General features: G+C 48.7%; 1 long non-coding RNA gene across 1 annotated transcript; it reads right to left on the bottom strand.

Annotated features, from left to right (window-relative positions):
• Positions 1–45,717: 45,717 nt before the first annotated feature.
• Positions 45,718–51,172, bottom strand: LOC123479431 (uncharacterized). The gene is made up of 4 exons (XR_006655046.2): positions 51,114–51,172; positions 50,750–50,938; positions 46,822–46,974; positions 45,718–45,884 (listed from the first exon to the last, which is right to left on the bottom strand). It is a non-coding gene; the product is annotated as an uncharacterized lncRNA (long non-coding RNA).
• Positions 51,173–71,762: the final 20,590 nt, after the last annotated feature.

Below are 71,762 nucleotides of genomic sequence, written 5' to 3'. Positions count from 1 at the left end.
GGAGCACCAGCCTGCTCTCTGCTCCCTCGTGGACCAGGCACGGAGACCCCCACCTTCTCTGGCATTTCTCCCTCCACCATAAGCCGGTGTGAACCAGAGATAGCTGAACACTGCCTTGTAAATGTGTACAACGAGACAGACGGCCTCTGAGACCTGCCGCCCCCTCAATCAATGTCCCTCCCCACCCTCGAGAGATCAATACAGCTAATGCAGCAATCTGGAGCCTAAGCAGTGTAGCTTGTGAGCCTGCTGTTTATTTTCCTCCCAATTTCTGTCTTCGCCTCCAGCGCTCTCTGACAACCTACAACCCCCGCCCCCCACCCCACAAGTGGCAGCTGGCCTGACGGCTGGCCTCCCTGGCGTGGCAACCCTGGAGGGCGCGTGGCGGGAGGGCGAGCGGGGCGCTGTCACCCCTCAGCTGGCTGCTGTGGAGCTCTTAATGAATATGAATCTCCTCCTCCTACACGGAGCCGGCACCATCAGATTCCTTCACACCTCGCCGAGCCCACAAAGGTTACTCAGAATTAAATGTAAATCACATATTTACTGGTATGAATCAGATCAGTGTCAGTTTCTCACAACAGAGAGTTGAATCATGCTGTAGCCCTGCGGGTTTCTGCTCTCCTGTGGCCGCCCCTGAGCTCGCAGGTGATCAGCTCACAGCCCTCCCATGTGGGGTTGAGGGTGGTGGCACTGGCAGCTTGGGAGAGGGCAGCGGGCACGGCAGGAGGCCTGACACCAGTGTGCCCAGCCCTTTAGTGCCCAAGTCACGGCTGCCTTTTAATGCCGCGTCAGTCGACAGCAGTCACCATGGGCTAGGCAGTGCTTTACGTGCTGTGGCTATTTAATAAATATTGAACAGTCGCAGGAACATCTCTGCTAAAAGGCTGCTGGCAGTGACCTGCCTTCCCAGGCTCCCGTGTTTCGGGAGCCGGTGAGAGAAAGCAGAGGAATGCGTGAAAGGGTTTCATCGATGTTGTTCTGTGTTGGGCTGCAGCGGGGAGGGAGGACCACTGGCTTTGGAACCGTGAGGCCTGGCTCAGAGCCAGGCTCTGCCACTTGCTCAGCAGCGGGACTGTGGGAGCACCCGGGGCAGGTCCTGCTGCTCCACTGGCACGTTGCATGGGGACGCACTTGCCCACAGTGAAGTACTCTGCAAAGGTAAGGAGCAATGACCGCAAGCTTGGTGCAAAGGCCACCGACAAGGAATAAAGGGACCCAGGTCTAGCCTCAGTTCTTTCACCTCATGGCTGTGTGGTCCTTAGAATAGCCCCCAGCTCCTCTGAGCTTCGGGTCCACATGAGCAACACGGAAATAATGAGCCTTTCCTGATGGCAAGGGGCTCAAACAGTGAGAGAAAGACAGATACATCTCTGTGCGAACTGTGAAGTGCTGAATCAGGTAGGGAGCTCTGCGTGGGTCATTCCCCTCAGCCATGGCAGGATGCTGGGGACAGCTGCTTTCTTCAGGATGTCACAGTCCCTTCCCTTCCCTTCCCGCTCACTTGGAGGCTGGTCTCCAGGCTAACATCTGTACATTTGGAGAGCTCTTCGCAGCTTACCAAACAGTGTGCAAGGCGGGCGTTTGCAGCTTCCTTAGGAGGACACATCGGTGCTGGCGTTCCTTGGTGGCCCCAGCTCCTCACAAGAAGGTGTGCTGGAAGGGTTGGCTCTGCCAAAGTTTGTTGCCACAGTGACCTCCCTAGAGCTGAATGGCCAGATTGCGCTTTCTCCACTGGAGGATTTCCTAATTGGATAAGCATTTCCCGGAAAACGCAGTCCACATTGTCTGCACAGGAAGCTAGTCCACATTGTGTGTGCGTATGTGTGTGTGAGAGAGAGAGTTTAACCCAAGAAACAGATGTCATTTCTCCATGTATCAGGAAGCCTCTTTTCACCAATTTTAAGGAACAAAGCTCTCTTGGGCTTACAGTCAGAGAACGTTCTTTTTATAGCCAGTCCCAGTCTTGGAAAAGCTCTGCCTTTGTTTATGGGCTCAAGTTAAGAATACATCCACTAGATTTAGAATTCATCTGTTAACCCTTAGCTGGACACGAACAGGAAGTGAAGTCATGGTTTCAGGGGAAAGAAAGCCGTTTCTAGTTATCCATTTCAGTTACTTATTCTGTACCAAATTACCCTAAAACCTAGTGAGGTAAAACAAAGCCTGATGTTTAAACTCATGGTTTCTGGAGTCAGGAATTTGGACAGGGCCCTGTGGAGATGCTCATCTCCCTGTGGAGATGCTCCCCCAGGTCCGGGGGCTCAGCCAGGGAGATTCACATCTTTGAGAGTGACTTGAACTGTTGGGGGCTGGAGGCAGCTGGAACCTTCTTCACTCACCTCACTGACACCTGGACTGCAGTGTCTCAAAGCCCGGGTTCAGCTGAGCTGATCATCACAGCACCCCCATGTGGCCTCTTCATGTGAATTGGGCTCCTCATAGCTGGGGGCTGGGGTTCAGGGGAAGGAGGGAACATCTGGAGAGACAGTGTTCCAAGAGACCAAGCAAACGCTTCAAGGTTCCTTAAGATGGAACCTCAGAAGTCATGCAGTATCATTTCTGTCCCATTCTGTTAGTTATAAGGAGTTACTAAGTCCAGGCCAAATTGAAGGGAGATGAACTAGGTTCCATCTCTTGGTGGGCGAGTGGCAAGATCGCATTGCAGAACGGCATGTGGAATCACTGTTGCCGCCATCTTGGAAAACACATTCTGCGACACGATCTGTTGTCGCTTTAAATTAAGCCTCTGAAAAATCAATCAACCAATCCTAAAATTGCCAAAGGCGTACTGACTACCTCCCAAGTACGAGGCACTGAGCCAACAGACGTGGTGGGGAGAGAACTTGAACTCCACTGCTCACAGCCACAGATCCCACATTTTGTAAAATGGAATCCACTGGGGAGTCAATTGATGGCAAGAAACAGAGACCCAATTCAGGCAACTCAAGTAAAGAAACATTTATTGTCAGGTCACTCAGGGGCTCCATGGGAATTGAAGGGCAGAATCCTAAAGTCATTTCCAGAAGCCCTGAGACTCAGCTGGGAACCATCAGCAATGGAAACAGCCCTCCTTTTGTCTCCCAGGGCCACACGAGGGAATTCGCTTCTCTTGGGCAATCTCTTTGTGGCCTCCCCCTCTGCTCTCCACCTTCCAGAGCCTCCACGGTCCTCTCTCACAGCTGTTAGTATGCTGTGCCCCGTCCCGGCTGGCCCAGCCATTTCTGGTAGACCATAGGCTGTCGACCGGTCTATAAATGAAATACCTTTGCATTTGGTGCCTACTTCTTGGTCCCATCAGGCAAGGGACACAGGGGACTCCATGGGATGAAACATAGGAACGTGGCCATGGCCTTTCAGTAGGGTCTATGGGTGAAACATTATCTCTAACAAGCATTCATACCAAGTATGCTGTGATAAATGTCTCTGGTGCACTCTCACTGGACTTGGGGGAGGACGAAGTTAGTCCATAAACTGCTGCAGAGAGGGGACCAACATTACACTCAATTCATTTGTTTATTCACAAATTTTTATTGAGCACCTACTAGGTACCAGAAATCATTCTTGGAACTAAGCAGAGAGACACAAATGAGTCAGACCTTGTTCTTGCCCTCCTCCTCATTTCTGCGGCTGTCCATAAATGCGTAAGCTACAGATTCTACGAAAACTCAAGGGGCTTTAAACCTGACTGGTGACACGTGGTATAGACACACTGGAATTTAATAAAACAGCCTACAAGCAAATTAAAGTACACTGAAGTAACATTTTTGTTACTGAGCAGATTGGCAAAGATTAAATACACAGTGAGTAGTGTTCACAAAAGTGAGCATGTTTCCACGTTATCGCTGGAGTCAGTGTCGATAGGAACTTTAAGTGGGGCCGTCTGAAAATATCCTCTAAGACTACACATGGACCCCCACCCTGGGAAGCGGTAATTCTGCGTGTAGGGAGTTATCGGTTGTGGTCCCCTCTGTGATTTCAAATGACTGGAGACCACCTAAGGGTCTGTCAATGAGAGAGTGGTTAAATAGATTTTGACACATCCATTAAATGGACTTGTAGATGGTTATAAACGCTAATGAGGAACCTCTTTATGTGCTACTATGCGAAGACAGGCGAATGTCCTGTTGGGCTAAACAAGTACGGAACAGAAGCATAGACTACCAATTGCGTTAACAAAGGTGGGAGGTGGGAAGATATGCAGCCACACACATATTTGCTGGTATAAAGATAGAGTGTCTGTAGAAGAATTCACAAGAAATTAAACACAGTGGTTTTCTGCCGGAAAGGAAATTAGTGGTAGAAGGGAGGCTGTTCGCTGTATACTTTTAATGTATTTTTAATTTTGGAAATAATTTAATGTTTTATTTATTCAAAAAGTTAAATTTTAAAAAGCAACAAACATAAAATGTAATATCCTACTAGATCTTCTAATTGCACATGATTAAAATAGGGTAACTTTCTGAGACTAAGACACCTAGGTCGTGGTCTCGGCTGCCTGTCCCTGGCTGGGCCCACTGGGCCCACTCTAGCACCCTTCTGGGTCCAGTGGTGCTAGAAGTTTCCACGGCGGACAAGGATATGGGGTGGAGACTCTGGCCAGCAGTCGCGGGAGCGTTGGAAGACAGACCTCTGGGCTTCCAGAGTGAGGCCGTTTTTCTCCTGGCAGAGAGCTCTTGCTCTGGGAGCCACTGGCAATGGGACACCGAGTGACGACGGGACTGAACCTGTCTACAATATGTGAGCGTTCGATGCATCGAGTTATAAGGCTGGGTAGTTCAGTTGGGATGGAAACAGCATGTTTGGGGTCAAACCCGAGCGTGTTCAAAGGCATGAGCAAAAAAGACTATACTTTCAGGGATCGTTTTCATGGTTCGATGTGAGTGAAGTTTCTCTGAACATACAGAGTACCCAAAAACCACGAGGAGGAGGTGCGATAGATGAAAAGCCAAAAATGAGACGTGAGTAACTTGCACGAACGTGTGCCCCACAGAGTGCGTCCATCTCTCTCGATGCACAGCTGTGGTTTTACAGGTAGAGACTCTCTCTGATCATCCGATGGAGGCGGACAAAACGGGGGCCCCGGCTCGCTGACGGGTCAACAGCATGCGTGGTCATGACTTAGAAACAGACTGTGCTGCGTTACACACCCAATCCCAATGGCCTGAAGGGACCTCAGTGCAAGGAAGTCCCCTGGGGGAGCAGAGCTGCAAGGACAAGTGACTTGAGGAAAGCATATACAAACCACGGTTCTAGACCGTCCCCATGTCCAACAATTCAGTTCTCAACCAAGTTGTTCACGGGTTAAAAAATATCTCAGTTGTTGAGCAAAACTTTAGTTCTCAACCCAACAACCCTTTTGTGTGAATAGGGCATGATTCCGTTTTCAAACAATTCGCCTTTTGGGCAGCCTGGCAGAAAGAGTTAGATTTGAGAACCGAGGATCCAATGGTAACGGTAATGGTAATGGTAATGGTTTGGCTGTTTGGTCAAGGGCCAGAAAAGGAAGAAAATAGGAAGATCGGGGTGAGAATGCGTGAGGAAAAGGTATATGACAGGACTTACGATAATAGGCACACAGCAGGCAGGTTCTTGGGGTGTCACGTTAATGTCTGCTCCTAGGGAGACATTTGACCATCGGGAAGGCAGGGCAGTGCAGCCTGGGGGTGTCGGCCAGCTCTCCCCGTAGCCACTGGTGGCAAGGGTGGGGGCCGTGAGTAGCCCCCTCTCACCAAGGCTCGGTCTCGTTACTTGATTAACTGGAATCCAGCATTGCCCAAACTGATTGGAACATGTAACTTTTCAAAAAAAGATTTTTCTAAATAACAAATATTTACATCTTGTGGCATGCTCTGTTTTATAGAGTGGTTTATAGTCCAGGGTTGGGGAAAATCCTGAATAACTCCTTCCTGCATTTGACTGGAGGGAAACCACAGCACAGGGAGAGAGTGGCTCAGCTTGTCCGGAGACAGGAGACATCCCGATATCCCGGCCGAGGCTCTTTTTTCAACTTGGGAAAAATTTCCATTGCATGATTGTTGCCGAGCTATTAATGAAAATGAGACCTGAATTAGCTTCAGAAAATGAGGATTTAGCATTGGAAAGTTTCTGACTGTTGAAATTAGGAAAGCAAATGAGTATATGTGCTAGAAATCAACTAGCAAGTAAGAAAGAAGCCCCACAAATGCCAGTCATTATAACTCCTGGTGCCTCTTGGGGCCTCGGTTTCCCCTTTGGTGAAGGAAGGGGGAGGGGCCAAGCTAGCCAATTGGTGATTCTATGATTTCAGGGTCAAGGGTCAAATGGCAGAGAGGTCTGGGGACTGGAGTGGGAGAACCTCTCAAGGCAGGGGACTCACTCAGGCCAGCATCTGGCCCCTGGCAGGCTTCTCACTGCCCACTGAGGAAGGCCCTCGTCCCCAGATGCAAAGTGCACATTTCACATTAGCTTGCAAGGCAGCACTGATTAGTAATTAAATGGCTTAAAAAAAAATAAACCCATTAGAGCTAATGCCATCAAAATCAGAACTCAGACGCTGCCTCATAATTACTAGCGTACCTCGGGACCCACAGGAGAGGACATTTACATTTTAAGACGCACGCTGCACAGGCATTAATATCTCCCCACCCGCCCCTGTTCCCACCATGAGGGGCCCTGCTGCCGAACTCATTCATTTTCCAGTTCGACTCTAATCCTAGAAAAAGCAGGTCATCATCCTGCAAGAAGGCAGCGGAGAAGAGGGAAAAGAGGTTCTGCGTTAGGTTGGCTGCTCCTGCCATGCCCGGCCGTATTACTTAGGGCAAGTTCCTTAACCATCTTAGCAACGCTCTTTTTGCTCATCTTTAAAATGGGGCAGCAGTGCTCACCTTGCAGAGTCGTGCTGAGGATACCACGAGTGAGTGCATTTCTGAGTCTCACACGGGAGGGAGGGCTTGCAGGCGGGCAAGGACAGATGGGAGTCACAGCTCCTGGTTCCTGTCTGGCCTCACCCTGGGTGATTTACACACACTGTCTCGTTCCCATGGGACAGGTGAGGACGTGGAGGCTAAGAGAAGCTTGTTCAGTACGACAGAGCGGGGAAGGGCAGTTGGGGTCTGCGAGGCCCCACCGCCCGCTGTCATCAGGACCCCAGGCTGCTCGTCAGGCACGAGTCCTGTGTATCCACATTAATCCTTCAGCATTCGGCTGCTGAGGGAGAAAGGAGGGTGTCACGGCCGGAATGCCAGGCTGAGATGCAGACTGGCCCAGAAGGCCTAACTGAGAAAAGCCAAGGCAACTGCCCTTATTCAGAGCTCGGGCCACCACTGGAGGCACACCTCCTGTCGATCACCCCAAAAGATTTTGTGGACCCCAGAATTGGGAATCCCCCGCCTCTGTCTTCAGCCCATTGGAAGAAAGAGCCAACCAACAGCCTGGTGAATCAGAGAGTCCTGCACCCAAGACTTCCAGAATGTAGTTCATTGCTGTGTGACTTTGGGTCAGTGGTTTCGCCTTTCTGTGGACTGAGAGGGTGGGACGAGCTCAGCTGCCCCTCCCAGCCTTCCCTCTCTGATTCTCTGTGAGCCTTTGCATTCTCCAGGATTTTCTGAAAACGAAGTGCCTGCCTTTCGTACATGGGCTCACTATGACTTTCACTCTCATTATTTCCCCTAGAGACTCAGCTCTCCGAGGACCGAGAAACAAAAGTCTGGAGGCCTTTTTAAAGAAACATAAAATATCAGGACCAGACAGGCCATTTTCAGCTAGTCCCTGGGGCCGAGTCAGCTATTAAAGATGGAAATTATATATTCATAACACAGGAGATTGCTGCTTGCTTATTTATAACTTGCTCCATTTCAAGAATATTTATTTTAGACGAGAAGGCTTGATAATTTCCATCCAATCTAGTCCTCATAGCTTAGGGCAAAAGAAGGAAACAGCTCAATGGAAGGAACGGCTTTCTATTATCGGCAGGTAAGAAGGAACACTGCTCCCGTTCCTTTGGGCCAGGAACGCACCAGATCTGAGCTGCCCCCCTTCCCCCGGGACATAGCCAGGCCCTCACTGCCCTGGGCAGAATCTTCTCAAACAAGGCAAAACTTGATATGGAAGGCTCAGCCTGCTCCTCCGACCTGGGAAGAAACTGAGGCCTGGAAAAAGGGTATGTGTTTGTTCAAGGTCACAGGGACAGCAACACAAACAGCTGGGCTGTGACCCCCCTCCCGCCGAGTCTCAGGTCAGCATTACGTCCAGGAGGGAAAAGGAACGATTGTGTTCCTAGTATGAGCCAGTCTCTGGGCCAGGTGTCAAATCAGGTCAACTAGATTGTATTAAGCACCGACTCTATGCCATGCCCTGTGCTGGGCAGCGCCGGGGGATCGAGAGGAGGAGACAGATGTTTGAGGAAAGATTTCCTTTGAAAAGGTGAGAGCGATGCACGCTGCATCACCAGCCGGTCCTACCAATCAGCACCCTGAGGCATCTGGTCATCTGTGTTATTCTGGGTGGAGGAGGACAGTGAGGATCTGGTCCCCCAAACCCTCCTCTGGTCAAACCCCAGGCAACTGAGGCACCTTTGTGCCCATACCCTGGGCACTTAGGCCCTGAGCTCTCACACCTTGTGGCACCTGGAAGAGGCTGGTGTTCCAGGTCGAACACCTAACTCCCAGCGGCCTTTGCGTGATTGTCGGGTAAAGGCCATGGACCAAGATGGGGACTCTGCGTTCAACCTAACTGCAGCCTCTAGCTACTGCACACACGATCATACGTGGCCACATGGTCTGTGTTCATTCCCATGTGCGCACACCCACGGGCACACACAGCATATAGTTGCCGTGCTGCATTTCCACAACAACCTCTATCCCACGCTCCCTGCCTGCTTGCTCAGCGGGGCTGGAAAACCTATTCCGGGTAAGAATCACTGAGACTGAAGAAGTGTGTGTTTGCGTTACATAATTTGTTCATTCTGCAAATATTTACTGAGCACCTGTTATAGGGCGGGCCCTGGGCAGACACGGGATTACTATGGAGAGTAGTGAGCACCACCAGTCCAGTCCCTGCCCTCTTGAAGGGTGTGGTTTGGAGAGGACCCGGGACACATGCCTGGGGCTCTAGGAGCTCTGGGAGGGGTAACCGGTGACTTGGGCCAATCTGGGGTCAGGAGACCTGTGAGCGGTGGGCCGGCAGGTTAGCCCAGCCAGGGGGGGAAATAGGCAAGATTATGCTGAGCAGAGAGACCTGCACACACAGAGACTTAACAGCCATGGGAGGTGACTCAAGATGAGGACCCCGGCCAGGTCCCCCAGGTCCTCACAGGCTGCTCTAGGGATCAGGTGTCATCATCAGAGCCACTGAACCAAGGCAGGGACAGAATCAGACTGGCTTTGGAGAATGTCCAAAAGTTGAGGAGGAGGAGCAGCAGCAAGCTAGGGATTCCTACCACTGCTGGTGTTTATTCTAAAGCAGCTTGTGACACCCACACCGTAGCATTCCTACAAGCTCTGCCACGGAAGCCTCCCGCCGCCGGGTTGGAGGGCCAAGGACCACCTACGTCGGCACCAGGGGCCTCGGAGCGGACGTAAGTGCAGATTTCCAGGTCCGGGCCAGACCACTGGAATTAGAAACGTCTGGGGCAGTCGTGAAATTCGTACTTTATGAACTCAACAGGAAACTTAGAAGCAAAGTCATGGCTGAAGACCTTTATGTGGGTCTCTGTGAGGCTGCATCTGTTGAGAGTGCCTGGAGGGTCTCTGGCCACTAGGGCAGCTGTTCTCCACCTGCACTGGGTGTTAGAGTGATCTGGGAGCATTGATGATGCAGGTGGCTGGACCTCTGCTCAGAGCTTCTGATTCATTGGGTCTGACAAGGCCTAGGCGCCATTGCTTTTAAATGCTCCCAGGTGGCTCTGTGGTACAGGCAAGGTGGGAAAGAGAGTGAGAGAGAGAGTGAGTGAAAGAGAGAGAGGGAGAGAGAGAGAGAGCTCTGAGTCCTAAATCTGGGGCATGGAGGTTGCAGGGTGGGGAGGCTCTAGAGGCTCTGATTTGGCGAATTCAGCCTTGCCTCTTCCTACTCGGGCTGCCACGCCCCGCTCAGGGCCAAGCCCTGTGCTGGCACTGGGACACTGACAAGCTTGTCCCTGCCCTGAAGGAGTGTGCAGTCTGGATGGGAGAGGAGTGTGTGTGACGTTTCCTGGACCACGTCCCAGCTCCCACCTGCTCACCAGGGGCAGGAAGCCTGCATGCTGAGAATGTCACAGCCGGAGGCGTTTCTCACCACCTCATTTTCCTGCCTGCAGTCCAGCGAGGGGGAGGGGCTTTCCAAGGTCACCCAGCTTGCAACAGCTAAGTCCTCTGCAGTGGCTGGGACAGGGTGTGGGCACGGGAAGGACTGCACAAGCATGTGGGAGCAGGGAGGGTGACAGGCCAGTGGGTGAGTTTCCAGAGGAGGGGGAGGAAAATTGGTCCCTTCAGAGCTCCAACAGGAGAGCCGGGCAGACGGCACCCACCAGAAACCAAGAGTTCGTGTTGCCCTCGTGCCTCAAACAGTAGTTATGGGGACTGCAGTCCAGGCATGGGGGGGGGGTATATCCAAGGTCACACACACTCACTCAGCTACACACATGGACACACAGACACACACTTACTACACATATTCATAGACACACAGAGAAATATACAACATACACAAATACACACACAGGCACACATGAACACACGGAGATACATGCACACAAAGACACACAGCCCCATTCTCTCACACAGAGACACAGAGATGCACGTACATGCGTGCATCCACAGAGACAAATTTGGCACGTGCACACATGTGTATACATGTACACACGTGCGCACATGTGTACACATAGAGACGCACGAGGTGCACGCACACACAAGACCGCCGCACATAAGAGGACGCACACACAGGCACGCATACACGGCACACACACTCGCATACACGGCACACACACTCACATACGCACAGACAGGCACACACACAGGGCTCCTCCCACATCCCCGCCCTCCAGGTTGCTTTGGGTCTCAGTCGCAGGGTAGTTTGTTGATTCTTTGGTATCGAAAGGCTTATTTCTACATTTTTAAGCCATAATTCTTTCTCAGGATATCCTAAACCCTAGCAGCAGGTAAATCACAGTGACGTGAGGTTTTAGGGGGTGATTTTCTTTTCCATCCCTTTTAATCAATAAATCATTTGTAAATGCCTTCAATAGCGATATCTGAAAACCAGCCTTTCCCTTATTATAAAATTGGTATTTTCAGCCTTTGAATATGGGGTTTGTCAGCCCAGGAGTCCGTAGGTTCTATAAAAAAGGAAGTTCCCCTTTTAGGAATCTAAGATTGTTTCAAACTCCTTATTGACCAGAGGAGCAGGCTCCTGTACACTTGACCCTGGTGCTGAGCGGGCCCAGCCCCTGCCCATGAGGTGTCTGTGCCTCCACACCCCCTGACAGGGCAGCGTGGGCCCCAGGTGGCCCTCTTCCCCACAGACACACCCCCAGACACTGGGAGCACACATCTGCACACAAGTGTGTCTGCATCGACTCACAGGTGTGGGAAAGCCTACATTTACATCACCCACCTATAGAGATATGTACACACAAGTACCCACACAGATACGTGTGCACATATGTGTAAAGAGACACATGTTCATACGCTTCCACCGCATGTACATGGAACCTGCCTGGACACTCATCCCAAGTTGCTTATTACCTATAGCTAAGAGGGGTGTGTGTGTGTGTGTGTGTGTGTGTGTGAGGCAGGGGGAGGGAGAGAGAGAGGCTTTATTTTATAGAAAAGTGAAGGAACACTTATTCTGGGCTCTCTATTTTTAACTCTAAGGCTTAAGTTTCAATATAATCTATTCTCACGTTCTTTCCTCTCCCCCCCAGATCCCTTTGTTTTAGTTCCTGGGAGACCAGCAGGTGAGATGCTAAGGTCCTGGGGTCACATTAACAGGTGACGCAGAGCAGGGGCTTCCTCTGTCATTGCCTTTCAGAAAGGAACTGCCAGGGGTCTTCAAGCCAAAGAACCTGTCTGAGCTCCCAGACGTCAGGTGGGGCTTCAATAAAAGGCATTGCTGCTCTCTGCGAAGCCCACTGTGAACATCTCCTCCAAGGCCAAGAGCAATTCTGAAGCAGGAAGGTGCAGAGGCTTCCCAAGACAGCCTCCTATCAGATGACCCCCCCATGTGGCTTCTCACAGGAGGAGCACTTAGCAGAAACGCCCCTGGCAGGAGGTGAAGGGCACAGGCTTTGGGCCCTGGGCTGGGTGCAGGGTGGCCCTTTGCTGTGAGTCTTACGCTGCCGCACGAACTCAGCTTCACTCCTCACCTGACACATTGCTCCGCCCCAGAGCCACCAGGGGGTCACACTCACTCTCCTTTACATCTAGAAGAAAACAGGCTCATCTCTGACCCCCTCCTTGTGAGCCAAAAGACCTGAACCGAGAGTAGGCAGTCACTTTTCTGGCACGGCCAGTAGTGTTGGGCAGGGCCCTGGGCCAGAGCGTGGCATCCGAGTCACCATGCCACCTCAGCCTGTAAAGCCACCTGGGCCTCAGCCTCTTCCCTCCAGGGGTGCCTATCACCTGGGCACACTTGAGGCCCCAGGGGTCCCAGAAAGGTGCATGCCAGGACAAGTCTAAAACACACAAAAAAAGCTTTTAAAGGTTATTCTAATCTGAGACTCACTGACCACCTCAAAAGCAGAGATCTCTTCCTCAAACACAGGGCGAGTGGATTTAGTGCTTGGTATTTGCCCAGAACATTGACGTCTACCAAGCTCCCTAAGACAAGAATTTCCCTTGTGCTCCCGACCTCTCTGCCAAAAGCATGTAGACATTTTATCCCAACTCTGTAGACGAGGAGACGGAGGCCCCAGAGAGAGAAAGTGTGTTGCTCACGGTCGCACCAGCAATGAGTGTACAAGACCAAGGCTCCAACCCAACGCAGGTCCTGCGACCTCCCGGCCAGAGCACTCGCTGCAAAGGCTGCAACACTGGGGCGCTGTCTTTATAAACCCTTTCTGGGTGGAGTGAGAAGACTGACCCTCAGCCTAAACGTGGTCATCAGCCCTAGCCAAGGGTGCCTCTGCCCGCTCGGCGTACTGAGAAGGCAGGTCCATGGCTGTCATAGCTCTAATCTGGGCACCTGGCACTGGGCCTGGCAAGGGAGAGACAGACGGCCGGACAATATTTGTAAGGTGAGCGGAGGAATGGATGATGGCTGGCTGGCTGGCTGGACCAGTGAACACGTAAACTGAGAAAGGGTGGTTAAGAGCTTCCGAGTTATACAATCTTATATTTTAATCCCGCCTCCCTCCTCCTCAGCATGTGCCTTTGGACAAACTATTTAACCCCTCTGGCCCCTGTCTGGCAGTGGGTTAATGGCATCTTCCACGTAGGTGCGGCGAAGATGGCACTGTCGAGCCGTGCAAAGCACAATACCTAGCATGAAAACATGTTTCTCCATCCTGGTGGATATTTCTACATGTTCCTTCAGGAGCTGCCCCCGAGCTGCCCACCATTTCTACTCTTGCCCATTCTTCCTCTCCCCCAGAGCGTGGGATCTCTGACCAGGCTTGACAACTGGCTGGTAATTACTCGGGCCCTCTCCCACCTAAGTAGCTCCCTGGGGCCAGGCTCCCTTTCCCTGTCTCCCCAGCATAGTCACCTGTGTTGCCAGACCCCTAGGGCCAGAACAAGTGCAGGTGTTGGGTTCAGCCTCCTGGGATCCAAGCACCTGGGAACACATGTGCTATAGGGAGCACCTTGCCCTGTGACTGGTGTCAGGCTTTGAAAGAGAAGGGGGAGGAAGATTCTTCCTTGTGTCCTCCCTTCTACACCTTCACCCCACTAGGGAGCTGGTGAGTGAGGAGAAGGACCTGTTTTATCAGGCAGGATGCTTTCTGTTGCTTGAAACTGGGAACTCTACCCACTGGCTCAAATAAGAAAGCGGTGACATAGTGAAAGCCCCAGAGGTAAGGTACTCAGTGAGGTCCACACATGGTCACAAAGTGGCTGCTGAGGCGCCGAGCATCATAGGTAGACACAACAGTCAAGCAGAGGGGAAGCTATTCTACCTGTGTGAGAGAACTTCCACAGAAGAGATATCCTCTTCCACTCATAAACTAAAAGTCACAGAACCCCAGGCTGGCTGGCTGGATTTGGAGTCTCCTTGCTTTGAAGTGTCCATGGCCACAGCTTGACCTGGGCGGTGGCCCTTGTGTGAGAGGGCCAGAGCCTTATTCTCTCCCATAAAGGTGATGCAGCTACTTTATCATCTGCTCAATATGTCCTTTGTTGGGGACGGACCTGCTGGGCTGGCCTGGAATATTAGCTGGGTTAATTGACCCTTCAGATGAACAGCCAGTTTAATCAAGGACTTAATGCCCTCAGCCAATCAATTATGCCTGCCTCTGGATGTGCAGGCCCATTGCCGCCCCAGTGCCTGGCGTGCAGAGAGAATGAGGTTGGCTGGTGAGCGTGTGTGCATGCGTGTGCGTGTGATTGCCGACAGGCATTTGTTAAGTGTGAACAGTGGGCTCAGAGCCCAAGCTGGCGCCCAACATCTGATCTTGGTCTCCTGGCCTCATCAGGTAGCTCCAATCAAGGGGGCTGTGCGCCACAGCTCACCTGCAAACGGGGTGTGTGTGTGTGTGTGTGTGTGTGTGTGTGTGTGTGTGAGAGAGAGAGAGAGAGAGAGAGAGAGAGAGAGGTTTGATGAGTTCTCTGTGGGGTCAATACTCTTTAATTAATCAAACTCAACCCATGAAGACCCACATTTATACATACTCTCATATCCTTACACCCTGATTGAACCACTCTTCACTCTATAAAAACAAAACAAACAAACACAAAACTTAACTCCGGAGTTTTTCATAAAACTATGTTGGAGTGTTCTTTTCCAACACAGTTAGAACAAGATGTGTTCGGAACACCATATGCGCCCATTGCAGACTGTGCACCCATAGCAAGACTGGGGGGGGTCTCTGTTCATTGACATGCTCACGATATATTATTTAATTAAAAAAAAAGAAGGTTGCAAAAGTACGTGTGTACGGCACTACCCACGGATGGAAAACGATGCTGACTTCGATCTGTGTGGGTGTTTATGGACAGAGGCTGGTCTGAAAGATTAGGCCCCAAGTTTTCCCACTGTTAACATCTGGGTAGTGAGATTTCAGGCTATTTTGCTTTATTTTTATTTTTATGCATTTTCTGGTAATTCTGCAAAAGCATATATAATGAAATTAAACCAATGGAAGAATTTTGACTTTGGGGCATTTCCTCATGCCTTTCTAGAGCCTCATCTTAGAGGTAAAGCTCACACTGGCTTCACCTCCTGAGAGGTCTCAAGCGCTGTATGGGGCTTAGGTGACAGGTGTGGCCCCAATTCTGTCACTTTGGGTGCCCTTGACCTCAGTTTGCTCCTCTAGAAAATGGCAATGCTATTCACATCAACAACTTGAAAGGACTTTTATTTGCTTGAGATTACTAGCATAATACACGCTGACTTGAAAATTGCAGAAAAGTATATGGAAGAAAACAGTACCCATAACAGTTTGCTATATTTCCTTCCAGTCTTTTCTCTAGACATACTGGGAGTCAGGACTTGGAGGCAGGCAGGAGCATGTGTGTGCCCAGGGCTGCCACTGGCCAGCTGGGCGGCCCGGGAGGCGCGCCACCCCTCAGCCCGTCTCCTCATCCAGACCCTGGGAACGACGGACCTGGGGAATGAGGGCCCTATGGCCGCTCTCAGACAGTAGCCACTGAGACAAGGACTGTGAAGCTCTAGCGGGGGGACAGCATTACTGTTATACTAGAAACACCAGACCATAACCCCTTCCCCCAGCACCTTATCAGTTTCTTCCTCATATTCAACAGTGCTTCCTGGCCCTGGCTCCACACCGGAATTATCTGGGGAGCTTATAAAATACCAATGCCTCAGCTGCACCCAGGATAATTAAATAAGTATCATGGGGCTGGGGCCCTGGCATTGGTATTTCTGGAAAGTTCCCCAGAATATCCTATGAGCCAGGGCCAAGAAACCACTGGTGCCCATCAAAGTGCGTCAGAGAGGCCAGGGCTCCATGAGTGGAGGGTTATTCTCACTAATTCAAGAGGGTTCCCTGGGGGTAGAAATGGGTTCCCCGACCCCTCACTCTCACCTGACCCTGCTAGGGAGGCACATGGGCAAATCACAATCTCCTGCGCTGAGTAGAGCTTTAGGGCCCACGAAGCATTTTCCTATGACTTCTGGAGCGGGGGGCCGCCCAGGTGTAAGGAGCGTGGACTCTGTGCTGGACCCTGTGCTGAGCTGAACACTCACATGCAGAACAAGAGGACGGGCTCTCCCTAGCCCTGTGCCCGCCTCAGTGGGGGGCGATTTGGCAACATCCATCAAAATTTAGAATGTACACACCGGTTCCAGTCCTAGGCGTACAACCAATGGACATGGATTTCATAATGGCCCTCAGAAGATTGTATGTAGCAGCATTACTAACAATAGCCCAATGCTGAAAGCAGCCCACGTGCCCGTCAGCAGTGGAATGGATAAACATATTGTGACTGTGCTGTGTTCATACAGCGGAAGACGACCGGCAATGAAGAAGGAAGAGCTACAGTGAAGCTCCGTGACATGATACCGTGTTCAACACAGGAAACCAGGCACGGGAGTATATTCTTTATAATTCCATTTACGCGAAACTGAGAAATAGGCAAAGCCAATCCATGCTGATAGAGGTCCGATGAGTACCTTACGGGGGGTGGGGGGGCGGGGGTGGATATTGGCAGACAAAGCATGAGAGGCGGGGCTGGAAGTGTTCCACCGTAACCAACGCTTTATCTGGGTGGAGGTTACACACATGAGTAGCCGTGAAAAATATATTGAGTTGTGCATTTCACCTTTTGTAAGTTAACCTTCAATTTTGAACAATTTCACGCCCATAAAAATGTATATCTCCTTTGCCTCAGTGATTCCACTTCTGCCATATTTTTCTATAGATGTACTTACACATGGAAGTTATTATGAATGTGCAAGATTATTTATTGTAAGAGATAACGATTAGAAAAAACCAAAGTGTCTGCCAATAGGGGCTGGTTAAATAAAATACAACTCCTCTTAGCCATGCTACATGACATAGCCATGCAAAAGAGATCACCAAGATATAGTCTTAAAGTGAAAAGAAATCAAGAAATAAAGAGTGTGCTATGTTTGGGGCTAGAAATGGAAAGAGAGATGAGAGAGAACGGTTGGGGAAAGATGAGTGCATAAACGCATAGAATAAAATACCCCTGGAAGGGCACAGAGGGGAGCTGGGTGGCTGAATGGGGCTGAAGGAAACTTTTCACTCGATGCTCTCATGCTTTTTGAACTTCAAACCTATTAAAAATTTTTTAATAAAAAATGTAAAGCAGCCAGCCGCTCACGTCCTTCAAGGCCTGTTGCTATGGGATAGAATTTGAACGTTCACCTTGGCCTACAATATACTTCCAAATTTAATCCCCTTGTCCTTTCTCTGCGACACCAGACACACTCCACCTCCTGGGTCTCTTGGATGAGACGTGATTCTTGTGCCCTCGCTGGGCCGTTGCACTTGCCATTCTCACTGTGGGAACTACCTCTTCACTGCCTGGTGATACCCCCTCTAGGAAGCCTTCCCAGACTTCCCCATAGTTCTGGCCTCCTCCTAGGGGACACACCCCTCTGGCCCTCCATGCCCAACCTGACTGCAGGCCCCTCTGTGTCTTCTCTCTTGGTGGTGAGTAAGCGACAGGATGTGCTCGCATAGGTGGGAGGGAATTGGTATATGGGGGTGGGGGCAGGAGACACATTTGAATGAAAATCTGGAGTCAGCGCAGAGCACAATTTTCATGGCTGACTCGGATACTTGTATTTCAACCTCCAAACCTGATGATGGGTGGGAAATTGGGGGCAGAGACCTCTCTTCGCCTATCTTCGAGCCCCCTCCCGTAAATCACCGCCTGAAATGAGTCCAGGAGACATCTTAACCTTGTTAACGTCCAGTTTCCTCATTTGCCAAGTGTGGATAATTTCTATAAGGAAGGAAGGAGATGATAATTCAATGGAAGCACATAGAAAAGAGCTTTGGAACCTGTAATGGGTTAGCAGAGGTTGGCAGTCAGCCCAAGAGGGACAGAACATATTTTCCCTTGAATTGCATTAGGCAAAGTCAGAACTGTCCAGTTGCCCCAGGCCCCACCACTCCCTCTTGCTCACTCCAGTCTGCACACACTCTCTCTGTGTTTGCTGGCCCCCAACAGCATGTGACTGCTGCCCCTGCTACACAATTTTAGTTACCAAGGTGCCCGCTCTTCTGCCAACTGCCGGCAAGGAGAGCCTGCCAGCCAGGGAGAGAAGGCATGACTCTGCAAATACCTGGGGCCTCTCTGCTCAGCACAGGTCATTGGGCTCCAGTGAGGGCCCGGCTGAAGCCCATCCATCAGTCCCAGGAGTTTTCCATGAGCTGAGAAGAAGCTATAACTGCCGCCAAGAAGACATGCCTTCTTCAGCCTTTAGATACAGAGGATAAATCTGCAGCCTCCCAAACATGCCAAACTCCTGGCCTGCTACAGCCCTGAAGGCCAGATGCTGCTTACAAGTCTGACTCCAGATGTCTGAAATTCCAACGTTATCAACACATTCCTCCACGTTAAGTGTTGTCCTGTGAAGTTGAAAGACCTGCTGAGAAGGCTGGGAGAGATGAGGCCGCAGTAGATCGTTAAAGACAATCCTGGTGGGAAGGCAGATTCTGTGTAGCCTACGGTGGGGGAAGATAATTCTGGAAAGCTGAAGACAAAGCCAGTGCAGGGTTGAGGGGCCGGGAGAAGAAGAGGGAGAGAGGGGCAGAGAGGCACTTGAAAATGAAGTTCCCAACCTTCTAGAGGTCAAGGGTGAATGAGAAAGGAAGAAGGAGGGGAGGAGAGCCAGGAAGCAGGGTGGACGCACAGGCAGCGGTGGCCCTGGAAAGAAGGCGTGGACAGCCAGCTCCGCGTGGGGGGTGGCAGCGTCTGCTCTGAACAAACCTGCAGGAAGAGAAGGTGACCCAAATGGCTCCCAAACTACTCGCCCAAGCCCTGCAACCCGTGAGCAGAAACGAACATCAACTTTTCCCCTGCTAGGAGGATTCTGCTCACTGGGGTAGGAGCAAGGGTGAATCAGAAAATATGGTCTGGTACCTCTTGTCAAAGGCAGGGGACAAGTACACAGGGCCCAGGGCACCATCCCAGAACCTCCACCCCCAGAAGGAGCCACCTCCTGTAGTCACTTCTGGAGGGGTTATCAGGGAGTGAGGCAGAGACTCAGATACCCCCAGTTCCCAGCTTCACTGCGTGACTCCAAGATCAGACCCATAACATCCATCCTCAGTTTCCTCATCTGCAGTATGGGCACAGGTATAGAACCTGCTTCATGGGGCTTCCACAAGGATGAAATGAAGGGACTCTAAGGTCAGGTTTGGCACTGACCCTGACAAGCTAGATGAGACTTTGACAGGCCTTCTGGGCAGGGAGCAGATGCCGGGGCAGGGGCTGGAGATTACAGGCACATTTGGGCACTGTTACAGAAGCTGGAGTGTAGCCTGGGGTGGTGGAGGATAATTCTGGAAAGGCAGGCAATGTCGGGATCACAGAGGCCTTCAGTGCCCTGCTAAGGGCCTGGGGCTTTGTCCTGTAAGCTGTGGAGAGTGACCGAGGGATCCTTGCATTTAGGAGAGGCCTTCAATAGCCAAAGGAGTGATTTGTCCCAGGCCCCAGGGGCCTTCTGGGTTGCAGTTCATCTGGCTAAACCACACTCAGAAGGAGTCAGCTCCTTAGCAGCTGATCTGACCTCTTCCTTCTTCCTTTAGACCCTTTCTGTTTCTAATCTGTGTGAGGTCTTAACCTTGAGTGAGGTAACCTGGTCTCAAACACTAGGTGCTTCTCTCCTAGCTGGATGCCTGGGCAAGACCTTTAACCACACAAACCTCAGTTTCCTCATTTGAAATACAGGGAGAAAACATTGATATCGCAGGGTTGTGAGGGGGCACGTGGGCTCGGAGCCCCGCTGGCCCTGGAGCCCCGCTGGCCCCTGGCCGGTGCCACCACGCAGACAGGTGCTCTGCAGGCTGAGCCCACACAGCGTCCGTCTCTCACTTCTCCCAGCCCTTCTCCCAGCCCTTCTCCTTTGCGGCCCTGAGAGCGGCGAGGGAGAGAGTGACCTGCAACTGAAACCTCGAGGCCAGGCTTAGGCCGATTGGGAAAGTATGGAACCATTACAAGCAGTGAGGAAACTCAGTCTGTTTGCTTTGGCAGAGAGGAGATGTGCCGGAGGCTGGACTTGAGGTGAGAGGAAGACAAGACAAGGGGGGGAGCTGCTGGGTGTGCCAAGTGTCCTGGGAAAGAACTCATGTTTTCTGTGGAGCCACCAAGTGCCAGGCATGGCACTGACACCTTCATCCACGCAAGAGCGGCTCACCGAGCGCCTTCTCTGTGCAGCGCTGATGACAGAGCAGGACACAGCTGGGAACAGACAGGCGACGTCCCTGCCCTGGCAGGGCATGCGGGCAGATAGGAGGAAGTAAAAACAAGCACATAAATGATCTCAGGGGTGAGTGCAGCCTCACCCCAAGTCTGCCTTTTGAATGATGTCATCATAGGACAGGTGAAGAGACCGGGGCTTGGGGAGAGGACATGTCTCACCAAAGAAGTGGGCAGCGGGAGGCTTGAAGCCAGCCCTGGGGAGCCTACACTCCGCCCTGCGTACTGGTTCTCCTGCCCTAGATAGAGGCCAAGAGCCTGCCGTTTCCCACATCAATTCTCCCCGGGCTCAGTGAGGTGCAAAAGTGAGCACACTTTTCTCCAGATTCCCGCAGGACAGGCCCGCAGGGAATGGAGCCTGGCGCACCACCATCATGCACGAAGTTGCTGCCCCAGGAGCAGAGGCTGCTGATGTATGCCAGCTCAGAGTCGCCCTAAATGTTATTCCGCCAGGATCCCCTGCAAGCCTGTGTGGCTGGAAGTCACTCAGGGTGAGGGCAGGTGCCCTCGTGCCCGAGCAGTGAGCCTGGGAAGCTTTCCAGTGCAGTGCACAGCCCCATCAACAGAAGGGCTCCCAGAAGACCCTCTGGCCATCCGTGTCCTACAGGCGGGACACCACGGCAGCAGTGAGTGGGCCACCGTCCCTGCAGCAGCAGGTGACCAAGCCCAGGCTGAGCAGGAACTCCGTTTGGGCTCATAGCTGCCTCCACCCCACACCTCCGGCCCCCTTCACAGGGCTGGTGCAGAACTGGAAGCATGCGAGATAAAAACGTGTGCATCGGTTAGTTTTCATCTCTACCGCAGGCATGGGCAGAGTCCAGAGGGCTAACCTTCGCTCTACGGAGCCTTCCTCATAGGCAGGTCAGTTGCACCAGTTGGAAAGTCATCTTCAGAGGCAGTGGCTACAAGCAACAACTTCCCTAACCGCTATCTGTGGTCATGCACAGAGGGCCCTGCAAACCTGTGGGCTTCACTTTGTGGGTGAGACGGTGAAACTCTGGGGAAAGGGGTGGGACCCAGGGCCAGGAGCTGGTCAGCTTCTGATACCTTATTACTGCAGGTACAGTGGGTCCTATTCCACCAGAACTGCACGCAGACCAAAAAGAAAAAGAAGAGAAAAGGAAATCTCCACCATTCCCTATGCTGACTAACCAAAGCGAGGTTTAGGTAATAATGAACATACTCACATACCCGTCCTCTCACTGGGGTATTTGGAAGCAAATCATCACAAGAGCAGTTTAACATTTTGGTGGCATCCACGGAGCGCAGTGGGGGCGCCCCTGGGAGCGGGTTACACATGCAGACCCCCAGGCCCCCCAGACCTGGAATCCGAATCTGCACTTTGGCAAGATCTCCAGGCGATTTGTAGGCACATACGGAAATTTAAAAGCAGGTACAATCATGACTTTCATACAAACACAAAATGAAACTGGGTCAAAGATTTTGTAACTCGTTAATTAATGAGGAAACCACTAAGATTTTACAATTATTTCAAAGGAAAATGCAAAAATTAGATACATATATAGGTCACCGGGAATATGAATTGAATTTACAAACAGATGCAAACCCAACAAAAATCTACAGGCTGGTAATCAATTGCCTGGCATTGGACCTAATTTGCATTTCTATGGACAAGAATCACTTACCTCACTATCAGTTTTCTGCAACTCCCAGAGTTGTAACATAGCTCAGATAATAAAAGTCTGAGAAAAAAAAAAAACTCAGAAGGGTACACTGGACAGGAAATCCAGTTATAGGATTTGCTCTTTTTTCCCCCCCTTTCTTCCTCTCTTCTCACCCCATTTTCGTCTTTCAGAATTTCCTGTTACGCAGTTGCGTTTGGTACACACGGTGGGAGACCACCTCTGCCCTCCAGCAGGCCTGGACCCAGATTGCTTCTCCAGATCCTGACAGCTGACTTCTGGGTAATCAGCGCCTTCAGCGTTCTGCTTGGGAATTCGCAGGTGGGCCCCACCAGGCCTCAGGGCCGTGCAGGCCCAAATGGCAGCGCAGACATTCAGAGACCTACAGAATCTGAGTTGCCTTGGCCGCTGGTGGGGTTAATTATGCATTCCAAAATACTTCATTGGGGGCAGGAAGATAAAAACATGTCCATTGATTGGTTTTAATCTCTACACTAGGCATGATCAGTTGCTCCCATTGGAAGGTCATCTTCAGAGGCAGTGACTGTAAGGGACAACGTCTCTTACCTTTATCTCTGATCAATAATAAAGTTTCGTTAATTAGTGCCATGGGTGTTCCAAAGGGGTTTCGATTGGTACAGTGGTACTGGCGACATGCGCGTTAGCTAGAACGTATTGGGGACATTTCCAACCCAAAGGAAGTGTAAGAATGCACTCAGCCCAGGAAAGGCTCCCTAGACTCGGTTCTGAAGTGGTCCTGTGAGTAACTCCTGACCTGGCAGATTGCTGTGTGTGTGTCTGCCTGTGGCTGGAAGCACAGCAGATCATCACCACTGCCACCTTTGACTCGGGTGGAACTTTCACTGGTGATGCTACCGGAACGCCTAAAAGGTCAGAGCACCAGGCCTGCACTGAGCTCGTGGGGCTGTCTGGGTCTCCGGCTGCCTGGGCCTCGCCTCTGCCTGGGCCTCGCTATCACTGTGTTTGGTCTGAGGCTGTGGAAGAAGAGTCAGGCTCTCTCCTGCCCTCCCATTGTTTGCGGTCAGTATTTACCAAAAACAACTGCTAGTTGTGTGTCAGCAGAGTGGCTTCAGGGTCTGGAGAACAGAGCAAATGGCTGGGATTCCCATGTCTGTCTGGTCGTTGCTCTTCTGGGGCACTTTGTCACAGAGGCTGAGAAGCAGATGGGCAGCAGGGAGGTCTGGGGTTGAACACTGGCCCTGTCATTGAGCCGCTTTTCTAACCCCTGCTGGGCACCAGGCGTGGGGCTGGGGGCTGTGACCAGCCCGGTGGACACCAAGGACATGGTTCATAGCAAGCGCCACACACATTGTGCTGAAAGTTCTCACGGTGGCAGCACCATGGGGGGAATTCTGTGGTGCAAAGGCGTGAACAGGGGAAGACCTTTCCCTGTCCAAACAATCAAAAAGATTTCACAGAGGAAGCTTAGCCTTAAGAGTGAGTTAGAGGTGGAGGCTGTTAATGAGGCAGGAAAAAGAGCCAGGGCAAAGGTCCCGAGAGGGACGCATTTGGCCCTCTCTGCATGCACAGAAGGCTCCCGTGAGCCGAGGCTCTCAGTGCTGTGTGGGCTTCACAGCTACCGGGACACGGGTTGAAGCGTGCCTTCCTGAGTCCCACATCCAGAAATTCTGATTCCACAGGTCTGGGGTGGGGGCTGAAAATCTGCAATTTTAAAAACATCCCAGGAGATGTAGAGAATTGTTTAGGGCCGCCCTTTGAGAAATACTGTGTCAGAGCCTAAGTGAGAGTGACAGGAGATACAGGCAAGTCCTTTAAAATCTCTGAGCAGCTCCTAGTTAAAGTCTAGTGTGGGGGATGCAGGGAGGGTGGAAGAGTGAAGGAGAGGCCACACCCAGTGCCTAGCAGAGAGCCTGGCCTGCCGCTGGTGCCAGCAAATCGCCGCAGGTTTAACACTGTTCTTCTCACCTCGAGCCCAGGGGGCCCTGACTGTGGAGGCATCAGCGCAAGACTGGGAGGCAGATGATGCGTGTTCTAGACTCAGCGGGGCACTAAGTTGGCACCCCATCTTGAGCAGGACACTCTCTTTCAAAGCCAGGGGATCACGGTTTCTCACCTGCAAAGGAGACTGTGATTAGGTGACTCACCCCTCACCCAAGCTGCACTTCAGGCACCATCTGCCATCTTGAATTTTTCCGTGCTGGGAGCCCAGGGCTCCCTCACCGAGTTCATGCTCTGTGGCCTGGCTGCCCATTACAACCACCAAGGGGGCTTTTAAGAGAGCAATTAAATCAGAATCCCTTGGGAGCGAGTCCCAAGCTTAGTAACTTTTCAGCTCCACAGGCAAATCCAATGAGAATCAGCAAACTAATTCCTCCATTCCCCTTTTGTCCGCAACAGTAAAGAGGGCCTCAGATGAAACACCCTGCTCCCCTTTTCTGGTCTAAAACCTCGGGGAGCCCAAGCCAGTAACAGCCTTACGCACTGTCTAGCACCCACAGTCCAAACTCTATTTATTAAAATGACTTTTGACATCAATTTTAAGAATCCTTTTACAGTAAAATGCATACTTTTTAAAATATATTTGATTATGCTATTACAGTTGTCCCATTTTTTCTCCCCTTTATTCCCCTTCACCCTCTATACTCCTCCCACCATCATTCCCTCACCTTGGTTCATGTCCGTAGGTTGTACATATAAGTTCTTTGGCTTCTCCGTTTCCCATACTATTCTTAACCTCCCCCTGTCTATTTTGTACCTACCATTTATGCTCCTTATTCCCTGTATCTTTCCCCCCATTCTCTCCCTCCCTCCTCCCTGCTGATAACCCTCCATGTGATCTCCATTTCTGTGATTCTGTTCCATTTGTAGTTATTTGCTTAGTTTGTTTTTGTTTTTGTTTTTTTAGGTTCAGTTGATAGTTGTGAGTTTGTTGTCATTTTACTGTTCAAAGTTTTGATCATCTTCTTTTCCTTAGATAAGTCACTTTAACATTTCATATAATAAGGGCTTGATGATGATGAACTCCTTTAACTGGACCTTATCTGGGAAGCACTTTATCTGCCATTCCATTCTAAATGATAGCTTTGCTGGATAGAGTAATCTTGGATGTAGGTCCTTGCCTTTCAAGACTTTGAATACTTCTTTCCAGCCCCTTCTTGCCTGCAAGGTTTCTTTTGAGAAATCAGCTGATGGTCTTATGGGAACTTCTTTGTAGTAACTGTCTCCTTTTCTCTTGCTGCTTTTAAGATTCTCTCCTTATCTTTAATCTTGGGTAATGCAATTATGATGTGCCTTGGTATGTGCTTCCTTGGGTCCAATTTCTTTTGGACTCTGAGCTTCCTGGACTTCCTGGAAGTCTATTTCTTTTGCCAGATTGGGGAAGTTCTCCTTCATTATGTTTTCAATTTCTTCCTCTCCCTGTTCTCTTTCTGGCACCTCTATGATTCAGATGTTGTAATGTTTAAAGTTTTCCTGGAGATTCCTAAGCCCCTCCTCATTTTTTTGAATTCTTGTTTCTTCATTCTATTCTGGTTGAATGTTTATTTCTTCCTTCTGCTCCAAACCATTGATTTGAATCCCAGTTTCCTTCCCTTCATTGTTGGTTCCCTGTACATTTTCCTTCATTTCATTTTGCATAGCCTTCACTTTTTCCTCTATTTTGTGACCATATTCAATCATTTCTGTGAGCATCCTAATTACCAGTATTTTGAACTCTGCATCTGATAGGTTGGCTATCTCTTCATCACTTAGTTGTATTTTTTCTGGAGCTTTGATTTGTTCTTTCATTTGGGATATATATAGTCTTGGTGCCTGTTACATAGTAAGGGGTGGAGGCTTAGGTGTTCACTAGGGCGGGGCAACCCACACCACTGCGTTGTGGCACTGAGTGTGGGAGAGGTTCCAAGAGGTAACAACGTCACTTGCTCAGCTCTCAGTCAGCTTGTGGTCACTTCCCCCACTATCCACAAGCAAATTGACCTCTTCTGGTGCTGATTCCCAGGTGGGTGGGTTTGTGCATGTTCTAGGACCCTGTGGGTCTCCCAACAAACTCTCCTGTGAGGCTGGGAGTTTCTCCTGCTGCCTCAACCCCCACAGGTGTTTTCAGAGGTTTTGAGGCTTTATTTCCCCCATGCTAGTTCCCTGGGTTGCGCGGTCTGTCTCACTCCCTAGTTGTTCCTTCCAGTTTATCTGCACGCAAATGTGGGATCCCTGCTCTGCCAGCCGCCCCTTGCCAAAGTCCTCTCCACCCATCTCCACCCCTCCTACCAGTGTGGATAAGTGTTTCTTCTTTAACTCCTTGGTTGTCAGAACACCATACTGTTCAATTTTCTGGCAGTTCTAGTTATTTTTTGTTTTTAAATTTGTTGTCCTCCTTTTGGTTGCGTGAGGAGGCAAAGTGTATCTACCCTAAGCCCCCATCTTGGCCTGAACTCAGAAGGCACACTGCTTTAACAAAATCAAATAATACAGGATGGCTTCTCGCTCACCCCTGCCACTCCCAAAGGTCACTGTATTAGGTTTACTCAACTTTGTGACATACGATTTGCATACATAAGATGCGCACATTAAAATACATGATTGGATGAGTTTTAACAAATGGATTTTGCCTCTCCCAACCCTCACGAGACATCACTTTGGACAGTTTTCATTGTACTCTCTCTGGTGGTTTCTCCATATCATGTGTATATACTGATACTTTTTGATTTATCAACTTTAGATAAAGTGGCATATTATTAATCCTCCAAACAGGAGACTCTTGAAAGTGAAAAGGAACAGAACTAATCATTACACAGGACAACAGATGTGCAACGGGGCTGCCCTGGGCAGAGTACCTGGTCAAGCTAAGTCTCTGTTAACGCCTGGACCTGATGGGTGAGGATTCCTGCCTATGCCCACCCCAAGCTCTCTTGCCCTTCCCAAGTGTGGCCAGTCCCATCCCTATTTCTGTATCTCTGTTTATTTGTAACCCCTATTGCTTGGATCATTTGGTAAGACAAGGATATTACTATCCCTATTTTTTTCTCTGTTTTCTACCTCCCAATTTTCAGCTCTTTTATCTTTATTTTTATTTTGTCAAAGTTGATAGCACTTGCTCGTTTTGTAGTCATCATCAAAGTTTTTCCATTTTGTCTATAAAAAACCCAAGGCTCAGTGTTTACATCATATTCATGATGCAACTCTGTTCCCCATGAGCCAAGCTACGGGCCACGTGGGATCACAGCTCCTTCTCTATGGTTACGATGCTATTTTCCTCCTGCCTCACACAGGAAAATGCTTCTCACACCAGCATTCAATGAGTTTTCCTTTCTTACTCTCTACTAAGTCCTTCCAGATTCTGTTAAAATTCAGTTTGCTTCCTATTGGAGCCACAAATTTGTTGAAGTTTTTTCTTTATCCCTACCTCTTGTTGTTTCCTATTGTTTTGTGTGTTTCAGTAAGAGAAACACATGCCTCTTCATCATATTCCTAAACTTTTCTAGCCTCCTATCATACTTTGCTTGGGATCTCGTCCTTTCTTCTTTCTGATTTCATTCTACACGGAGGAGAGAGGACCCCTGATTCTCTGCAGGTTTGTCTGGAGGGTTTCCTAGGCTGGCTGCATGCCAGCCATCCCGGACTTCCTTCACATTAGATCTCTGGATTAATTCTACCACTTTTGATCCCCAAATTTGATGCTTCACAGCTTCCAAGTTGTTTTGCTGGGATATATATTCAAGTAACTTCTCAGAAAGGCAGATGGGAGGGAATTTCTGAGCCCTTGAATGTCTGCAAATGAGGCATTTCTTGCTTTCTCTCTTGACTGATAGTTTGGCTGTGAAGAGAATTCTGGGTTCAAAACCATTTACATTTAGCACTTTAAAGGGAACGCAGTGAAAAGGCTAAAATCCCAGTCTCTGGCATGAGACTGCCAGGGCCAAATATTGCACTTTACCGTTTTGGGTTTCCAGCAAGTCACTCAACCTCTCTGTCCTTTTTTGTCTCCGGGGATTTTTTTAAATGTTCTTATTTCTCTGATAATTCTCTCGCCCCCACTTTCTTTCCTTTCTTGCTCTGGAACTCCTGCTGGTAGCTGAATGTTAAACTCTCTGAAGTGATCCTGTTTAAATATTTCTCTCTCATATTTTATGTGATTTGCTCAGTGTTCTGGAAGATTGTCTCCACTCTGCATTCCAACCTTTCTACTAATTTTTACAACTTTTGACGATAAAAATTTTAATTGCCAGGACCTCTTTCTCATTCACTGATTCCTCCTTCATAACACCTTGTTTTGACTTTCGGAGCTCCACCCACTGAGCTCTCTCATCAGCCTTGTGGTGCCCTCAGAGATATCTCTGTGGAATTCTTGGGCATCTGGAAACATGGTCTGAGTGTCTCTTCCATATGCATTTGATTGATTAACTTTTTTGGAGCACTTGACCAGTGCTAGGTACTGAGCTGGGTGCTGTGGACATTGTAAAGGTGAATGAGCTGTGGTCCCTGTCCTCAAGAGCCCAGCTGATGCCGGGGCAAATATTGAAATGAATACTGATAATGAGACAGATGCATAAGAGGTCCCTGTAGAGGAGGGATTAACAAACAACCTGCTGGAGATCAAGGAAGACCTCACAAGGGAGGTGGCCCTTGATTGCTTTTGAAAGGATGGGTAGATATTTTCCAGACAGAGGATGCAGAAGAGCATTCTAGCTAGAGTAGACAGCTGGGCAAGGTCAGGGATGATGAGAGCACTCGCATCTAGGGCCGAGGTGGCAAGGTTGTCAAGAACCAGATCGTGAAGGACCCGTGTGCTACAAGGGGTCTGGCATTGGTTCTTGGGCAGTAGTAGAAAGTGATCAGAGGCTCATTAGCAAAGAAATGACATGAGTGGAACAGTGTGTTAAAAAGATCCCTCTGGATGTCCGGAGGCAGGTGGATCAGAAGATGTCTTTGTCTGGACATCTCACAGACAATCTCTGCCCACTATTGCCCAACAAGAGCATCTTCCTCACCGAGCAACACTCCTTACAATTAAATGAAGTATATCATTTACATCATTATCAATTATATCATTCATACCAAGTTAATGAATACTAAAAACTCATTATTTCCTATTTGCCTTGTGACAGTTTACAATTGTCTGTGCCCTTGAGGTTGTTCACACGAATTGTCTGTGCATAGTGTGCTATGTGCTAGTGTGCTAGTGCAAGCCTTCTTTAGGAACTGATGCTGGCAGCTGGAAATCAGCCGTGGTGAAAATATTTACACCATAGGAATTGGCAAATGCTGCCCAACAGGGCTTGATGATTGTTTTTGTGATTGTTTAGACTTAAGAAAATGATGGTGAAAATGTTAATAGTGTAGATTAAATTTTAAAATGTGTTATATCTATAGCCATCACATTATGAATAGCACCAAAAATGTGGACAGATTTTTTAGTATTCAAAATCTATTATTCAATTCAACCAAAAAGTTGTTAATTTCATTGCTGAACAAGTGAAATTCACCAAACACCTTCATTGTTTCACTTGAATCTAACTTATTAATATAAATGAGAACATCAACTAGTACTCGTATAGGAACTACACTCATTTGTCAATTGTAACAGTTTGGCTATGGATAAAAGACAAGGAAATATCAATGAAAGCATTCTGTAAGAATCAATTGACAAGGTGGAATTTATAATAAGGAGTATTGCATATCTTATTATTATTTATAACTTATGTTACAAATCTTTATAATAATAAAATTCATAATAAACTTATTCACAATAAAATTTGCGTGTATGGATGTGGATGAGTGTTTTTGTTCCTGTGGAGCTAGTTGCTAATCGCTCACCAGCACACCACTGAGCACAGGGCAAGGGCACAGGCCCTGGAATCTGACAGACCTGAGCTGCACATCCGCATATCAGCTGTGTGACCTTGGCTGAGTTACTTAACCTTTCTGAGTCTCTTCAGGAAAATGGGTCTAAGAATGCAATGTGCTGCTATCCGCAGAAGTGGATGGTCTAGAGGTTGAGAAGCCATGTTCAGAAATTGGGCTGCCTACATTGGAACCCAGGCGCCCCCTACTTACCAGTCGTGTGACGTTGCTGTTAGACACTGTAGAGTCAGGTTCCAGCAGAGAAACAGACCCAGCAGGACTTTCTGTATAAAGGAATTGGCGTACGTGGTGGGCAGGGGTTGGCAAGTCTGAAATCTGCAAGGCAGGCTAACAGCTCTTGGGCAGGAGTTGAAACTGCGATCCAGAGGCAGAATTTCCTCTTCAGGGAAACCTCTGTTTTGCCCTTAAGGAGGTTTCAACTCATTGAATTGTGCCCACCCAGATTATGGAGGGGAACCTCCTTTCCTTCGAGTCAGTTGACGGTAGATGTTAATTACATCTATCAAATGCCTTCACAGCAACACCTAGATTAGTGTGGAATTGAGTAACTGAGTACTGCAGCCTGGCCAGGTTAACCTGTAACACTAACCATCGGGAATGATGAACACGGGTTGGAGAGAGCAAACAGCGCCTGGGAAAGACTCAGACGCTGGCTGGCCAGCCTAAGTGCTCACTGAGTGTCCGTAACCGCAAACCACTGTTGTTGCTGTGACTCCGGCTTGCTTCCCAGGAATGGGGTCGCTGCGACACAGGAAGGGTCAGGGCCCCCATGCCTGGGAAGATCTGGTCAGAGTCCCTGCTGTCACTAGCTGTCTGTGTAGGTGACTGCCTGAGGCCTTGCCTGGAGAAAGCTGGCAAAGAAAATAGACGGGAGGAAGCCCGCGGCTCTGGCCCCAACAGGAAGCCCCACAGGCCACATTCAGATGGAAGCCAGCTATAACTGGGTGGTACCTCTTGGAGTCCCTTGCTGGGTGGCTGGCTCAGCTGTGAGAGCTCGTGGCCGGAAGATGAAGTGGTTATGAGGTGAGAGACAGGAGGCTTTGCAGGTGTGTGGACAGGTGGGTGGCAGTGATGAATGTTTCATTGGCTACTGACTGAGGATTTGTATAACTTTCGTTTGCTGCCTTAGCTGGTAGCTAGCTAGGTTTAAAATAAACTCCAAGAGATCAAGCTGAACTCTGCAAACTCATGTCCCTAGGCCCCAGGCAGAACAACTGTGTGATCTCCACAAAGTGCATCTCTAGCAGTCTTACCACGAATGTCCTTCCTTCCTGCCTCGGAGTCCTCACCTCTCAGAATGCAGGTGCTTCCTTATATGCCCCAGGAGCCTCTGTCCCAGCAAAGCCCAGTGTCTCGGTCAGCTCAGCTCCTCACACCACACCTGCAGGGTGCTAGGGAGCTGTAGCTGCAGAAGGGCCATATACAGAATGGAACTGGCGGGTCATGGCTCAAGGCTGAAGATATCACCATTCCCCAAATCTGAGGGCCCAGGAGGGAAGCACAAAACGAGAAAAGGCGTCAAGACACTTAATGGTGTGATGTTCAGCACCTGGGCCATCTGTGCCGAAAAAGGCCCTGGGCACAGATCATGCCTGCCTGTGAGGGTGAGTCCCAGAGACGGAGAATTTCAGAGCAGGGACAAGCCTAGAAGCTGCTTTGTTTCAATCACTTCATTTCAGAGACTGGGAACCAAAGCTGGGGAAGTGAAATGACTTGCCTGTCTCACACTGCTAGGGAGCCAGTGAGAAACTGAGCCAGTGCCCAATTTCCTGGGGCGTGGGCCCCGCCTGGCCACAGCCATCAAACTGAGCAGGCACAGGGAACCAGCAAGAATTCCAAGCGGGCCACCCGGAATCCTGGGTTCCGCCCTCCCTGGCCAGCCCCAGCTCAACCCTGACCTGGTGGCCTTAGCAGCTTCCCTGCCAACCCCACTTTCCCACTTGGAGCTGAGCGGTCTGGGCCTCCAATCCCTCAGACACCACAGGCTGAACAGTTTTACTCTGGATTGCCGTGGAGGTTTTGGAGCCAAGCTCTGCTCCTCCAGGGCCAGAAGGCTGACTTGGGCTAGCATTGCTGGGGACGGTCAGGCGCATGCTGTCTTTGGCAGTCCCTACGGTCCTGCCTGCTCCACCTCTGGCTGCTTCACTGGCTGTACCACTCCCTCCGCAGTCTGCTCTCCAGCTGGACCTGCCCCACCCCCACCCAGGCCACACTTTAAATATACAGACGCTGCCTCTTGGTCTGTAACATGTTCTTTGGCTGTCCCATCCAGCTATCCTTTTGTGGGTGACTGTGTTTAACAGTGCTGCCCCCACCATTCCAACCCCCTTCTTCAAGTTCCAATTGCACTTTGTATATTTGTCACTGATGCTCTTAGCGCATTGTTTCGGGTTTCACACTCTGCTCTCCTAGCCTGTGAGCCGTCGCTGTGAATTTGTTTTAGTCATCATTTAATCCTCAGAATATAACCCAGTGTCTGGCACCAACTAGTGCTCCACGTAATGACTAGTGGATGAGCAAAAGGATGGATAATAAATGCTGGATGGAGGGATGGTGGCTTACTCTCTGTCTAGCTGGATAAAAAATGACAGAATGAAAAGATCAATGGATGGATGTGCAAAAGATGGATGAGTGATAGATGTTGGAAGGAAGGAAGGAAGGAAGGGGAAATCAGAAAGATGGCTACACGAGTGGATAAATGGATGGTTTGCCCATCCGAGAGGACAGCCAAAGTGATCTCCTGCATCTGTGGAACTTCCATGTTTCCAGCCCAGAGCCCTGCCCACTGAAAGTCCAAACCACAACGTCATCTTATGTTTCCAGAGAATCAGTCCCTCTGTTCTTCAGGTGTTCCTAGGCCAGCCCCGAGAGAAGTGAGGCAAGAGTGATGGGCCCACCTGATGGGCCAGGAGAGTGAGACCTAGAACTATCAAGAGATTTGTTCACGGACACCCAGTCAGTCAAAGCAGAGTAGAAATCACTTTTCTTCACTCCTGAGCTTGTGATACAAACAGCCCAGGCCTGGGAGGCGGAGAGCCCTGGTCCATCTCAGGGCTCCGTCGGCTCCCTCTGAGGAGCAGAACTAAAGGTGGTCCTACAGACCTGTACCAACTCTGGCCCAGGCCCCCCATGGCACCCCAGAGAGCAGGGGAACCCTGCCTTTCTATACAGGCCTTGTCCAACTGAGCCCTTACCTCCTCCAGGAAGGAAGTGGCAATAAGAGAAAATTTAGGAGAGATTAGGCTTCACAGAAAGTTCTCCTTCACCCACCCCTGAGGAGCCAGGGCTGGCCTTGCAAGTCCACGGCCGCACTGAGGAGGCAGGTGGGGCCCGCCACTGCGCCGCCTCCTCTAATCCCCCAACCCTAGCTGGCCACGTCAGAGAGCAGCCCATGCGGGGGAGGGCCGCCTGAATGTGATCTTCTTGAGGAAATAAAAGTGCAGTCATTTTGAATTACCAATTAGATGAGTAACAGCAATTTTTTATATGTGAAAAGTCCTACTATTTTTTAAGCTTCATAAAAATACTTTTTGGATTTTAAAAAATATTGCAGAAATAATACAAAGAAATTCCCAATGTTAACATTTTACATTTGTTTATTTCCTTTATAATTTCCTTTATAAGTATCTTTCGCTACATATATATGCATGTATATGAACTATACACATATGTGTATATATATGCATGTACACATGTATGTGTGTACATATCAAATGATTTTTTGAAGCATTTGAGAGTAAATTTAGGGGTCTTTGTCTCTAAATACTTTAGCATGTCTTTACTGAAAAAGACGTTCTCTTCTGTGACCACACTACAGTCATCAATCAGGGAACTAACATTTCTACAACAGCATCTAACCTAGAGACTTTATGCAGTTTCGCCAATCATCTCATTAACACCCTGTTTCAGAGTCATGGGCCAATCCGGGACCCCACGTACATTTGGTTGTCGAGTCTCTTTAGTCCCCTTTAACCGGGAACAGTTTCTTGAGCTTTCTTTGTTTTTATGACCTTCGCATTTTTGAAGAGAAGGAGCCAATTGTTCAGCAGGTGCCTCTCAATGTGGGTTTGCCCCACGAGCCTCGTCTTGATTAGATTCAGGTTATGCGGTGCTGGCAGCCTGCCACTGGTGTGATGCCGTCCATCCCAGTGGGTCAGGTGAGGAAGGATGGGACGATGATGGGTCCCCTCCCCGGTGCTGTTGACCTTGATCACTGGTTACGGTGGGGTCTGCCAGGTTCCTTCACTGCAGTTACTCTCCCTCCCTTTGTGAAGTGGTAAGTCTCATGTGAGAAGCCAGTCTGAGACCACATGAATATTTTGCTGCGCGTGATACCTGTGCCCCCGATTTTAGCATCCACTCATGGCTGTGGCCTGAAACAGTTATTGCCATGGTGTTGGTCAACAGGTGATTTCCTAATTTCAGCATTCCTTCTACATTTGTTAGTTGGAATCCTTCTGTAATAAGATCTTTCCCATTCATGAATTCATTCATTCATCTATTTATATCAGTATAGACTCAGGGATTCTTCCTTTACTGTGGGTTATAATCTATGACTAATTAATTAGCTCATTTATTATAAGAATTTATTTTGAGCCCTGGCTGCTGTGGCTCAGTGGATTGAGTGCCGGCCTGTGAACCAGGGGGTCGGCCAGTTAGGCTCTCAGTCAGGGCACATGCCTGGGTTGTGAGCCAGGCCCCCAGCAGGGGGCGCACAGGAGGCAACCACAAGTTGATGTTTCTCTCCCCTTCTTTCTCCCTCCTTTCCCCTTTCTCTAAGCAAAAATAAATAATTTTTTTTAAAAAAGAATTTATTTTGAAATAAGTACAGATTCCCAGGAAGTTGCAAAGACACCCCAGAGAGGTTCTGTGTACCTTTCACCTGTTTCTCTCAATGGTTATGAGTATATCTTACATAACTACAGTGCAATGTCAAAGGCAGGAAAGTGACATTGGTGCAATGTTTGTGTATAGTTCTGTCATTTGATCCCATGTGTAAATTCGTGTAACCACCACCATCAACGTTCAGAAGTATTTCAACACCACAAAGATCTCTCTTGTGCTACTTTTTACAGGCACACCTCTCCTTCCTGCCAACCACCCCTAATCCCTGGCAACCACTAATTCGTTCTCTGTGCTCTTGTCATTTCAAGAATGTGATATAAATGGAATGAGACAGTATGTGACTTTTGAGGTTGGATTTATTTATTTATTTATTTTGTTTGGCTAAGGTCCTTGAGATTCATCCAATTTGTACGCATCTCAATATTTTGTTTGTTTTTATTGCTGAATGTTATTCCATTGTATGGATGTCCCAAGTTTGCTTAACCATTCATCTGTTGAAGGTATTTTGGTTGTTTCCAGTTTTTGGCTACTACAAATAAGCTTCTAAAAACAGTCACCTAAGGGTTTTTGTGTAGACATGTCTTCATTTCTCTGGGCTAAGTGCCCAGGAGTGTGATTGCTGGGTCACAGGGTAAGTGTATGTTTAGACTTTTAAGGAACTACTGAACTTTTCCAGAGTGGCCGTACCATTTAACGTTCCCCTCAGCAGTGTCCGAGGGGTCCAGCTTCTTTGCGTCCTTGCCAGCACCTGATTTGTCAGTATTTTTATTTCAGCCATCCCAGTTAGTGTAGTGACAGCTCTTGGTGGCTTTAATTTGTGTTTCCTTTGTGGCTAATGATGTCGGACATGTTTTCATGTGCTCATCTGCCTTCCGTACATCTTTGCTGATGAAACGTCCCTTTGTGGTTTTTGCTCACTTTCCAATTGGATTGTTTTCTTTCTTACTGTTGAGTTTGGAGAGTTCATTATACATTCTAGATACAAGTTCTTTGTCAGGCGTATGTTTGCAAATATTCCTTCTTCATAATGTATTATAATGCTTAATTTGTCCTTATTGACTTTAAAAGAAAGTTTTCATTTACTCCTCTGACAGATGGTTTTCAAGGCCCTATTATGTCCTGGGCAGTTGTCTAGGAGCTGGGAATAGATAAGACAGCCAAGGCAGAGTCCTTACCCAAGAGGTACTCCCGGTGCACTGTTGGAGGCAGGGATGGAGTAGAGAAAAAACAGATCACTTCAACCCAACACAGTCAATGGCACAAAGAGACATGGATAGGTATGGGAACATGGGGTGAGGAAGCTTGGCCAGGGAAGATGGGAAAGTCTGAAGGTTGAGTCTGCTTCTGTGGGTTGGGCCAGGGGCCACAGCATTCTGAGCAGAAGCAAGAGTTCATACAGTTGTACTTGACTAATTCAAAGTTCATGGTAGCAGAGAGCCATGGGGGGCGAGTGCTTTGGGGAATTCCTCTGAGTTGGGTTAGCAACTTGGAAGGCCCTCCCTGGTCATGTGACCATGGACTTGATACTTAACTTCTCTCTGGCTCAGTTTTCTCATGGGTGAAGTGAATGCAGTGGTCCTTACTTCCCAGAGACCCCCAGAGCATTAGAAATGTGCATAGGGCATCTAGAGCAGTGCCAGCGAGGTAGCTTTAGGTGCCTGGTAAACACTAGCCTTGGAAAATTCATTTAAAGATCGGCCTGCCACAGGGAACCCTACCAAGTCCTGCCCCTTCCCAGAGGCCTGTCTGTACCACGGTTCACCCTGTCTACGTCAGCTCCATCTCCCTGTGCCTGCGACCACACCCTCTTACCTCCCTGGGATCAGAGATGGTCTCCACCAGTTCAGACTCACTTCTTTTGGCTCCTGCAGCAGCCTTTCAACCTCCCTGGGCCGTCAGCCTGTCTCTCCTCTTTCCCTCTCAGCCAACTTTCTTGGAAGAGTTATTAATTTTCACTGTCTCCACTTCCTCGCCCCCTCTCACTCTTTCACTCAGTGTGGTCTGGCTCCCCACCACCACCCCAGGCACTTCCCTCATCAAGGTCATCGGGGCCTCCAAGACACCAACATGATTCACTCCCTATCTCACCTGATCTCCCTACAGCACTCGAGATGGTTGACCACTTCCCCCTTCTCAAGACTCTTTGCTGGCTTGGCTCTCAAGGCTGGGTGTGCCCTTGCAGGATGTTTCCCGCTGTCCCTGTGGGAGCCTCTTCTGAGCAACTCGGTGGGTTCCTCTTCCTGTACCCAGCTCTAACGTGAGGTGTCCCCAGGGTTCATGCACCAGTGCTCTGTCCTCACTCACCATGCTCACGCTCCGTCACGCTGCACTGTCTGCTACCCACTCGAGCCTTCTGCTACTTCCTTCATCTGAGCACTCTCAGGTCTCCCTCCAGCCACCCTCGGGCCTCTCTGGTGACGTCCAGACCGTTGGGCCCACCTGTCTATTGAATGCCTATCTGCACTCAGACTCAACACGAGGAAGCTCAAGTTCACCCTCCTCCCTGGTATTTCATCTTTCACTGAACAACACCGTGATCTTCCAGTTGTCAAGAACAGGATGAAAAATCACAGGGAAAGGAGTGGCTGGAGAAGTGAGTGATGCACTTAGTGTCCACTTACGCACCAGGGGAAATCAAGGTAGAGATGCCAGAAAGTGACTGTCAATATGTGGCCAAAGTTTGGGAAAGGGATGGGGCAGGGGACTTGATATGATGCAGTTTCAGCTGAGCCAGGGGCAGACCTAAAGGTCCAGCTGGAAACCACAGCTGGACCAGGACCCCTCAGCCAGGTTGCACTTGCTGGCTCAGGCTTCCACCTCTAGGCTTGTGGGTTGAGAGTGTAATGATCTTCAAGGACAGAGAAGGAAGCAGGGCTCTGCTGGGGGAAGGAGATCACGGAAGGAGAGAGAGCTGTGAGACCGGCAATGAAAGTGGCTGTGGGGGAGTGGGGTTGGGGAGCCACAGGCTTAGAGGCCGAAACAAGATGTGAACTTGATGAAGTGTTTATGAGGTTTGAAGGGGAAAGACTGAGTTTCCCTCTGCTTCAGTCCTCACTATGATTGTGTCAATTTCCACTTCCTGCGTTCGTCTCAGAACAGGGTGAGGTTAACAGTGTGATAAACAACAACAAAATAATAAATGAAAACTACCTCTGACGGTATAGAGCACAGAAGGGACATTTGTTATTAGGCAAAAAAGAGGAAACAGACATTGTTCTGCTTTGATTGATACTAAAGAAACATCTGTTGAGGGCACACTAGTGCCTCAAGCTTTAGATATTATAGACATTTTAGCTTCTCAGCCATCATGTGTAGTATATGCTTTTATTCCCATTTTACAGATGAGAAAACTGAGGCTCAGGGAGATTACTCAACTTGTCTGTGGCCACACAGTTAAGAGGTGAGGATGTCAGATTCTGATGCCCATGTTCCTGTTTTTTAAATTTAATTGAGTTTATTGGGGTAATGTTGGTTAATAACATTATATAGGTTTCAGGGCTACAATTCTATAATACATCATCTGTATATTATATTGTATGTTCACCAACCAAAGTCAAGTTTCCTTCCCACCTCTGTTGTTTTTCTTTTGTTAAGTATTTACTTTATCATTTAAAAAAATATTAAAGTGATAAAATCATGTAGTTTAAAAAGTCAGCCAGTTCTACAAAGTTCATTAAGGAAAACAGCATTCACCAGCCTACCTCCCTCGTAGAAAAGTACTTGCAGCTTTTAAAATGGATTCATCTAATACTCACCTCCATTTCTCCATATAATACATTTGGGTTGCTACTTTTTGATATTTCTATATTAGGCATTGTTTATTGATTCCATTTTGGAACAGTGGGTTCTTCCTCTCGCACACATACCCTGATACACACATGTACATGTTCTAGTCTCCATCCTCCTAATACGCTCACATAGTTAATTTGCTTAGTTCAATAGTCATGTTGACATTATTATGACCTACCTACTACTACTACTCAGAGCTGGCTCATGTCATAAACTAGGATCCCTCCCCTTCTCCTGACACCTTTTGTTTTCTTTGGAGTTGATTGTTGCTTTTGTTTTTTCTGTTGTTTGTATAATTTCCTATTAATTTATTAACTCAATGTTCAAAATGGCCAAAAGTTATCTAATGAACACTCATTCCTATCTGTTTCATTTCTAGGAACAAGAGCTTCATGAGTTTTCTGTTTTTCTCCAACTGGGCCTGGCCATCATCTCTGCCTCGCTCATGTCTGTCATCCCGGATGCTTCTGTAATCATCATTTTGAGGATTCCCTTTGCATCTCCCTGTCTCAAGACTTCCTCTTTCTTAGTTCACCTCTTCACTTTCCTTGGTATCTAAAACCTTCATGAGTTTTATGACCAACATGTGCAGGAGTAAATGCTTGAATCCTGTGGGTCTTTCTGCCTGGGCTACTCATTTTCCCCCAGAGAAGAGGTTTCCAGGCTTCCAGCCTCTTCTCTGGAGGGTGTAAATCCGGACGCAACTTCCTGGAAGCAGTTGGGAGAAAATGGCTAGGGAACCCCAGCATTAAGCACATACATGTTCTCCTCTTCCCTGTATTCAGTACAGACCTCCACCCTCAGCAATGCCTCATAATCCTCTTCTTCATGCACAGACTCCTACTTATCTACAGGCTTTGGTCATGAAAAGAAATGGACAGTTGCCACACCATAAGGAACAGAGGCAAGGATCTGGGGTTCTAAGTGCCTCTGAGTGAATGTTTCCATTCAATAATCCTTATTTTTGCCCCTTCCCTTTATTTGCTTCCAGAAGTTCCTGATGCTGACAGTTCCCAAGGCTTTTTAAAAATTTATTTATTTTATTAAATATATTTTATTGATAATGCTATTAGAGTTGTCCCAAGTTTTCTCTTTTTGCTCCCCTCCTCCTGGTATCCCCATTCCCTCCAGCAATCCCTCCACTTTGTTCATGTCCATGGGTCATGCATTTAACTTCTTTGGATTCTCCATTTCCTATAACATTCTCAACATGCCCCTGTCTATTTTGTACCTACCATTTATGCTTCTTAATCCCCGCACATTGTCCCCCATTCTCTCCCTACCCACTCCCAGCTGACAACCCTCCAAATAATCTCCATATCTATGATTTTTTTCCTCTTCTTGTTTGCTTGGTTTGCTTTTTGGATTCAGTTGTCAATATCTGTGAATTTATCGCTGTTTTATTGTTCATAGTTTTGATCTTCTTCTTTTTCTTAAATAAGTACCTTTAACATGTTATGTAATAATGGCTTGATGATGATGAACTCCTTTAGTTTTACCTTATCTGGGAAACACTTTATCTGACCTTCCATTCTAAATGATAGCTTTGCTGGATAGAGTAATCTAGGTTGTAGGTCCTTGCTTTTCATCACTTTGAATACTTCTTGCCAGTCCATTCTAGCCTGCAAAGTTTCTTTTGAGAAATCAGCTGACAGTCTTACAGGAACTCCTTTACAAGTAACTCTCTACTTTTCTCTTGCTGCTTTTAAGATTCTCTCTTTATCTTTAACGTTTGGCACTTTAATTATGATGTGTCTTGGTGTGGTCCTCTTTGGGTCCAACTTGTTTAGGACTCTCTATGCTTCCCGGACCTGTATGTCTATTTCCTTCAACAAATTAGGATAGTTTTCTTTCATTATTTTTTCAAATAAGTTTTCAATTTCTTGCTCTTCCTCTTCTCCTTCTGGCATCCCTATGATTTGGGTATTGATGAGTTTTGAGATGTTCCAGAGGTTCCTTAGTTTATCCTTTTTTTTTAAATTCTCTTTTCTTCTTGCTGTTCTGATTGAATGCTTAATTCTTCCTTATGTTCCAGATCATTGATTTGAATCTCGGCTTCATCCCCTCCACTGTTGTTTCCTTGTAGATTTTTCTTTATTTCATTGAATGTAAGGTTCATTTCTGCCTGGGTCTTTTTTATGTTGTTGCCATACTCAGTCAGTTATTTGAGCATTCTGATGACTAGTGTTTTGAACACTGCATCTGATGGGTTGGTTATCTCCATTTTGTTTAGTTATTTTTCTGGGGTTTTGTTCTTTTCTTTCATTTGGGCCATATTTTTTTGTCTCCTCAATTTGGCAGCCTCCATGTGTTTGTTTCTGTGTTTTAGGTAGAGATTCTTGGACTCCCTGTAGCATGGCCTATTATAGAAAAGGCACCTGTGAATTGTGTGGGGCAGGGCCTTAGGTAATCTCCAGGGCAGGACAAACCACTTCACTGCTTTGTGGTTCCGTGTGGGGTAGGGCCAGGAGAGGGACAATGCCTCTGCTTGGTACTCACCCTGTTTCCAATCCACTTTCTCCCTGTATGCAACTGGTGCCATTCCAGCTGTTGCTCTGTTGCTGAATCCCAGATCGGGTGGGTCTGCATAAGTTCTAAGTCCATGCAGACCCTTTAAGAGGAGTCTCCTGAAAATCCAGCAGTTTCTTCTGCCACTGTAACCCCCACTGGTTTTTACAGCCAGAAGTTAGGGGGATTTACCTTCCTGGCCTGGAACCATGGGCTGTGTGGTCTGGCCTGGGTCTGGGATCATTCACTCCCAAGGTATCCCTTCTGATTTTTATCCACCCCACATAAATGTGGGAACCACCTGTTATGCTCCCACTACCTCTCCACACCACACTGCATCTGTGTGCCTCTCCACCCATCTCTGTATCTCTGCTCCTCCTATCCATCTGGATGAATGTAGCTTCTTTAAATCCTTGGTTGTCAGACTTCCATACAGCTCAATTTTCTGACGGTTCTGAATGATATTTGTTTTGAAGTCTAGTTGTAATTTTTTCTGTAGTCGTGTGAGGAGGCAAAGTGTGTTTACCTATGCCTCCATCTTGACCTGAAGTCAGTTCCCAAGACTTTTGATTGTTCTGCTGTGTAAATCAAGTTGCTTCTCAGTTTTCCCAACAGCAGCTTAGGAGTTCTTAATTTATCTCCTGCTATATTGGTTACTACTTGTCCATTTGCTTTCCAGATTCCACAATTTTATGACTCCTGTCTCTTCCCTTCAATCTCTGCCTTTACCTGGAAATCCAAAATTGTTGTTCCCTCTCAGACATAGGTGCCCTGTGCTGAGAGTGGGCAGGTATTGAATTCTTGAGTCACTTCTCAGCCACAGGAGTCTCTTAGAGAGAAAGGAAATGAACATCTTGGTGTGAAATCAACACAGTTTCCACACAGGAGTGAAGACAGTGAGACCTAGACCACTGGTCACTTGTTCGCAACCACGAACAAGTCACATCACTTTTTATGCTGGGTCTCAGTGTCTCATCATTAAAACAAGGTAAATGTCACCTGCAACCCTGCATGAAGATAATGAGAACCAAATGAGATGATGGGAGATACAGGGGTCTGCATAGTTTTAGAGACCACACAGATAGCTGAGATTAACAGCCCTGGTCTCTAATTCAGGAAGCACCTTGTATTTACCTGTGCTAAGTCCTCAGGATTCAGAGATGGGAAAAGCAGCTCCCTTTCCCTGGAGAAGCTCATGGCACAGTAGAGGAGGCAGATGAGTAAACAAAGGGTTGCAGGACAGTGGGATAAGCAAGACTGCAGGTTGTAGCTGAGTGCACAACAGAGGGAAAGACCAACTCTGCCCACCGAGGTGGGGGGGGGGGGAACAGGAGGGCTTCACAGGAGCTGGGAAGGACTGTAGTCATCAGAGAAGAAAAGAAAGGTGTCCAAGACAAAAGGACTAGTCTGAGCCAAGGAAAAGAGGCATGAATCTGCAAGGCAGAAGCAGAAAGCTGAAGCATCATGGGACTGGAGCCATGTAACTGGATAGGGCCTGGCTTGTGCCCACCATCAATGCCATGCTCTTTCTCTGCAAGCCAGAGATGGGGCTTAGCCTCAGCATTGTTGAATCTTTCCCAGGGAAGGTTGCCTTTGGCAGTGAGATGAAAGGTAGCCTAGAGACGGGCCAGATGGTGCTCCAAGGTCTGTTGGTATGCTCTTCCCATAGTCCACGGGAAAGAGTGATGTGGCATCAAGTAGAGTAGGAGCAGGGGAGTTGGATAGGAGATGGTGGGCTTCAAGAGAGATTTAAGAGGGCAAATCATCAGGACTTGGCCATCAACTGAACAGAGGGGATGCTGAGGAGTCCTGACTGGCTCTTGAGCATCCAGCTCAGATGCCTGGCTGCCCTGTGGGGCTGCTCCCCAAGTCAGGGGTTACAGCAAGGAGGAATAGGTTGGGCAGAGGGAAATGAGAGAAGGAAAAGGGTTTTGATGTGAACATTTGGAGTGTGACAGGCCTGCAAGACACAAGTGGGGGTGACAGTGAGGGACCTGAAAGTGTGAGTCAGGAGAAAGGCTAGAAATACAGCCATCTGGGCATCAGCCATTCCAGCGTAACCACCACCGTCATCTCCTCCATCACCCCCACCTCCATCATCCTGATCTTTGAAGGTTAGTTTCATTCCCTTAACTTCCCAGAAATGATCTCTTCTAGGATAGAGAGAAATCACCTGGGTTCATGCCTGCCCATGGTAAATGTTCAGAAACTATGAATATTATAGCCAACTGGTGACAAATGGGCACAAGTGTCAGAAAAACAGAGTCAGAATCACTCAGTGGGACTTAAAAACCCAATGTCCCCAGGCCACACCCTGGGCCAATTACAGAGGTGTCTGGGCATGGGCCCCGACAGCGGCAGTGTTTGTAACCCCCAGGTGCTCTTGCTCTGCTGAGCTGGACAACCTCCGGGGCAGGCCTCTGAGGTGTAATGGAGAACCCTGCCTTTCCCTCCCTCCTGCCTGTGTTCTTTTATTTATTTATTTATTTATTTATTTATTTATTTATTTACTTACTTATTGTGTTACCTCCAGCTCACTCTTCCTGCTGATGAGACAGAGCACTTTCCATCCAGCCCCTGCATTAATAACACCATGTATCCCCGGAGAAGACTGTAAGCCTCTCTCTGTTCAGAGCCCCCTCATTCATGAAAGGCTGAGGGTGCAGGGAGAAGCCAGGCTGGATTTACACAGGGAACTCCAATGAAGACAAATCTCAGCTCCCTCCCTGCAGGCTGCTGGCACTCACGCCTAGTCATGGAGCTGAGCTGGGTGGAGGAGAATGAGAATGTTTTGCTGTAACTGTCAGGTTCTGAGAGAAGCAGGCAGAAGGAAGCAGGAGGAAGAGCATGAGCAGGAGGGCAGTCCTGGCCTAGATGGCCTGCTGGGAGGTCTCGTAACACCCATCTCCCTTAGCACCTTACCTCAGGGAGCTGCTTGGGAAACACGGCCCTTCCCACGAGGTGACAGCTCAAAGCTTGTCCCAGGGGCCCCAGGACTGGCTGCTTGTTTCTCTGAGGCTGCTCCAGGGTCTCCTACCAGCTGAAGGGAATAGCCCCTTCTATGCGAAATGAGGGACTTGGTTCAGCAGCATCCGCCTCACTTGGGGGATTGCAGAAAATGCAGAGTCTCAAGCCTGCCCGAGACAGAACCTGCAGGTTAATAAAACCCCTATGACTGAGACGCATGTTAAAGTTTGAGAAGTGGCAGAAAGGTGGATCTGGACTCCGAGGGAAGACACAGAGCTGCAGGAAGGGCAGGAAGCTGCCATGGTGCCAGAGGCTCGAGGCCTGGCTCTGCCCACTACCTCCCAGGTCACCTTGGTCATTTCAGCACCCAGTTTCCCCATCTGCACAGTGGGGACAAGGATGCCTCCATGTGGGATAAGCAACTCATGGGAACATGACCAGTGTAGGTCGTTCTAGTGATGGAGGTGAAAAAATAATAGTGATAATAGCAAGAACACATCAGGCACTGAACCTGCCCCTGGACTGTGCTAAGGGTTTTATGTCAATTGTCTCACTAAACTCTCATATTTCACTGAAGCACTATTATCCCCATTTAGAAATGGGGAAATGGTGGTTCAGGAAGGTATGATAAACCTACTCAAGTTTAACAGGTGATGAAGTCTGGAACCACCACACTGGAATCTATATGCTTAACTATTATGCATCCACTAAGCTTTCTCCTTAAGACCACCCTCTGCCCCTGCTTTTCCCAGAGTAAAGAAGGCTTTCCTAGCCTGGGCTTCACTAGGCTGTCCCCAAACCCTAGGGGTAATGCTATAGGAATAACTGAGCTCACAATACCGCAAAGAGTAGGGTCCCAGGCTTGCTGGGCCCCACTAGTGTGTGATCCTGGTCACAAGACTCGCCCAGTGATGGGCAGGGCTCTGTAAGCTAGGCCTCCTCTCTTCCTCATAAGATAACTTGGCTCAAAAGGGAAGAGTGTGAGTTCTTTGAAAACTACAGAAAAAACAGAGCCATGGATATAGTGAACTTTGGAATCAGGGAGACCAGGATTCAAATTTCAATCTGCTATTTTTATGGCCACAGGCAATTTACTTTCTCTCTGTGGGCCTGCATTTATTCCTCTGTAAAGTAAGAATAATAAAGATCTGCTTCCTATGTTTGTTGGAAACATGACCTATAGTTTGTTTAGAGGCTCTAGCCCAACGCCTGGCACACAGTAGGCACTCAGCAAGAGGTAACTGCACTTCTTTCAGCATCGTCGTAATCACCATCATCATCATCATCATCAGACTCCTCCCTGTGGGTAAGACAGGAAGGTTCTGGTGCCAAGGACATCAAAGCAGGATTGGCTTGAGTTCATGGAGCCCAAAGGCTGTCCCGGGGCTGGAAGGCACCCAGCCAGGTGCCCACAGCGGGTCTCTGGGTGTGGAGTGGGCATGGGTTTGCAAAGCCCTGCAACCCGTGGCCACCTGGTTTGCACAATACCAGAGAGTTGCCAAATTACCTGGAGAAAAAGAAATTGTTGTGATTTTTGTTATTTTTAGTTAATTTTGATTGAAATGACCTGTAGAAATTTTTTTCACCTTTTTCTGCCATCTTGAACAGAGGGCCCTGAACCTTGGCACGGTGACTTGCAGTCACACCTTTGGGCAGCCGGGAGCCCTGGGCTGTGATGGGGGATGCCCTTGGGCCCTGGACTAAGCACAGAGCCAACAACAGATCCACCACAGCTTTGACCTTGCAGTTCAGACACTGAAGGCCCCTGTTAAAATGGAAACATCTGAGTGAGCAGCACATTAAGACATTGTGGTCCATGACCTTTGAGCGAGAATTGATTTCTTGGATTAACAGCAGGTATTTGGCAAGGCCCCGAGGTGGGATGGTCTGAGTTTGAGAAGCAATGAGAAGGGAGAAGAATGGGACTTGGCCTTGGGGCTGCATCTGGTGCAGACAGGAAGGGATTCAGACCATCCCTGTGGATTTGGTAGTTTAGAAGAGGCCACAGTGAGGGTGGCTGAGGGGTGAACTCCCCTTGTCATCACTGAGAATGTTCTGGGATCCAGGAGCAAGATATAAGCGCGTATATGTGGGTATACACAGCAAAGGCTTAAATGCTGGTTAAGGGCCATGAGCCCCCACTTCCCATAAGATAACATCCCCAAGTTCAGCCTCACACACAAGGTCTTCTCTTGATCTGTGTAGCAGCCTATATCTCCATCTCTATTTTTATCAATATAAATGGCCCTTTTAAGCCAACAGTTTGGATGAAGACGTGGAAAGCATGTGCATCAAATTTGCAGATGACTCAAAGCTGGAGGGAATGAGAGAATTAAGGTTCAAGATGATCTCGACAGTCGAGAATGCTGGGTCAAAAGCAACCAGATGAAATTTAACATCAATAAATCTAATGTCTTGAACGCAGGTTCCAAAACCCAATTGCACAAGAACAGGATGAGGGAGACCTGGCTTGACTGCAATTCACATAAAAAAGATCAGGAGGTTTTAGTCTGCCTCAAGTGCAACATGAGCCAGCTGAGTGATGAGTCGCCTTCAGGAGGGAAAGGAAATATACAGTAACATCCTAACCCTCATGCTGCATTAACCCTTGGCGATGGGGTGGAGGGGGAGGACACTGAGGGACTTTATCAGACAACGTCCCACCCAGAAGGGATGGTAACAAGAGCTAATGCATTACCCACCTTCTGAGCACTCAGGGGTGGGACAGCTAGCCCAAGGTCACATGGCCAGTGGCTGGTGGATCCTCGCTCTTGACTGCTCCACTCCACTGCATCTCCGTTAGACCTTGTCTACTTTCTCTTCCCCATTTTACAGATGAGAAGGCAGGGCTGGCACTGTGAGCACAATTTGTTCACGGTCACCCATGAGTGAACTGCAGATTCAGACTCTCCTGGGACCCTTTCAGTGCCCTTCCCCTCTGCCATACTGGCTGAATGCTTACTCTTGAAGAACCAAAGACTTCGTCAGATTTTGCGTGGCATTTATCCCACAATGCCCTCCACCCTACCCTGCCTTATCAGACAGCGTAAAGCATAAAACTTAGCTTTGTGTTTTGTCAGCCCCAGTCACGTTCAAGGCTAACATTTCCACAGCTAATTGAACCACAGGGGGATATTTACATGGCAGAGAACCCGAGACCCTCTATTGAGGGTCCCCGTTTAGTCCCCATGTTTTAAAAAAATATTCAGTTAAACTACTTATGGCCATGCCTCAGGCCCCTACTTCTTTCTAGTTTGCCATAGGTAGCCAGGCTTTCATACTAAACAAGACGTAAACTGAGTATCTGCTATGTGCCAGGCATATGAGAGGGGACCCCCCCCAAAACTAGAATTATCTTCTGGAGGGTGGGCCCCTGTAGTACAGGCTTTTTGTCTACTACATGAGTGTTCTAGGAGCCCATCTGTATCAGTGTACCAGCTGGCATTGTTGTGAGAGGCTGCGTTTGGCTTCAGTGAATTTACGAGCGCACCTGCCCACACTGCACTGAATGTCCAGCAGTTTTTGACCAAAACTGCATGACTTCCTTGGCCCACCCTCCCCATTCACCCGATATCTCCCCGAGCAACTTTTTTTTGTTTCCCAGGATGAAAAAGGTCCTCAAAGGGAAATGTTTTGCTGATGTGGAAGAGGTAAAACAAAAAACAGCAGAAGCACTAAAAGGCATCAGAATCAACGAGTTCAAAAACTGTTCTGAGCAGTGGGAAAAATGTCTCAGCAGGTGTATTGCATCAGATGGACAGAACTTTGAAGGTGACTGAAGTTTAAGCATGTAAGAATAAATACAGAGCTTTTTACAAATAAATTCCAGTTCTGGGGGGTTCCTCCTTATAGTGCCGGGTCTTTCCCGTGTATTATCTCAGTGAATTGTCATGACAACACTGAGGGTAGGTTATTACTATTCCCATCTCAACAATCAGAACAGCGGCATCACAGGCTGACCAACCAACCACTCCAGTTTGCCTGGGACTGAGCGGTCTCCCAGGACATGGACTCGGCATCGTAAAACCAGGGCAGTCCCAAACACACCAGGACGAGTTGGTCCACCTAGGCTTAGAGAAGGTAAATAACTAGCCCAAGGTCACACAGCCAGAAAGTGGCTGCACCAGGACTTAAAATCAGTTCTCCTGAAACCAAATGAATCTTGCAGCAATAAACGCAAAGTAAGAGGTGGTAAAGCTCTGGCCAACTCTCTGACCTCTGCTTCAAGCTCCTGGAAGCCTTGTTTTGCTTATTTCCTTATTTTCAGTTCTATGTCAGAAGACCAAGTTTCTATACCTGTGCAACAAGAAGAGTGGCTACGTCCCAGGGCTGTTCTGAGTATTGAGAAAGAACTAGAACAGCGCCCAGCCTGGCAGGGCTCGGGTCATAGAAAGTAACTCAGCTGTAGCGCTGTGATGGGTTGGGGGAGGGGCCACATTTGAAGATGGACATTGATCAACTGGGGTGTGTGGGCGTGGCAAGGGATGGTGAACTCAGTGGTGAGGCACTCACAAGTGAGGTCCTTCAAGGAATAAACAAAGGAATGGAGGAAGAAGAGAGAGTGGAAGGCAGACAGGGAGACTGAGTTCTAGCCTACCAAAGGCTGTCTTGGGAAATAAAGAGACTCGAGCTGCGAGGCTCTGGAGGCCCATCCGAAACCAGGAGGCAAAGTAACTGGGAGACAATTCTGTCCTGTATCAGAACTTTCCAGTGATCAGATCCACGGAAGGAGCTTCTTTCAAAGGAGCTTTCTCTTCCTTCCCAGCCCTGGAGGCGTGCAAGGAGAGGCTGGTGGCCATCTGCCGGGGATTCCACAGAGGACACTCCTACAGCGAGTATGAGGCTGGGAAGATAACTCTCATCTTCCTTCCGACTCGGCGAGACCCTCCGGCAGGCGTTGGCTCTCTTCCCTCCCACTGTAAATATTTGTGCATTCCCAAGTCCTACAGAGAGCTTACAAAGGTCAGGACGCCAGACAGGCAGGCTAGTTTGCTTAGTGTTTCTTTAGGCTGTGTTTCCAAGACTTCTTGTCATCTGTGACTGGAGTGGACACAGGCTGCAGGATGTGTGTGTGTGTGTGTGTGTACGATTGTTCAAGAGGAAGAGAAATAAGTGAAGATCATTCAAGAACATGGAAGCAACACCCCCTCCTCCCCCCACCAGGCAAGGACACTTCCTCTATGTGGCCACAGTATGTCAGAGCAGCAGACGCCGTCCCACACCGCCTCTCCTGGTGGTGTGTCAGGACTGGGTGGGGTCTTTCATCCCGTTGCTTAGGGCTTTCCGGTGGGAGATGGAGGGGTGGTTCCACTCACAGCACTGAGACAAATCCCTTGGGTTCGATCCATCCCCTGCTCATGCAGATGGAGGTCCTGTTTTGATGCTCTAGCTGGATGGACTGTGTTCAGCTCCTTCCGCAGGAGCTAGCCCCAGGTTGGGGTGGGGAGATGCGAAGATCACATGGTGGCTGAAATTTGGAGGAGAGTCTTATTTTTTGTGAGCATCACAGCACACTGTTTATCCCCGGTCTCTTGTTCTGCACAGTCTGACTCCTCTGCCGTGTGGTCATTTTCCTAAAAGCCGAGCTGAGCTGGTCGCTTCCCCACACCTCTCAAAGGAGCTCCTCCCCACGGTCCCTAAACGTGCCCCACTTTCTCACAAGTGTGTCCCTTCCCGAATGCTGTCCGTTTGTCCGGGAATGGTCTTCCGTTCTCTGGGCTTTTTACCCCATCTAAAAATGGGGGTAAAAATAGCCTCTGCCTCAGAAAGTTCTCATGGGGGCTCAATGAGTTAATACACGTAGGGCCCTTAGCATAGCGCCTGGCATTTTGGGGTGATGGTGTCTGTTATCATTCTATTATGCTGGCCGACTTCGACTCCTTCTGCATGACCCCAGGTCACCGGCTCTGTGAAGCCTTCCTTGTCCTCTTCAGAGAAAGTTTTGTTTCTCTTTTTTGGTTTTTGCTGTTTACTTTGGGTTTTATGACATTAACACTGCCTTTTGGGAGATTTGGTTTTAATTATTAGCCTCCATGTTTGTCCCTCCCACCGGACTGAGGGGCTCCCTGGAGCAGGCAGGGACAGGTTGCATTCCGGTCTGTACCTGGCGGCTAGCATAGTATCTGGCATCTGGCAAGGGCTTCAGAATTGCTGTTCCCCAAATGAACGGAAGGAGGAATAAGTTAGAACGACTGTGCGGGGCTCCCAAATGCTGCCCGTGTTGTGTCCGCCTCAAAGACCCCAGTCCTTTCTGCATCCCCACCCCTGCCCTGCCTCTCCTCTCCACCCTGTGGAAAAGATATCTCATTTTCCCACTTCCCTAAAATGTTTTGGATTTGGAAAATAGCAATGGTTTAGGAAAATGGGTAATTACCGAAGGCTCAATCACGGAAAACATGTAATCCTGGAGTCTTAGCGAAATGTCAAGAACTTGATTAGAACAAGCCCAGTCCCTGGTGATCTGAAAGAAATATGGCTTGTTTGTCCTAGAGGGGATGAAGGATCACTTTTTATTTACACACCAGCCCCACTAATCCCTTCTGACAATAAGGGAAGTCATTCTGCTCGGCTGGAGCGTTATTTCAGGGCTCCCTTAAGGAAGAACTATCTTCTACTCAATTAAAGCCAAACCTGAACTTGCTCTGACCCCGTCATTCCACGGCCAGGAAAGCAGGCTTGGCTTCTTCCAGCGGGGCGGCTGCCCGGGCTCCAGGCCGAGCTCTTTTTCATCAGCACGTCTCAAACATTTATTGGGGGTGAGGAACAGGGGAGTAGAAACCATCCCTGCCAGTCTCCTTCAGCCTGGCCCGGGCCTGGGTGCTGGGAAAGAAAGAGGGCACAGAAGAGGGACATGGACTAAGCCTCCCAGCACAGCAGGTCCCTCGGGGCCACCTCTGCCTCCAGCTCTGGGTGGGGGATCAGTAGTCAAAATGGATGAGCAGCACCCCAGTGGTAGGTGGGGGACTGAAAAACCCCAAAACTCGGCTTCCCTTACCCTGTTCTATGTAGATCAGTGGCTCCAGCTCTGGACCTGCCTGCCAAGCCCCTCCTCCGTCTGCAGGAATGAGCGGCACTGTGATGCATGATCTCACTGGGAAAGCTCCCAGGAGTCTCACCTCTCCCCTCCCACAGCCCCACTCACCCCTGGGGGATCCGGAAGGAGAGAGCTTACCCTTCCATCTGCTGTAGAAAGGGGTATGTGAGCTGAGAAGACCATCTATGTAGGAAAGTGTAATTTTCTTGCTGCTCTTCTCAATTACAAAATAATAAGATTGTTAAAAATCCAATAACGTGAATGTCAATATTGGCAGGGACAGCCGCAGGAAATTTAATTGCACAATGGGTGCCAGTTAAAAGTGGTATGTGCCCTTCTCGGCTTTTCTCAGTTCTAATCAGGATAAAATTTACTGATCCTACGAACTCACAAACAGAGGCTTGTCCCTGGGCCAGGAACGGGTTCTAAAGACATCGGCTGCCTTCTCTCAGTCCCTGGCCTTTTCTTCCTCCCCAAGCATCATCCTGATTGGGACTTTTAGCTAGTCGTGAACATCAGCTCTCCAGTTTCTCTGCCATGTCAGACGACCAGATGTTTTTTATTTGAGAGCAAATTGACACATTAAATTACACTGTGCAAACATTAAAGCCAGCCCCGGGTAAACAGGCAGAGATTCATTGAATTTTATGGGTCACAATAATGTTTATGTAATTTAACAAATTCCTGTCCTGCTGCTGAATCTCTCCAAGAAGTATTAATTTAAGAAAGATGGGGCCTGCCCAGAGGCTCCCCGTGTCCTCCACCCCATCTCTGCCTCTCAGAAGTCTTGCTGAGGCCCAGCAGGTTTAGATCTGGGCATCAGAACTTCCAGGCTGAGTGAGGAATTGCTGTTAGGTCTCACTTGGTCTTGAAAACATCTCCTATCTGTCCTCGTGGAGCCTTATGAAACACTCTTGGCACTGGCCACCCGCGGGGTTTGCCTGACCAGGATCCATCCACTCCTTCTCTTGACAACAGCATTGTGATTCTTCTCGAGGAACAAGTATTTCTGTCTCCTTATCAGTTTCCAAGTTTTCTTTGGAACAGAATCCACTCCATAGCCCTAGAGATGGGCATGTGATCCAGGCCTGGCCAATGAGAGCATTCCATCCAGCCCCTGGCTGGTGATTGGCTCAGTGACGGGAATGTGATCAAATCCAGACCAAGGAGCAACAACCTTAGCACTTCTGCAGAAGTTGGCAGAATAAGGAGCTCCCTTCCCACTGGTCTGGTTAAGTGACAAAAGGTAGGTTGGGAGCTTCTGGGCCCTGCTCACCACCAGTTCGAAAAAGCCTGCCCAGGAAGGAGGCCAACACAGAAGAAAGTAAAAACTGGAAAAGGGCAAAATCCCCAGGAGCTTTTTGAGCCCCAGGATTCAGCTGTGGTTGAAGTCCACACTCGAGCTGTTTGGTTATGTGAGTTAACAAATCAGCTGTCTCAGTTAAGTCAGGTTGAATTGAGTTTGCGTCACTTGCACCAAAGTGTCTTGTGCAGTAAAGCAACATTAGCCCGGCCCTCTCTGTGGGGACTGCTGTGGAGGCTAGGGCCCCACCCCCACACTTCCCAACACTGGCATCCGCCCCCATGGATTGCATTCTCACCTCTGATTCTCTAGTGCTTCCCTAGGGCTCCCGCCACCCTCTACTCCAGCCAGGGGGGCTGTTTCTAAATGCCCTGCATGTCTCTCCCTGCCTGCTCTTATCTTCCTCTCATTGCGTGCCGCGCCATTTCCCCCATCTACCTACCCACCCTTCAAGGTCAAGTTTAATTCTCTTCTCCACGAGAAAGCTGCCCTACCTATTCAGAAATCCCTCCTCTGAAATGCCACACTTCCTGGCCCTTAATTATACAGATAAAAGACCAACTTCTTGTATTACATGATTGTTTCTTTTCTTCTGTTTCTTTATAGCCAAAAAAAATTCCTGGTACAATGTAGGTCACACAAAATCATAGATTATTAGGATTTGAATGTATCTTAGAGATTATGACGATCACCTTGTCCTCACAATTTACAGTTGAAGAAATGGAGGCCCAGAGAGGTGAATTGACTTGCCCAAGGTCACACAGCTAGTTTATGGTCAGGCCAAAGGTAAAATTTCAGCTGAACGCTCTTTCTACATCACCAAGCTCCATCATCAATTTGGTTGATTTATTTTTCTGTTGAGTGTGTATATAGCTGGAAGAGGATTGGCATCTTACCATCTGTTAATGGGACTGAGTCAGCACATACAGAGGAAAACAATGGTGGACTCGACCAAATCAGACGATCTGGTTTCAACTTCTAACTGGGCTACGTGACCTTGGAAAAGTCCTCTCACCTCTCTTTTCCGTTTCACAACGGCAAAATGAGAGTCTTGACCTAGGCTTGAGGGCAAGTAAGCTTGACTTGTGACCCTTCTCCTACCGATCACGGGGACTGTCTGCAGAGCCGTGTGGCAAGAATCTGGGGGAGCACCTGGGCTCAGAGGAGGGCCGCCGCCTATTAGCACTGGCTCCCTCAAGTCCGATAGCCTGGCCGGGGGCAGGTCAGCAGGCATACCGGATGTTGTCCCTGCCTGGACTAGATGATTTTCCTATTCTGCCGTTTTAGGTCATTTAAGTCCCGATGGAAATGCAAACAGAGCTCATATCCACTGCAGACCCCCTGTCAGGGTGCGTCGGCTGCGGGCTGCTCTCGGTGTATAGCTTTCTGATGCGCACAGACCGTGACACATCCGGGCTCCAGAACCCACACTTCTCCCCAGCAGAAGCGCACTTGGCCCCTGCGTTAGACCCACGCAGCGGATGAAATTTGCACTGTGAACTTGGGGAGTCAGCCTGGATGTGTCAAGTGGCTGAGAAGAGGCATTAGGTGGTGGGGGAAAGCTGATGGTGGAGGAACTCTGGAGTCTGAGAGATACATTTCTAGGCCTGCAGTGTTCATTATCGGGCAAGAGACATCCTCTTAACACCCAAGGGGAGACAGGGACCTGGAACAAAGGGCCTACAATTGTGGTTCCCCTGGAGGGCCAGGGGCCAGGACACAGAGGTCGCCTTGGGGTTCTAGTCTGTCAGTCTGCTCCTGTGGGTCCACCTCCCGAGGCATCAGAGAAGTTCCCACACTGAAGGCATATGCTGTGTCCTGGGCCTAGGAGCCCTTTCTTCCTCACTTTGCCTGTCGTCCAAGCGGAGACAATAGTCCTAACCCTGCAAGGCTGTGATGAAATTACCCACAGAAATAATTTGTGTAAAGTGCTCAGCAGGACCTCGTAGGTGCTGGGCTATGGATTTCCTCCCCTATCCCAACTCCATTCCCTTCCAGTCTAAGAAGTTCAGACATTCATTTCATAGGCCTGCCCCTGTATGCTGGGTGGTAGAGAAGCAAAGATGAGCAAGAAACAGATTACTTGGCTTTTGTTCAGTTGTAGGTCACAGGAATAGAATCCAAAGTCATTATAGAAAAAAAGGGGGGAGGGAGATCTATTGGGTCATAGAAGTAACTGCCTTCAGGCACAGCTGCATCTAGAAACCCAATGATGGCATTGGCGCTCTCTCTCTTTCTCTGTCCCTCACTTTCTCTCTCACTCTTCCTCTTCCCCTCTCCCCCTCTCCCCCTCTCTCCCTCTCTCTCTCTCTCTCTCTCTCTCTCTCTCTCTCTCTTGGATTGGCTGTCTTCACATCATAGGCAAATGGACATTGGAAGCCCCTGGCAGTTTAGCAAATCCAGGGCTGAAGGCAGAGAGACTCCTGATTGGCCTGGCTTAAGTCATGTGCCCTGAGGGATCCAATCACTGTGGTTAGATGGGGTATTCAGATTGGTTAGGCCTGGGCCATGTGGCCAGGGAAAAGGCAGGATCAGCCTCAGCCAATCCTCATGGAAAGAGTTCCCTCTAGGAAGGCAAGTTCTACTGTCAGGGGAAGCAAGGAAGAGCAGGCTGCTGGATAAGCTAAAACCACAGGTGCCTTTACAGCGTGGCTTCTGGAGAGGAGGCGTGGCCTCTTTTAGGGAAAAGATTAGGAGGAACACTGGACACTGGCCTTCCCACAGGATTTCAGATACAGCGGGCCCTCCCGTTCCATCCCCCGCCCCCGCTGAGGAGGGATGATCGCAGCTCATTGGCATGGAGTCCCCGCCTGCGGCCCTGTCCAGGGGCAGGGAGCCAGGGGCAGTGTAACCAGAGGTCTCTGGGTCTCTACTTTCCTCCAGAGAACATAATGACACGATGCTGACCACACAGGCCTTGGCCCTGGGCCCAGTGGCAGAGGCTTCTGAGGATTGTGGTTTAGTTCTTGCCAATGTCAACTCCTTTCTGTCTAACTTTAGAATCCCAGGGTTGGCTTCCCTTGCATCAAAGCAGTCAAACTATTCAACTCCACAGGGTGTGTTTTTTTTTAAACAACAACAACAACAACAACAAAATCAAAACAAAACCAAAAAGAGAAAAAAAAAATCCAAAGATCTTTCAGAGTCAAAGGGATTCAGCACACAGAACCCTGAACTTCGCGGAAATGCCCCGTGACTGTGGTCGGCCCAAATTAAACATATCTACTCTGTTTTTAAAGCTAAAAAAAATCCTAAATAACCTTTAATTAGTAGACCCACTTCTTTCCTTCCCATCAAAGCCGAGTGTTTCACGAGAACTACATTTCCTAAAAAGGCCTGGGGCTGGAAGCTAGGCTCCCTCACCTTGCACAAGGCGACGCCCGGCAAGCAGCTCTCCCATCTGGATTCAGGGGAGTGGGTGCTGGGGAGAGAGGGCCCGGAGATGGGACTGAGGTGAGGGGGCCTGCAGGGTCCCAAGCTGGTCAACCCCCACTCTACTTTTTCTTTACTACGTGAGCCTACTTGAGCAAGTGCCTCAGTCCCCATCTATAAAACGAGGGTGCCCATGCCTAGCCAGCCCACCTCATGCTGAAAGATGTAGGTAGGCATTTAAAAACACCCCAGACCCTCTACAAAACAATTAAATTGTTGCTAATCTACCAAATGCCTCGATCACCCCCCCCATTTTTTTTCTGTTTATTTAAACATCCCTCCCCCTTATTCTCTGTCTTGGCCCATCTCCTCGGTTCTCCTCTTCCTTCTCGGTCCCGTCCTCTCTTGTCCTGCGGGCGCGTCATCTGTGATTTGTGAGTGACAGCCAGCTCCAAGGGAGGCTGTGCAAAGATGTTGCTGGTACTAGGGAGGACGTGGGTTTCCCGCAAGGGCTGAACTGGGTCTGTGTAGCCGTCCCACTCGGTGACTCTGTTTGTGTATCTTTCCCGGGTCATCCGGCCTCCTCCCGCCCCTCGGACAGGAGGACTGTAAGAACGCATCAGTCCTTTTAAACTTGACTGGTGGCACAGCCCTCCAGCAAACTTTCCTCTCCTGGCTGTCCAGGTTGGCCAGACAACTTATCCTCTAATAGGGGGGTCACCCATCATCCCAGGGGAGTTGTTATCCTTTCTGAAGGCCATGGCAGCAGAGCGAAAGGGAGGAAACTTAAAATAAAACACACACCCGCACCATGTACACAGACGCACGACCAGCATGTAACGCTGACGGGCTCACGCAGATTTCAGGATTAATTTATAGTTGCTTCTTGAGCTCCAGTGACTCATGCTGGCAGCTAGAGACAGGCTCACTCCCTGGGCCCCCAGTCCCTTGAGCCTTTTCTTCCTCAACCCCAGCTCAGCAGAGGGAAAAGCCCTGACACGGGCTACAGGCCCTGGGGCGGGGGGGCCCCCTGGCCGAGGCCTGTGCACTCAAGGCCTGGAACGTCTGCGTCCTAATGCCTTTTTTTAACGTCCTTTCTTGTTTTGGGGTTTTTGTTTTGTTTTTAAGTGAAGCAAAATTTGCATACGGTGAAATGCACCTTGTAGTACAGAACTCAGTGACTGCTGGTAAACATAGATACCACGTCAACCAAGATACAAATCTTTCCGCTGCCCCAGGAAGTTCTTTTGCATACCCACCCAAAGACACGGTTCTTCTGATGCCTGTCACCAGCTGCAGTGTGGCCTCTTCTAGAATTTCATCGAAAAGAAATCACACTACATTTGTTCTTTTGTGTATTGTTTTCACTTAACATAACGTCCGTGAAATGCATCCAGTTCTTGCTGACTCCTCCTATTCCAGCGTATAAACATTTCACCGTTTCTTTCTCTAGTGGCTCTGTTCACGGACATTCCCGCCTCCAGTTCGGGGCTGTTGTAAAGACAAAGCTTCAACGAGCACTTGTGGGCAGCTGCTGTGCACACGGGTGTTTTCGTTTCTCTTGGGTAAAGGCCTAGGAGTGGACTAGCCGGGTCAAACGAAGGCACGTATTTAAATTGACAAGAAACTGATCGTTAGAGTAGTCGCACCATTTTACACTCTCGCCAGCGATGTGTGAGGGTTGCAGCTGCTCCTCGTCCTCGCCGACCCTTCGCCTTGCCTGCCTTTTTCATTTAAGCCGTTCTGGTGTGTACAGTAGTAGTAGCTCATTGGCGTCTTAAAGTGCATTTCCCTGATGGCTAATAATGCTAAGCATACTTTTCTGTGATTCTTTGTTAGTCATTTACCCCAAGGTCACAAACATTTTCTCCCATATTTTCTTTTAAAAACTGTGTGGTTTTAACTTGTACTTTTATGACCATAATATATCTCAAATTAATGTTTGTGTGTGCAGAGAGTTAGAGGTGTAAGTTTATTTTTACCATATACTTATAGAATTGTTTAATATTTGTTCTAAAGACTTTCTTTGCTCCATGAAATTGCTTTGGCACCTGGGTTGAAAGAATAATTCAATATATAGAGGGTCTATTTCTGGCCTTTCTAGTCTCTCCTCCATTTACCTGTCTTTCCTTTTGCCAATACCACGCTGTCCTGATTTAGCTTTGTAGAAAACCTTGTATGAGGTAGCCGTAAGTTCTCTAAACTTGGCTTTCTCTATCATTAACATTTGGACTACATCTTTGCATTTTCATCAAAACTCTTAGTATCACATTTTTTGTCATTTTCTACTAAAAATTGGGTGAGATTCTGATTGAGTTGCTTTGATGTATAGATAAATCTGAGAAGAATTGACATCTTAACAATATTAAGTTTCCTTAACATGGAATATCTCGTCATGTATAAAAACCTTTTTAAATGTCTTTCAGCAAAGTTTTGTCATTTTTACGACAAATATTGTTTATATTTTGTTAAATTTATTCTTAAGTATTTTGTGGTTTTGGATATCAATGCAAAAGAACCTTTGAAAATTTTATTTTCCACTTTTCTGCTAATACATAAAAATGCAATAAGTTTTTATATAAAGATCTTGTATCCTATGGTCTTGCTCAATTCGCATATTAGTTCTAGGAGCTGCTTTGTAAATTCTTCAGGACGTTCTACCTAAAAATGCATGCTGTCTATAAAGATAGTTTTGTTCGCATTTTAATGGCATTTATTGCTACCTTGTTGCACCGTCTGCAATTGCTAGTACAACGCTGAATAAAGTGGCAAGAACAGACAGAAAACGTGCCTTATTCTCATCTGAGGGGGGAAGCATTGAATATTTTACATTACTTACATTTTCCGGGGTGAGTTTTTTCATACATATTCTTTATGAAATTAAAAAGTTATCCTCTGTTCCTAGTTTTCTGAGATTTTTTTTTTTTAATTGTGAATGAATGTTGAAGTTGGCCAGATGCTCATTTGGATTTATGGAGATGATCATATAGTTTTTCTCCTTTATTCTCTTAATACTATGTAAAGTACATTGTTTGGCTTTTCAAATGTCAAGCCAACCTTGCATTTCTGGGACAAACCCCAACTGGCCATGAGTTTTATACGTTGCTAGATTCGTTTTGTGACTATTTTGTTAAGGTTTTGTATCTGTGTTCATGAAAAATACTCGTCTGTGTCTTAATCCATTAAGACTGCTGTAAAAAAAACCCACCAGAGACTGCGTGGCTTAACCAGCGAACATTTATTTCTCGTACTCCTGCAGGCTGGGGGGTCCAAGAGTAAGGCCCTGGCCCATCTGTTGTCTAGTGAGAAGCTGCTTTCTGGTCCGGAGGTGGCAGCCACCTTCTCCCTGTGACCTCACATGGCAGGAGAGCGCTCTCTGTGTCCCCGTTCCAAGGGCGCTAACCCCATTCATTCGGACTCCAACTGCATAAGCTACTCATCTCCCAACTTCTCACCCCCTCATGCCATCACGTGAGGGGTTAGGGTTTCGACCCCTGAATTTTGAGGGAACACAAACTTTCAGTCTGTAACAATCTGTAATTTTCTCTTCTCTGACTTTGTCAATTTTGGTAGCAGAATTGTGTTAGGCACATAAAATGAGCTGGAAAGTATTTCCTCTCCCTCTATTTTCTGAAAGCGTTTGTGTAAGATTGAATTATTTTTCCCTAAAACTTATAATGTAATTCATGACTGAGACCATCAGAGACTGGAGTTTTTCTTTATTTTTTATAATAAAGTAAATCTCTTCAATGAATATAGAGCTGTTCAATTTTTTTTGGTCTCTTTTTGTGTTGGTTTTGGTTAAGTTATAGCAATCAAGTAGTTTGTCCATTTCACCTAGGTGGTCAAATTTGATAACATAATGGCATTCTTAATATCCTCTTATTTTCCCTCAAATTCATACTGGACGTAATACATGACAGAGACTCTAGATTCTGTTACCTTCTTCTGAAGAGTGTTGATTTTTTTGTTTTCTGGCTGGCAGGTAAGTGACTGGATGGTCATTGTGAACTTGTAGAGGTTGGACTTGGTGCTTTCTTAAGGCACATAGTATTTGCTTTCCTTAGTCTAGGTCAGTCCTCTAGTTCTGGGACATAGATTTTATTCTGACTTGGTGGGACTCAAAGTCCAAATTCTATGTCTGCAGCTGCATCTGGCCCACACCTGAAATCTCTGCCCAGCTTCTACAGACTTGTAGCTGATGCTTCCACTGGGCTTCTTGCTGTGAGCCCCCTGAACGCACGGTCTGAGGGTCAGTCAGGGTTAGAGAGTGGCTTACGTGCAGATTTGGGGCTGTCCTCTCAGAGTCCTTTCCTGTCCAGGATTTCTCTCCTTGGCCCGAGCTCCTCTGGCAGACTTGAGTCCCAACCTCGGACACCCAAGATCGATCATACTGCTTTCCCACTAGAGTTCTGACCACCTCATGCCATGCAGACAGGGGCGCAGTATACTCAGGGGAAAAGTCATGTAAACATGAATGACACCTTGATATCCAGTGAGGTAGTCCTCTTCCAAGAGTCAGTCCCACTGCATTTTCTCCCTGATATTGGCAGCTCTCCAACACTTTCAAATACTTGGGGGGTTTTTCAAAAATATTTTGTTCTTCTGTTAAAACTATTTTTATTTGGGAGAGGTAGCCAACACAAGCTACTCTGACACTACCAGCATCGGCCCTTAGCCACTTTACTATTACAGTCTGGGGAAAGTGACCCTCAGAGAAGAACAGTGATCTGCCCAATGTCACATAGTAGTTATTGGCCGAGCCAAGTTCAGCAGCCACGGTTTCTGGCTTCTCTCACTGTATCTTTGATGCTTCGCAAGGGGCTATGGAATGAGATTCACATAGCCTCAGGGAGTCTCTCTGCAGGTAGAAGGTAGAGGCAAAGAGAACATGAAAAATGAGGAGGCCAAGTAGTCTAGGTCATTCCAGACCACTGGAGAGCCAGGTAGCAAGTCCCAGAGGCAGAGGCCCCGCCCCCCAGCAGGCTGAGGGGACCAGGATTTCACAGGGGCTTCAAGAACCACCGCGAGGCCTCCACCTGCCCAGTGGCACATCTGTTGTCCAGACCCACCAGCACCTGAGTCTCAGTCCGTTCAGAACTAAACCGTCATGGTTTTCTTCATTCATGATGCATTTTTTCTGGTGTTTCTTACCATCCCCCTGCATAAACTGACACAGATCCCACATCCTGAAAGGCCCAGAAGTCTGCTTCCCGCTCTTGACCTCTCTGGCTTCTGCTTTTATTTGAGTTTACTCCCTTCTCCTGGGCCATTGCTGTCCAATCCTGACAGGTGGCCGCCCTGGCGAACTCCCACCTCCCCCTCCCCTCAACATCACTATGGCCAGAGTCTTGTTTTTCCCCCTAAAACCCAAAATGTGGCCCTTTCCCTTCCTGTTGACACCGGGTACTTACAGCCTAGTGGGGAAAACAGACAGATTAACTATGGCTACAAAATGATAGAGCGCATAGTAATCGTGAACTTGGGGCACACTGGGTCCCCCTGCGTGGGCCACCTTCCCCTCTGCCGAAGAGGACTTCTGCAGACACACTGCTAAAGGAGGCTGGGCTCCCTCTGCCCCTCCTGACCCCACCCCACAGGGCCCCACACCTCCCCTGTACACAGTCAAGAGGACTAAAACTTCACAGTTGGGCTTCAAAGGGAAAAAAATCCCAAACTTACATTTTCAGAAACACAGAGAATGGAGAACAAAAGAGGCAATAAAATATTTAAACATTTGTAACAATTACTACTTTATATAATAAAATTCACGTGTTAAAAATAGGGGTAAGACTTCCTTCCTCCCGGCCCTCCCTCTCCAAGATCCTCATTTTTAAAAGTAAGGGCAAAGACTGAGTGAATGGCTTCCAAACGTCAGAACGTGAACAGGGCAGAAAGCAGGACGTTGCACAAGACACAGAGCTGCTCTGCACCTGTTGCCTCCTCCTCTTGAAGGAAGAAGCTACTCATCATCATTCTGGACAGCTCACGGGGTTGCCGCTTGTTTCACGTCAGACAACGAACACAAAAGCCCTTTGAGAAATTTAAAGTGCTAGGACAAAAGGAATTACTATACCAGACGCACTGACGTTCATTGCGCCTCTCCTAAGAGAAATCTCTTGCTTCAGTCCTCCCAGGCTAATTAATATTCCAGAGACACAAAACAATTTGGAGAACTGAGGTAGAGACAGGCCCGGAAGATGGGGATCATCCCTGTTTCCAGGACACAGTGGGAGTCACCAATATTTCTAGGAGGCAGCAGAACAACGTGGAGATCCTCTTCACCTCATCTGAGTGCCCGCGATGGCAAGGGCCAGGCAGGCCCTGAGAACAGGGAGCGGGGACCCGGGCCACAGCTGGTCCAAGTACGGAGGCCCGGGCAACAGCCATACGCCCAAACTGAAGGGAAGCATGGTGGGTCCTCGACCCCCACTGTGGCCCGTTGGCCAGTTTCTGATCCCTGTCTGTTTCTCCTTCTGTCCCAGAGTTGTTGAGAAGGCGAGATGAGATCGGGGACACAGAAGCTTTTGTCAACTACAAACGCTGCAGACATTTATGGCGCTGTCATCGTCACCTGTGTGGCTTGTGCTTTGCCGGAATAAGTGCCTCTGTGCATGAAAGGCCTTTGAAGGTGTGCTAAGTCCTGCAGGCCCTCTTTGGGCCCAACCTGCCCCGAGCTGGAGTGTGGTTTTCATCAGGAAGGCTGGCGGGAGACCAGGCGCCACGTAGCCTGTGGCGCCTCAGGACACGGCCCCAGCCCCCGCCCTGCCGGGGCAACCTGTTGCCCAAACCTCCTGGATTCCTGTCCTTGCCTTTTCAGCCCGTTTCCTCCTGGCCCTTGGTCTTGGGGTGGCCTCTGGAAGGAGGATTTTTTCCCCCCTCTTTTTTGCTGGAGACTGTTAGGAAAGGCAGACAGGATTCAGATTCCTAACTGGAACTCCAGGCTGCCTCCCTAATTGATTTCTTTTGTTTCCTCCAGTCCTCAAAAACGTGTCGACATCCATTTGGAGCTGCCTTCCGCCAGGCGCAGGCTAGCTAGCCAACTTTCTTCAATTAATGAGCTGAGACTGAAGTCGAAAACCTCACTTTTCACAGCCACAGCAGGGGGGCGACCCTGCTGTGCTGATAAGAAAAAAAATGTTGTCAGTGCTGTGCCTGTGCCATATAAATGATTAAAAAGTGGACATGTCAGCTGGCGTTATCACTGGCGACTATTGTTTTGGCCGTGGCCAGACTTCCCCCTTCACTCATCTCTGAACTTGGCTTGCTGGCTGTTTGTGCCTTTGCTCCAGCTGTGTCCTGCCTCCCCTGCCCCCCCCCACAACCTCCTAGTGTGCTTATCAAAACCCAGCCAGGCTTCAAGGCCCAGTTCTTGGGCTTTTTCATTCAATCACCAAACACTTTTGACTGCCTACTGTATACTGGACTCATTTTTTAGGTATTCATTCTATAAAAACTTATTAGGTGATTTGAGCCTTCCCCAGCATGTACAAAGGACTCCTGGACAAAGATAACCGGGTGTGGGGAAGGAGGGAGGATTGAATTGGGAGGTAGGGGGTGGGTAGGGCAGGGGAGAGTAATGGGGGAAAGTGAGAACACCTGTAACTGAACAACAAAAAATGCTAAAAACCAAAACAAACAATACAGACAAACAAACAAAAAACCTTGTTAGGTGAACAAGAGAGACCCACTCTCATCCTCATGGAGCTCCAGGTCTTCGAGGACCACAGACAATGTAACAGGTAACTGTCATGTGACATGGTGGCTGCAAGGCAATGACAGACGTGTGTCCAGAGTGACATGGGGGTGCTGGGAAGGGCAACTGACTTCCGGCGGAAGTGCTAGACTTTTTAAACATTTTCACAATGAAAAATTTCAAATACAGACAACATTGTATAATGAACATCTATGTGCCTGCCCCTTGCCCAGCTTTTACACTATCATCTCAACCCCAGTCTTTTCATCTGTTCTCCTATCTATTTCCCCACCGCACTCCTGTGACGTTGTGAAGGAAGGCTCAGGCTGTGGGGTGTTTTATCCCTGAGTTCACAGTTCTTCTTATCTGCACCCCTCATTGGCTTTACTCCAGCATTATGTTGATAAGGGAGCCATCAAAGTGTCCAAGGAGCATGGAATTGCCTGCCTTTGACATTAGACAAAACTGAGTTGAAATCCTGCCTCCTACAAGCACATGCTGTGTGGCATTGGTCAAGTTACTTAACCTCTCTGGGCCTCACTTTCTTCATTTACAAAATAAGGATAATAAGACTTATCAGAGCTGCTCTGATAATTAGATGAGATAAAATATGTAAAGTGCCTGACATGATACCAGACACTTGGTAGGTGTTCCATAAATATCTCTGCCCTGGTCCTGGTTTTTCTGAAGCAGCTGAGTATATTGGACTCAGAGCCTTCACCTCTGACTTCTAAGATGTGACTGGAAGTTCCAGAGCGGCACAGTGTAGGCCCAGCCTAGACAGAGGCTACGGTGAGAACTCTTTGAGGTCAGCCTCACTCCCCTACTTCTTCTGAAACGTGGGCCATTCACTGGCATGGTTGCACCAGCATGTGGTCTCAGGAAGATGGGTGTCGATTAGGTTTTGCAAAGTTCAAGTCATGACGTTAGCTGTCACTTTCACATCTCACAGAGCGTCGGGGAGGAGGGTGCACTTGGCAAAGAGGGATGTGTGCCCCCAAAGCAAGTCCCCTCAAGCTTGATTTTAGACTTGACCTGCTTCTGGGGACTCTCGCAAAGCACCAGGCTCCCTCTGCTCTGGGTGGCAGCCGGCAATCAAGTCCCAGTAATGCAGACAAATGTGGCTTGACGCCGGAGAGGAGTCAAGGGCCTGGCTGCGACGTCTGGGCCAGCGTGGTCTTGGACCTCAGTGTGTGTTTACAAGTTTCCCTTTGACAATTCAGTTTTGAAGATGGGCTTCATTAAAGGGCAATTATAGGTTAAGTAACTTGTTGGCTCACTGCCTAATGTGGAAAACTCGACTGTAACAATCAGATAATTCTGAGATTAAGCAAGACAGCAATTGCTACTGAAAGAAAAAGCTTAGCAAGAGGATAAAAGACTCTCCCAGTCATGACCTCATCTCAGCTGCCCCGTCTGGGCAGGAAGTCTGAATTCAAGGGGCCAGCAGCCTCTGGGAACCTCCGGCGTTGGGGTGACCTCTTCTGGGAAAGGGGACCGTGGAAGACAAAGTGCCTTCTCATCGGGGCGATGAAATGCCCTCTTCCAATTGGACTCAAGTTCTGGAGGCTTCTGGAGTACCGAGGGCCCGCCTGCTGGTCTCTGCCTGGGCCTCCATGCTTTGCCCTTTCCAGCACACCTTCACTTACATCCCCCACTCTCCCCGCCCAGGATGCCTTCTCCTTTCCCTCTCTATCAGAAGCTTCTTCTCTAAAGCTTCTCTGACCCAGAAAGAATGACCCACCTTAAAACTCCTGGAGCACTTCATCACAAACAGGGAGCTTTTTATTCTGTGTCAGAAAACCCCACCCCAAAATATGACTTATGCAGAAGGGGGGATTTAGTGGCTCATGTAACTGACATGCCCAAGGATGTCTGGCCTCTGGCGTGACTGGCTCCAGAGGCCCTACACAATGCCTCCCCTCTGCTTTTCTCTCACAGACTCCGTTTCCAGAGGCTCTTTCCTCACTAGGACAAAAGGGCCACAAGCTGTTCTGGTCCAGCAGAAAAAAAGAGTCTTGCTTCTTACAGGTTCCAGCAAAGGTCCTAGGATTTGACTTGAGTGGACACGCAAGTCACGTGACTGGTTGGACCCAGTTCCCTGATTGGATGTTCTTAGGATATATACTCGCTCCATTCAGAGCCAGGTAGGAACCTCATCAGGAGCACATGGCCTAAAGGTGAAGGAGGCATAGATCCTCAAAAGGAAATCAGGGTATTGTTATCAAAAGAAGAAGTCAATGCTGAGGAGCCAAAAAACCTCAGTAACATACTTCTGTTCTCTGTCATGCATTTAAATAATAACTCTGAGAAGATCCTGCCCCCCCCACCCCCACCCAGAGAGGTTTTTAGTTCCTGTAGGGCAGCGGCTCTGAAAGCTGGCCCCCAACCCCAGCCAAGCAGCAGTATCACCTAGGAACCTGTTAGCCGGGAGCACTCTGGGGCCCCACCCCAGGGGGTGGGGGAAGCGCAAGCTGTGTTCTGGTGAGCCCTCCAGGCAACTCTGACGCTCTAAAGTTTGGGAAGCACTGCTGTAGGGCAAAGACTGTGTTTATATTCCCCTTGTCATTAGCATTCAATATTCATGATGTGAAATAAGCAAATGAGTGAACACAGGAGAGAGGCCCTGAGCTACTCCCCGGAAGAAAGGCATTCGTTCCTGACTCAGGGTCCATTGGCCTGGCAGCAACAGAAACTCACTGTGGCTAATTTAAGCATGCATTTGGTCTTCTTTCCCTGTCTACTGGCACATGGTAAGTGCTTTAAAAAAATTTAGTTACTGTGCTTCCTGTGTGCCAGGCAGAGTGTGAAGTTCAGGCCATGGGTGGTGGTGAAGCAGACATGGTCTCTGCCTGGAGCCACAGACTGGCCATCACCAAAAACTCGGACAAATGAACAGAAACGGACAACTCTGGGAAATGCCAAAAATGAGAGATGCTGGTATAATACCAGGGTGTATCGGGGGACCGATAAATTAGGGGGAGGTGGGAAGGGCAGAAACCAGCTTTTTGGAAGCCACTGGAATGGCTGAAGAATCCAAGGAGACCTGAGCTCCAGACCTCACAAAGGCCACACCCAGGGCTGCCCGAAGGCAGCAGAAGCCAGGGCTGGTGGGCTCCTTGTCCAGTGCTCTTCCTGTAAAGGGACTCATTTCCCATGTTGATTTTTCTCAAGGCCTCCACTCATGTGTCAAATTCTGGGGATGGAGAAAGTGCCCACCCACCTTGAGCCAGGTGTTCTGTTACTGTGACTCGCTCAGCCACAGCTGGGCTGGCAGGAGAGGAGCTGGCCAAGGCTGTTGGGCTGTTACCCAGAAATGTCATCGTCAAGCCACCTACTCATCCTGCCTTTTGAAAGACTTTGTCAGATTTAGCAGTGAAATTCCCTCATCCCAGAAACCCCTCCTTCCTGACTGGATCCGGCTCCACCCAAGCCCTGGAGGCCCCAGGCTGGAGGCCACTTGGCCAAGGTCTCCCTGCCCCTGCTTCCACATCAGTGCCCTGCTGCCTCCACCCACCAATTTTCATGGGGCGATAGGGGGCTGGAAAGAGTGGTGGACCAAGCACAATCAGAACCAGGCTCCCCAACTCACCGAGGCCCCACGTGACTCAGTGACACTTCCTGGGCCTCACTTTCCCCCCACTCCGAATGCTCGGCCGAGGAGTCTGGATTCTGGAATTCCTCGTTTGTGCGACATTTTTGGGTCTGTAGAGTTCTTTGCTCAACCCTGGGCTGGGGCTGGGTGTCAGTGCAGAAAAAAGAAAGGGTGGCTCCTGCCCTCTCTGACTTTGCATCCAGTTACGTGCAGAGCAGTGATTTTACTGAGGTGACAAAAAACCAAGACTGCTGCTCACATTTCCTGGTCCAAGGGCCAGATAAAAACATGGTGGCTCTGTAAGCATCAGGATATCATGTAGGCTTCCTGGAGGAGGTGAGCCCTGAAAGTGGTTAACATTGGAGAGTGTATGTTTGAGGCCTTCCCTTGCTTCCTACCCTACACCTTATAATAATTTTGCTTTTCCTGCCCCGGACAGCGGTAGGCCTGTTTTGTTAGCTTGCATGCTCAGAGTGACACCTGAGTGGGCACAGGAACTGGATGGAAGGCCAGTGAGTGTGGTGCTGTGATTTAAGCCACCTTCGAGACTGGACCATCCTCCCCACAGCTCAAATCCCAGGCAGCAGCCCTGTGCATGGCATTGAAGGGGAATTAAGAATGTGGACCCTGGGCTATTGAGTGGGAGGAAGAGTGCTATCATTGGCTGGGGCAGGGAGGGGGGAGGGGGAAGCCATTTCTCATTGATTTGTTCATTCATTCACTCAACATCCGAACCTTTGCTGATCTCCTGCTCTGGGTCAAGGTCCATTCTGGGTACTGGGACTGTAGGGGTTTCGTATGTTCTGGAATCAATGCTGAGTATTAGAGGGCTGGTCAAACCCTTCATTCTACAGATGAGAAAACCGAGGCCCGGACCCAAGGCGCACAGGGGGTCAGCGGTTTGGCCGAGACATACCAAGCCCAGGCACATTCTCACCAGCCAAAGTGCAATGACTCTGAGACAATGGGCCCTGAATGGACCCAGGCCTCAGCTAGCAGGACAGAATGGTAGGGACCAGCAGGGACAGGTAGGCTGGGTGCAGCTTCAGAGACTGGGAGAAGCTGAAGGGCCAGAACACAGTTTCCTCAGAGTGCAAAAATCTCCAACAGGTGAAATGCTGACAATTAACCGCAGGGCAAGCTCAGCAAGCGGACCTCAGGGCAGAGGCTTCTGGGAGTCTGGCCTGAAGCAGGAGGAGTAAGGAGGGCACTTCACCAGAAGACAGGGCATTGCAACCAAGTTCTGAAGGGGCCATGGTTGCAGCCTGGGAAAGAATGAAGTGCTAGGCCTAGTCCCAAGCGACAAAATCAGGGTTGTGTCGTAACAGTATCGGTGACAATAACTAGACAAGAGAAAGCTTCCCACATACCTGGCACTGTGCTAAAACCTATGTGCTTTCTCAGTAAGTCCTCGTGGCAAGTAGACCTTCCTGTCATGGATGGGAAAACAAGGCACAGAAAGGTTTTAGGTCCTTGCCCAAGGCCACACAGCCAGCAAGTGGCCATGCTGGACCTGAGCAGAGGCCGCTGGCCTGTAAAGTCCACCTCTTGCTAGCTCCCAGACCCCCTTCCTCTCTGTGTGCTAACCTTCCTCTCATGCATATTTTCAAACATACACAAAAATGGCAAAAATAGTTTCATTCTTTCCCAATGTACCCATCACCCACCCAGCTTCAATGTGGACTCACATGTTGCAATCTTAATCTACAGACCCTCCGCGGTGTTTAGGAGGGGCTGGGGGCTTTAAAGTCATCTCCTTTCAGCCCTAAACACTTCCGTATGCAGATCTAACAGACGAGAACATTTCTTTCATGTCACACTGCCATTACACATCTAACGAAATCAACGATGACTTCTGAAGGTCATCTACTGTACCGTCCAGTGTCAAATTTCTCTATCATCTCAAAGATGTCTTTTTACTACTGGCTTGTTCCAGTTAGGGTCCCAGCAAGATCCACACACTGCATTTACTTGTTAAGTCCCTTGAGTCTCCCTGATGCTGAGCTCCTCCCTCCCCCTCCCGGTTTCCCATGCCAATGATTCGTCCCTCCTTTTATGGATGGAAAAGTGAAGCAGGGTTCAAGGTCTCTGTTAGAGAGGGGAAAAGCCAGGACTAGAAGCCTGCAGGCTGGGGATCACCGGGGCTCCCCGCTGACGTGCTAGACCCCTCTCTTATTTAGTTTCTTCTATGTTTGAACTAGCAGAGAAGTTAGCAAGAACGGGCATCCTTAAGCACTGTTGAGTTCTCAGGATATAATTCACTTTAATCTTTTAAGCATTTGACAGTATTTGCTCGAAAGACAGAGCAACAAGTACATAATTATTTCACTAATTAAGCTGCCAAAAACACAAGCGTGCAGCAAGAGCACCTTTGAAATGGGGGCCCACGACGCATTAGCATCTGCTGTAAGCTTATTAATCACCTAACAGGCAATTAGCAAGCTGTTACTGTTTGAGGCTGCTATGTAAATAAATTCTTGGGTTAATTTCTTCCTCTGATAATAAAGAAAACATTATGAAAATTAGCTAAGCGACAATGTAAATGATCTTCGCTGTTAATTATGTGACGTTGTTACATATGCAAGGACCCCAGTGCTGATAAGGGCCTGGTTTCTCCCTCCCCATCACCCACCCCCAGCCTTCACCTTGGTTCTGCTGCTTTAAAAATAAGAGTGTTGACACAGGTAACGGGGGCGTGGAGCCTTGGGGACTGGAGTCACAGCTGTTTGCTTGCAGCTCGCCCAGAGCGACAGCCAGGGCTGCAAAGCGGGACCTGGCTGTTTTCTCACCTAAACTTCAGGCGGCTCTGGGCTGGGCCTGTGACCCCAGCTAGCAGCAGGGGAGAAGGGAAGGGGCAGACGACTAGGCCTGGGGTCCTCCCCAAGCCAAGGTTGGCTGGTCCCACAGGTCTCCTTACAGTGCTGAGTGGCAGCTTCCCGGGCCTGTGTCATTGTCTCCACGAAGCAATTCCTGTGTGTGGGGGCCTCCCGGCTCACCCGTCTGGTCAGGTGTGGATGGGGAGGCATGCACGAGCCCTAGCTGTAGAGTTCAAACCCTGCCCTCGCCACTCAGCAACTGTGTGGCCTGAGCCCGATGACCAAGTTCCCTCCGCCTCAGTTTCTTCATATGCAAAGTGGGGGTGATGGTAACAGCACCTTGATAGGGTGGCTCTGGACAATATATGGAATGATCCTTGAAAAACCCTTACACAGAGCCTGCCCGTGGCCATCATCACCATCATTGCCTTGGTCATTGGTTGTGTGCCATGTGCCTGCAGCCCAGAGGGGAAAGGCCTGGCACTGCCACCCCTGGTCATGAGAGAGCCAGGGCACACATGTCAAAAAAGCCAGCCCACACCAAGAGCCAGCGGGGAGGGACAGGCTGGGACAAATGGCTGTGGCCAGAGGGACCAGGGACGAAGCTGGTGCCCAGCTTATGGGAGAGCTGGGTCTTGGGCATTGGCTCTAAACAAGTCCGGGGGACATTGCATAATGGAGCAAGGACCGGCTTTGGGATCAGATGGCTGCTGGTCTTTGCTTGAGAGAGGTCTCTGCCCTCAGTGTGGGAGCAGCTTATGGGGTGAAGAGAGGAGGGACGGTGCTCACACAGGCCTCGCTTGTGGGAGTGCAGTCAGGATGGGCCTGTCCACTGTGGGCTGCAGGGCAGGCCAGCTTCCCGTGAGGCTCTGCTCCTTAGGGCCTCCAGGTCTGCTGGGCAGAGGAGAGGGGCCCTTGTCATGCTGTTGAAAATGGCCCAGATGTCAGCATCTTGTTTGACCAGGTCCCCAAGTAATGGCTTTCCCCCCGCATTTTCCAAGTAGTCCTGGGAGACAGTTGATGGGGAAACAGGGCTTACGGTCAATTTAGTTGGGGAAACGCTCAGTTACACAGGTTTTGTTTACTGAGGGACTTTTCCGAGCATTTAAACCCTAATATGCCCTTAGCAGACATGCTAGTAATTTCTTCCCTGCTTAAAGACCCCCTACAATGAATAAAAAATCAGGAACCCATTTTCCAAATGGGCAAACTTGTACTTTCTTATATTCTAAACACACACACACCCCATGACCCAGCAATTCTGGCCCTGGGTATGCATTTCAGTCTAGAGGTTTTTTGCCCCAGTGCACCAGGAAATGTGTACTAGAATGTTCCTAGCTACTGTGATAACCAAATTTTGAAGGTGACCTACAAAATAATTGACAAGAGAAAAGGGTAAATAAATTGTGGTATGTTCCTATAATAACATATTTTATAGCCGCAAAAATGAATAAACCACAGCTCCTTTCCACATGGGCAGTGTTTATAAACAGTGCTGAAGACTGCCACAGATGTTGAATAAAATAATATCGGTTATAGAAGTCCGTGTATAGCTCAGTATAATTAACAAATATGCATATATATTTTATGAATTTATATATATACCTCATTATTCATGAGGGGGCTGGTTCCAGAACCCCCTTGCTTACCAAAGTCCTCAGATGCTCCTGAGCCCCTTCTGTGAACCAGCATGGTATTCGCATATAAACTATGCATGTCTTCTCGTGTACTTTAAATCATTTCTAGATTACTTATAACACCTAAGATGATGTAAATGCGTGTAAATAGTTGTGACACTGTATTGTTTAGGGAATAGTGACAGGGAAAG

The sequence above is a fragment of the Desmodus rotundus genome, chromosome 7 (assembly GCF_022682495.2).
Source record: "Desmodus rotundus isolate HL8 chromosome 7, HLdesRot8A.1, whole genome shotgun sequence".
In the NCBI taxonomy this organism is placed as follows: domain Eukaryota; kingdom Metazoa; phylum Chordata; class Mammalia; order Chiroptera; family Phyllostomidae; genus Desmodus; species Desmodus rotundus.
The sequence above is the reverse complement of the archived record's forward strand: the minus strand, read 5'-3'. Positions and strand labels throughout refer to the sequence as shown.